The 60,818-nt window shown below is 36.2% G+C and overlaps 1 protein-coding gene across 2 annotated transcripts; it reads right to left on the reverse strand.

Annotated features, from left to right (window-relative positions):
• Nucleotides 1–22,255: 22,255 nt before the first annotated feature.
• Nucleotides 22,256–53,089, reverse strand: LOC134530758 (uncharacterized). 2 transcript variants are annotated; one of them, XM_063365904.1, is made up of 8 exons: nt 52,556–53,071; nt 47,251–47,457; nt 46,585–46,794; nt 42,827–43,032; nt 41,957–42,148; nt 34,260–34,407; nt 32,659–32,737; nt 22,256–28,118 (listed from the first exon to the last, which is right to left on the reverse strand). In XM_063365904.1, exons 1-8 carry the CDS (start codon nt 52,754–52,756, stop codon nt 27,898–27,900), a joined length of 1,464 nt encoding a protein of 487 aa, XP_063221974.1. In that variant the 5' UTR covers nt 52,757–53,071; the 3' UTR covers nt 22,256–27,897. The 2 variants fall into 2 exon arrangements, with proteins under 2 accessions (XP_063221974.1, XP_063221972.1); XM_063365902.1 differs by having other exon boundaries at nt 22,291–28,118; nt 34,260–34,410; nt 52,556–53,089.
• Nucleotides 53,090–60,818: the final 7,729 nt, after the last annotated feature.

The raw sequence follows: 60,818 nt of genomic DNA on the forward strand, positions 1-60,818 counted from the left end.
AATTAACTGATCCTTTTGATATTATTGTAATTCTTTTTCACAGAAAACTTGATAAACTAACAAAATAAAAAAGAAAGAGGTCGACGCGAGGCCCTGCTTTAGGCGCCGGGCCCTGGGCAGTTGTCCTGCTTGCCCTGCCCTAGGACCGCTCTTGTATACAAAAATTGAATAATACTATGGAAAGAATTTTAATACACATTTAAAAATATATAATTATCAAACATTTAATCGTCCGAAACCACTGGTTCTGCAGCAAGTGTAGCCAGATAACAATCTCCATATGTAAAAAAAAAAAAAAAAAAAAATTATTCGAACGCCGTTTACAAATACATGTTTGTATTATTGGTTTAAACAAAAATATTCATGAACAGTACAGAAAATATTGCTATTAAGAAGTATTAAAAAGCTCTCAATTTGAGAACCACATTTTTTGTAAATTTCAAGGCAGCTTGTTGTTGCCGAATAAGTTCGCCTTTATTGTGTACGTGGGGAATTTATGTTATATGTGTGTGTGTATGTGTATATATGTGTGTTTATATATTTTTCAATTGCGCTTATGATTTTTTTTTGTAAATGGAACTTAACGAAGTTATACGGGACAAGTACATTCACATATTATTGTATTTATCTCATTAATCAAATTCTTTAAAATATATATATAGCAACATTATGACGTACTAATGTGGTAGCTTTTGAAGCGAGGTGCTTGTTTTCAAACTTTTAATTAAACAAATATTTCAGCAATTATTGCATCGGCATTTTTAGACGGTAGCAAAACAAATTATCGCATGAACACTAATCCAAATAAAGGTTGATTATATAAAAATCATAATTATAGCCTTAATTAAAATTGGTTTTTAGACATGCAATTTACAATTCTCATGCATACTATAATGGGTATTTCTAGTGCATTTTATACTCAAGAACTATCAATCATGTTGCGTCTTTAAACCAGTGGTTCTAAAACTTTTTGAAGTCGGGGAGCATTTATAATCATACAAATAATACTAGGCGCATATATACAAATTTCTGATAAATATGCTATAATCTCCATATATATACAAATGAATTCTTGTGTGTGTGTTCGTCTTTTGTGCGTTAACGCATCTTTTGTCTGATTGAGTCTAAACTTTGCACACTTGGCCTTAGAAACACGAGAAAGGTCACTGTCGAGGCGAGATTTCAATAAAATCAACCCTTAAAGCAGAATTTAATTATTCTAGATGAAATTTCACCATTGCATTTGTGAAGCTTTATTCGTCTCCATGGCAACGGGATTTTGCATTGTTGATGCCTTCTGCGTATCCATGACAATGGGCATAGCATAGTTTAATTTACTTTCCATTCGAGTCATTTGGAAGTTATAATTTCATCCGTCCGTCCGTCAAAAGTATTAAGTTGCTAAACTTTTGACGGACGGAATTTTTCGGGTACATATTTGGCTGCAGGGCACATGGTGACTGATGGGGGCGACGGACTATTGTATTTCCGGTTTCACTTTGTGACAAAAAAAAAGTTAAATCAAAGAATACAAAATAAGCTAATGGTTATCAAAGTATTTTGCAGGCGTTTTTTCTATGTGGCTTGAACCTAATAATTTAAATTTTGAGTATTCTGTCTTATAATTATTAAATGGTCACTCGCATAAACATAAAATGCCGCATGGAATATTTCGTTCGAGATCCACTTTGGGCACCTTCGGCTTGCCGCGGCCTGATACAGCTGTAACTGAACTGTGCGGCGCACGTGCAGACATATTTATAATTTTTTTATTATTAAATACACAGTTTACACTGTTATGATATTTAATCTTACGTTGAAGATAATATACAAACCGTCAATGTTAAACTCAAAGCAGTCGATCAAGGTTAACGCAGCCATCAATGTAATCGTCTGAATAAGGCGGGTAATGTTTTATTGGCATGTGCATGGCATGTGCCCTATTGAGTTCTAGTCTGAGACACTCCGTTTAAGAATTTTATAATGTTTAAGTTTTAAGTTATAAGTTAACCTCTAATTTGTATAAGGTAAACCTGTAGTACTCTTAAAACATTAACAACTGTAAAATTAATACTAAAAATAATATATTTGATTATTTATATTATACACTCTAAAATGTCTATCAAAGAAGGCACTTTTACTATATTTTTACTACAAACACATAGGCTACACACCTAAGCGTACATATGCGTGGTATAAATATGTTACCTGTATATTTCAGATAATGAAAATCCTAATATGAAATACTATTCCCATTCATGTGAAGGAATTGGTATAACGATTGTAAATATTATGAGTTTGTGTATAGTGAAACAATATTTTTCACTTAAAGAAAACGTGCAAACTTGTAAGTTTAGTTCGAAGCAATGACTTGTACGCGTACTCGAGATCTTTCTCCTCCACCACTTGCCCACTTCCCTCCTCCGCCGTGGTGGTGCACGGGCGCGCTACCTGCCGTATTCCTCTTTCGGAATATGTTCTCAAGACCCTCAAGGCCTTGGGCCGCGACCACCTCCACAGTGCCGTTATAGTGGAAACCTCAGAGCGCGTTTAAACATTTCCATAACATAACTGCCAATTAATTTTTATATGCCATATTTGTAAACGAAATCATTATCGTTTCCATAGTTGCTGATGCTTTTAGGTAGCTTTTAAAGAAAATTCTATCTACTGTAGTCGTTACCATGTTGCGACTTCAAGAAATATTTTAGGTGATTTTTCGTGTCATGATCCCGAGACCATCAAACCGTCGTCAACTTTTACGGTAACTTCCGTGAATTTTAACCTATTGCTTCCAGACTGATACATGTAATCTTGAGATGAACTGTTCTCGGTCGAGGTCGTGGACGGTTAAAATGGGTAAAATTAGTAAAATGGAATTTTTTTGAAACCAGAAAAATCACTGCAACTCCCTGAATATGAAATATTTTTCATTCTTAAAAATGTATTATACTTCATATGAGTAGAACCGGTTTTTTGGTAACACATAACATTAGCTCAAGGAGTGGAAAAACTGGATTGTAGGACAGAAATCCATTAACTTCCTTAGTAGGGCTAGTATCAAATCCAGATTTTAAAAAATATTTTCTTTATTAATAGTAATATTTAAAACTAAATGAGCCGCAGAACAAATAAAAATTCTAAGGTCCTTAAATTTGAGCTATATAAAATACATTCATAATATTGTAAACATTTACTTATCTAAAACGTTTGTTTTAAACAGTTTTCTATACGCCCAATCATTACCAAAAATAAGGGTTGTAAAACAGAAAATTCATGGCTCTCTTAGAAGGAACAGGATTAAATCCTTTTAAAAAAAATATTGTTAACCTTATTATTATCATCTAAAACTTTTGTCTGAAATTATTTTTGATATGATCTACCCTTGTTGCAAGGGGTGACTGAAATGAGGCCCAAAAATTCATAGCTCCTTAATTTAAACAGTATAAAATCCGTTTGAAGTTATTGTAAGTCCTATAAATATTTTCTACAACGTTTATTGAAAAATGTTATACCACCAACCCTTACTGTAAAATGTGACCTTAATGGTTTAAAATGTACTTGTGTCCTTTTAGTTGCAGTATACCCTACTTGGGCCTGTAGGCCAAACCGAAAGGAATTTTTTATATTCAGGTTTTTTTTTGTTCCAAAAAACATTTAGTTTAGAATATTTAAGGGTTTTAGTAATTAAACATTTATAAAAGTAAGATTGTTGAAAGTGTGTTCATCTATAATACAGGAAAATTGTAGTTTCACGCTGCAAAAAATCCAGTAGTTGGTTTTACTATCGTTCCTTGTGTTTTTGGGTGTTGAATACGGATCTGGATTTATACAACAAAATTTCATGTGCGTTTTGAAATATTACCACAAAAAAAATCGCAATTTTTGTTTTCCACTTATAATTTCCAACGTATGCGTGGTAGTGAAAATATTACTGTTACTTTTCTAAAGTAAACTAAATGTGCCACAATTTGAGCTCAAACGCATTTCTGTAGGTCTAATAATTCCCAAGATATAGTGTTTCAAATAGTGTTTATTTTTTTCCGCCAAAAAAGTGAATTTTTAAGTTTTGGGTCAACTTTCGAGACAAATATTGGGTAAAATACTGATCATAAGAGGAAATTTCACATTATGTAGCTTCTGTGTAAGAGGAACAGAAACCTAGAGCTTATAAAAACTAAACTAATCTGCGGGCCAAACTTCTTGTACAGCAATGTAGATACCCCAACTAAAAGAGGGGAGAGAAAGGAGACAGGCCTTACAGCAGCAATAAGAGCATGGGCGATGGCAGTCAATTTTTTTTCCACTAGGTCAGATCTCCAAGCTTTTTACTCATTACAATAATGCTCTTAGAGATTCTGGGATGAGGTCTTCAGCTACTTCGATAAAATCATGTGGAGGAGGGTATTCTGTAACATTGCACACTTGTGACCTTATGTCCTCAGCTATTATCACAGCAATTGTTTCCACAATGCGACGTCTTTCCTCTTCGACAGAGAGCGATTTATTTTTCGTACCAGGCATCTGTTAAAAATTGGTGACCTATGTGCTTGAAACCTACAATGGAAGGTTTATTGTCAGTTATTAAGATTTTTTCGCCGTACCTCTGAATAAGGTAGTTTTTAATATTTCTCCAGGTGGGGGGGGGGGGGGGTCATCACATTGCACCTGTTGCAACAATTAATCTGGTGTGAATTGACATTCTTCATCATTGTTTTCAAGGTAAGAGCCATTTTGATCAACACTCACTTCGGAGTTATCTGAGGGCATGGGCGTCTCTGGCAAATAAATTTTGGTGGGGACATCAAAAAAATTTTTTAATGCTACCTCTGTCATGTTTCAGTTTGAACCATATTTTTTTTTGTTCATGCGACAATCTGTGGTAAAGTCACGTCGTAGCTGTTTATAAATTGAATTCTGTACTCAGATAACAAACTTAGAGGAATAATCAACTCAAAAACGTATCACATGTACTGACAGGCACTACTGAATTAACTTCACTTACCTATTTTGAAATGCTGATTGGACCAAAGATTGTCCTGCGACGGTCACTGGCTGCAATAAATCTTGCTGCTAACTCTTCCAGGTTGAGAAGGTCTAGTAAATCTTGGTGTGTGCGGCAGATGATAACATTATTTAAACGTTTTTGAGTCATGCTGTTTCTTAAATATGTTTTTAGTCTTCGTAGGGAGCTAAAACTCCGTTCAGCTTCGCATGAAGAAGTAGGTACCACAATCAAGAGGCGCACTAAGTTTTCAACATTCTTAAACATAGCCCTAACTTCTGGCGACTTTTTTCGTAATATATTACGAACATCACTGACATACGAAACACCATACTTCTGTAGAAACATTTCCACCTCAACTGAAAACGATGCGACATCTATTTATGAATAATTTCGAAGTAGACTGGTAAGGTATTTTTCGTCCATACTTGATAACAACGTAAGGCGCAAGAGATCGACCTGAGCAAATGTCGATTCTAGACCTTTCAGAGCTGCATAAATTATGGCAAAATATTCTTTTCTGTAATAAACATTGATATCTTCAGGAACCCAATCTTCTCCCGAACCTATGTACTTTCTTGGTATTCTCTTCATTCTTTGCAATGAAATGGGATTCAAATTACATTGTTCTATTTTTTCATTCGCTCCTTACATTATTTCATCAAAACTTGCTTCGTTGCAAACGTTTTGAATACTTTCTGAAACAATTTCAACAGCCTTAATCAATCCTGATACAGTTTGCTGCCGACTTTGAAATGACTTATTCAGAAACTCCAACATGTCAATTATTATTTTCTTCCCTAATAATAGACCCAATAGGGTTGTGCCGCATTCGACCAGGAGCACTTGTGAGCTGCTTTTAGGTTTCAGAAATTTCTTGTTATGTTTCTAGTATAATGTCATATTTATGTAGAATTTCTCGAATTTGGTTATCTCTATACAACCATCTTGTAGGGCAGAGCGGTTTTAATTTACTGATATTACCTATTGGACCTTCAGATTTATATTCAACTACAGAAACAAACCTTCCTTGTGCTTTAAATGAGTGAGAAAACAAGACACCTAACTCATGAGCCCATTGTATTGCATTTTTAGAACAGGCAGATACTTCGCAACTTTTCCTTATCACCAGATTCACACAATGAGCACCACAATGTACAAATAGTGCTAGCTGCCTCGTTTTAATTACCGATTGCACTCCATTATATATACCGCTCATATTGGCAGCCCCATCATACGTCTGTCCCCGGAGCATACTGACAGGTAGATTTAGTCTAGTTAATATGTCCAATATAGCAGATGCTATAGCCCTACCTATTGTGTCTGTTGTGCTGTAAAGTCCCAGAAAACTTTCATGTGGTTCAAGATCCGCGTCTACCCAACGAATGCAAATACTTGATTGCTCAATACCACTTATATCGCGGGTACCGTCGCAGATTACGGAAAATATTGGAAGTTCTTGTGAACGAACACTGTTGCAAATACACCTAAAAATTACATTTGCCATCATACTAAGCATCTCATTCTGAATTTCTCCAGAAGTAAACTTCTCTCTCTGTTTGTTAATCCACCCATTCAGATCAGGGACATCCTCTGATCGCAGATTTAATAAGCACTGTAGGTTTACACTGTCTGACACATGGCCCCTTATTGCCAAACCTTGCCTCCCTAAAAAACTAATAGAGCTCAATATTTTTTGAAGGCATTCTTTAGCTATTTTCTGTTCTTGTTGTTTAACAGAACTCAGTTGCATTTCGATAGGCTGACTTAACTGACGATAACTTAAAACAGCTTGCTTATGAGAATCAGATTTTTCGTGAGAGCTTGAAATCTTTCCAGAGTCTGGATTTAAATGGCAATATCGATTGCAGTAGAAACAAATAATACCGTTTCCGTTTTGTTCAATACTTAGCCATTTGAAGTCTTTAAACCACGAAATCTGCAGGGTTCGTCCTTTTAGGTTTTGAACAGGAAAGTTCTCTGGCAGTTGAAGTGGTTGATTTGGAAACAAATTCTTATCTGCATCATTTAAAGTAACACTAGAGCCAGCACTTTCAGGAACACGCACTGAAGTTCGTACTTCAACATTACTTTCATATTCATTTAATTGTGTAATTGTTGATTCTTCCTCACATTTACGCTTCTTAATTTTAATAACGAACTTATCCATGTTTATATATATATATATATATATTATATATATATATATATATAGAGAGAGAGAGAGAGAGAGAGTATATGTTTATGATTATTGGTGGTGAATCAATAACAATCAGTAACACGTTACGTTAAGGTGATCCACTGTGTTATTTATAAACACAAAATTATACTTATCATTAATCTTAATTTTTACTCCAATTCCAATGATAACGCAAACGATTACGAGGCTTTGCGTCGCCAAGTTTATTGGAACAACATGTCACGATCAATTCGAAAATTTGTCACGAGTTGTGACTTGTGTCAAAAGGCAAAAGCTTGATATATATATATATATATATATATATATATATATATATATATATATATAACACCTAAATTCGCGAGTAACTAAAACCACAACCACTCCTACAGTTGGAAGCTTCGGAACTGGCATATTGATGTGTGTGTAGGTGTGTGTATGAGCGGATTGAAGGGCGTCGGATCATGTTACTGGAACATACAGATAACGATAGCAGCATCTCATGTTCTTATTGGCTTTCAAAGTGCCGCCCGTCGAACATAATACTCCTGAGATAAGCAATTATTCTCCTACGTGTTAGGGTTTTTTCGAAGAACGCATTTCTAAGAAGAGAAGGAAAACTGACTTACTTTTTCAATCATATGCTTTGTGTGTAGATATTAGCTTGGTTGTACTTGAAAATATTGGAGAGGACGTGTCCCCCGCATCTCCCCCGCCAGAGACGCCCGTGTCTGAGGATCAACCTCGTTTTCTGGGTTGCTAGGACGGAGCTCAGCAACGATTGTGGAGGTCTTTCATACATAATAAATGGTACCGTCCCCCAGCAGTCTTAATGCCGAGACTGGGCCCAACACGGTGCCCTATACCTAGGAAGTTCTCATCATTGCACATTTTAGCTCTCATATATACTGGTTTAACTAGATACACAGGATTACGATAGTGATCAGCCATTCTTCTCTGGGAGACTTAATAGTCGTCAGGTATCTTAATCCCACACCTAAAGCACTGACTCCTGAAATTGAATGTGGATGTTGATAAACGTGATGATCGGTTGCTCTCAACCTTTTCACCCTCTTCTGGTACGCAGTTATTATTTGTTCATTAGTATAACTCCTACAGAATTTTACATAGACTTTCACTGAACTACTCCTTTCAAACTAAAGTATCTTACCATCCTTCCTCTTCCTACTTACTTCAGCCAAAGAATTCAAACCTTTTTTCACCACAACTGTAAGAGACCCATCACCCAACCCTCTCACCAAATAACATAATCATGATCCGATATTCAGTAACTTGTCAACAATTCTGACAGCACAAACTGTGCTGTAACACTGAGCAGAAGAAGCCGGGAAAGACGACAGAAGAGGTTTCCCCCTCCCGTCGACGGCCAACTGTCCTCTCCTCCCTCCCCCTCCGCGAGGACGACCACCAGGCGTCTATGCAAAAGAATGAGTTGAAGGACCATTCAGGGGTTCGACACACAATTTTTTCCTTAGCTTGGACTACTAGTTATAGTCCTATAATAATACCTTACAATTATAAATACCTTAATACAATAACTTATTTTTATAAAATATTATAATATAAGATTTTTTTACAATATTAGGAAATTGTGCAAAATTTAGGTCTACATTTTTAGACAAGTTTTCACATCATGGAATTAAATTTTTTAATATATATATTTTTTTTTGCAAAGTATGAGTCAACCATTAGGTTAACAGGCATCGTTCGTGCTTGAATTAAAGCTCAATAAATGTGCTACAACTTTACTCCTTAAGTTTTTCCTCTTAGAATCAGTATTTTCCCCAATATTTAGCTCAAAAGTTGAACCAAAACAAAAATTTTGACGTTTTATGAAAAAATATGACCGATTATTGAAGTGCTGTATCTCAGTAATTACTGGACATACGGAGCTGCGATTGAGCTCAAATTGTGTAAAATTTGGTTTTCTTTAAAAACTATACTGATTTTTTTTTTCGTTACCTACCACACATACTTTTACAATTATCAGCTAAAAACCAAAACAAGTCGAAAATTTAGCTTTTTTTGCGAATATCTCAAAACACACCATAACATTTTGTGGGATGACTCTAGATTCGGATGCAGCGCCTCAAAAACATAGGGAACGAGAATATAACTGACTACTGGATTGTTGCTATGAGAGGCCGTTTTTTGACACCGTTTGTGTGGGCTACAGGTACCAAGATGAAGACTGAAGTTTTCCAACCTGTAGTAGAGAGTAATTTTATAATTTCTAAGAGTATTATGGCTTGAATTAATTAATGTTTATATTTATTTACGTTTAATTTTATATTGGAATAAATTTATTTAAACACACAAAATTGAGTATAAACGCCAGGAACACCTGTTCACAGTACCAATATTACCCTCATTAATGTCATAGATAACATAAGAAAGCAGGCTATTGACAGGTGGGAGCTGACTATTCTAACGCTGCTTTGCCTTAGTAAATGATTTGATTCAGTAGAACAAAAATTTCTTACGAAATATTTCGATTCCGTGCAATTTCTCTCATAGTTATTGTACTTGGTCAGAATCCTATCTGAGCTATTGTTACCTTGTCGTCGTTGGTGACGAAGTATTCTCGTAGTCCCCAGTCATAGCAGGCGTCCCTCAGGGTTCAATTCTTGGCACGCTTCATTAATGGCTTACCTAAATATTTAAAGAATTGCAAATGCCACATATTTGTTGACGATGTACAGATATATCGTTATACTACAGCAAATTTATATTTATCAGCCCATTAGCAATGTTAATGATGATCTTGCTTATTTTTTTTAATGGACACAGGAAAATAAATTTATTTTGAATATTGATAAAATCAAGGTCATATTAATTCGTTCCTCTCTTATATCTAAAGCAACTCATATCAAACGCAGTAGCCTATCGCTTGAAAGAGATGACATTAAGTTCTCTAATGTTGTGAGAAACCTTGGAATTCTGATGAACTCAACCTTAACCTGGAAAGAGGAAAATAATGCAAATCAGCAAGAAAGAACATTTAGCACTTCATTGTTTACGAAGCTTAAAAAATCCTCTCCTCCCTAATCTTAAAACCATACTTGTCCATGCAATAATTATGCTTCAGTTTGATTTATGCTGTGTTTGTGTTACCTAATTTGACTGACAAACTAGCAAAACGACTGCAGAAGCTTCAAAAATGCTATGTAAGATTAATTTTCACCTTTCAACACTTTTATTCTTACTTATATGATGCGGCCAAGATCTCATCAGCCATATCTGAACAAAACATTTATATTTATATCATTTTATGAAAAAAGTTGCTATTTAGTTTTATAAATTATTCGAGATTTTGGATTGTATACACTTTCTTTAATAAGGTAATCATATATGCTTAAAATTATGCCAGTTACATTTATTTTACTTAATGTAGAGACGACCAACGAAGTTCTTTATATCTGTTACAATATCGCCTACTATAAATTCGCTGTCGACGAGATTAGGTACATCCTAAATAAGAAAAAGAGGTTTGAATAAAATTTTAACTACTGCATCTGCTGTGAATTATGTTATTATTAATCGTTTTCTCTTTACAACTTCAGAGAAGTGAGCTTCTTTTTGACATCAGTAGTCCTACAGAATGTGATTTTTTTTTATTTTTACTAGCTGCAATACCCGGCATTGCCCGGGCTTAACACAGGGTGTAGTTAGTAATAAATTGTCTTCTTAATTTGAATGTCAAGTGTGAAAATTAATTTATATCACTTTCAGATCCCGACAGACGTTGTTCTGCCAGTTTATAGTTATTTACCTGGTCTGTATGTAATATAGACTTTATAAATGAATATAGAAAAAAGCTGGAAAAAAAAGAGATTACTAATATTGAAAAGATTCCATTATCTAGCTAATGCTCGGCCTGCATTGCAATGCCTCATTCAGTTTTGTTTTGTAATATGTTTGAAGTAGTTCCACATATACAAATCATATATCCATCTCTCTATAAATATTTATCTCTATCTACATCTATATACATCTATGTATATCTCTATCTCTATTTATCTCTTTATATCAACATATATACTTCCCACTATCTCTATCTTAATATATATAAATCTCGTGTCACAATGTTTGTCCTCAATGGACTCCTAAACCACTTAACCGATTTCGATGAAAATTGGCATTTAGGTGTAATATTTTCCAACTTGAGAGATAGGATAGTTTTTATTTCGATTAATGGTCTTAATCTTATAATTTTAGAGTTTTCTAATGTGATGTATGTATGAGTTGGCAGAAAATCACCACGGCAACGGCTGTAGCATTGTTGATGCTTCATTCGTCTCCATGGCAACGACTATTTCATTGTTAGTGTAGTCCTCATCACTCATTAAATACAGACCACCAATTTTTAGATATATACAGGTAAATAACTATACACTGGTAGAACAAAGTCGGTCGGGATTTGAAAGTGATATAAATTATTCAATTTAAGAAGACAATTACTAACTACATCTGATTTCTAAAAAGGTCCCCTTCACCAAGTCAACTGATTTCGATGAAAATGGGCATTTATGTGTAATTTTTTCCAACTTGAGAGATAGGGTAGTTTTTATTTCGATCAATGGTCTTAAAAATTTATTATTAATAATAAACTGATCATCAATGTTGATTGGTGTTTAAGCCCGGGAAACAGTGGGCACTTCGTCTCCATGACAACGTTGCGTGCTCGAGAGTCGGGAAACCATCGGTGCTATTCGTTTTTTCTTCGGTACATTACAAAGCATTGTATTAAATTTTTGTCAAAATTAATTAATTTTCATTTTATTTCATTTATTATAACTGTAAATAAGAGATTTGGTCTCATTTCCCCCTCCCCCCCCCAATTAATACAACCGTGCGAAGCCGGATCGGGCAGCTAGTATCTTCTATATGTCTCTATATAGCTCTATACATCTATAGGTATATCTCTTTATCTAACCCATTTCATTCTCTATACCTCGCTCTATCTCAACTTATCTCTACGTCTCAATTTCGCTCTCTATATATATCACTCTATCTCTTGTCTCTCTTTCATATTTAAATAAATTGTGTCATGCATGCGCACTTATACAACAAAAACAGACAAAGTGCCACTATATAAAATGAAATAAACACATTTTTTGACACGATTCGTGCTCCAACTATTGAAAAATAGTTATACCGTCTCAGTAACCTTCATGGGCATGCACATAACAAATTACCAAAATTTCATCGCAATCGGATGAATGGTATAGGAACGCATACGGCACAAACAAACGAAAATTAAAGACATGACAAACGCATCAAACGATGGTGCGTTTAAAATTCAAGGCAACTCTATCTATTGACGAAGTTAAGAACAAAACTGTTATTAGCGCCTTTATTTTCTAGCCGCTGCGAGCTCTACTAAGCGGGCTGGTCTCACCAAGGAGAAGGATATGAATTTGCCAGACCTTACTATGTGTATGATCGTGTGTCTGACATAGAGAAATGACACTCACTTACTATTTGTAAGTCTATTACCTATGATTTTTTTTCTGTTATAAAATGAAATTATCACTTTTTCACTCCCTTAGGGATGGAATTTCATATTAATATGGGGTCTATGTGTTAATCCAGGTTATAAGCTAGCTGTAGGCCAAATTTCATTCAAATCCATTCAGTAGTTTTTACGTGAAAGAGTAACAAACATCCATCCATACTTACAAACGTTCGCGTTTATAATATTAGTAGGATAATATTATCCCCTTAATTGTGGCAAAATAAGTTACAATCACTAAACATTTTACGTGCTCAGAAATACGAGGCTAGTAAGTAAAGTAGTAGCAACGTAGCCCAGAAAGTCGCAGAACATCGAGCATGCGCAAAAAGGATATCGGAGCAGTGAGGTGGCGCTATTGTCGATGTGTAGAGTAGTTACATACAAACGTCGATCAAGTAGAGGGGCATTTGCTGTGTGGCGTTGAAGTGAACAGTGTCGTTTATATCGATATAAAGCATGTTTACAAAAAAGTGATCAGTGGTCGTGGATTAAAATCAAGGTTTCCTGTGGCAAAAATGCATCGCAATGTTATCAAGGATTATTTTAAGCCTGTGACGCGAATGCGTTACCGTATAGGACGGTTTCACGATGGGTCAAGGCGTTTCGGGCTGGTTGGACCGAGACTGCGGATTTTCACCGCTCTGGTCAGCCATCCATTCCTCAACATCGCGTTGACATCGTGAGTGGTCTCCTTTCCATAGACCGTCGATGGACTGTCCGGGAAATATCCGCTGAAGTTGGGCTCAGTCATCAAATGGTGTGGCAAATACTGAAGGAAAGACTTAACATGAGGAAAATTGTCTCTCGCTGGGTTCCACATCGACTCACTGACGTACCTAAATGGCACCGGTATGCACTGGCTGGTAGCCACCTCGACAGATACCGCAGTGACGGAGACGCATTTCTTCAATGTATTATCGCCATTGAAGAGACATGGGCTCAAGCCGGCGAGTCTGATAATAACAAACAACACCTTGCCAACGGTATCCTACGACTTCCTGACATCTGGCAAAAGGTACAAGACTGTGCTAGTGATTATATTGAAAGAATCTACTGTTTGTTTGCTTGTACATACATTAAAGTCTTTTTTGACGTGACGTCTAATAAATCGATGAACGCCGGCTGCACGCACGAAAAAGTGTCCCATTACGCACATTGTCCCGTTACGCTGTGTCCCGTTACGCTCATTGTACGCTTGCGCCGCATCTATCTCTCTTCCACTCGATTGGAACAACCATCGATTTGACTTTTACGAGGCACATTAAACTTGAAACACTCCCATTCGTTTCATACTTTTCCTATCATCGTCCTATCCTTAACAGAATAACCCAGATTGGAAGAAGTTAAATAGCAAACATGTATTAAAGTTATAGTTATAATAATCTCTTCGTTAAAGTAATAAACATATTTTAATTAATGAGTGCAAATAAAAGTAAATTTATCAATTAAATTGTAGATTTCATTTCACACCTTCTTTGTATCCATACAAAAAAAAAATGATAATTCAATAAAAATGATTCAATTTTATTCATAAAAGTATGTAATCATTTCATCAATGTTTTGTTATGACGTCACGTTAAACTATCGTCCTTAAACCGACTTTACAGACAACCAATTTTTTTTTCCAGGTATGTCGCAATTACTTTATTTAGACTACAACCCTCGTATTAGTAAGCATCGATCAAGTTACAGTCATTATGGTTTAAAGTTACGAATAATTTATTGATTAAAATAGGATTTTGAAAAAAAAAAATCTCAGTAAGTGCTACTAGGTACAGGACTGTTTCAATGTTTATTTTCTTTCTGACATGTGACTGTTATATACAAGAAATATTGAAAGAGTTCAGATGGAGCATGTGCTAGCGAAAGTGAAGTCAAAACGGGCCGATGCCAGGCAATGACCGGATCATTTCTCTTTTCAATATGGCGGTTGTAATACCCACTTAATGGTTTATGATAAACAAAAAAATTGGTGAAGCTAAAGCAGCCTCCTTCCTTGGCTGTAATTCGACTTTTTGCTCCAGCTAAAAGCAGCCGCCGTGGGGCCTGTCATATTGGTTCTTCATTGTCTTTGTTAATGCAATGGTAGACGAGGTTACTTCTTCCAAGGTCAGTATCCCCAAGAGATAAGACTTCCTGGTTGTTTAGTAGAAATGCAGTAATTTATTCTGCTTCATCGCATCGGGACAAGGTTATCTGAGATCGCTTTAATAACTGATCGAAATCAGTGCTCAGTGGTGGTAAATTGCGATTGTAAGGTGGAGTAGCTTCACACTGAGTTAACCAAAATACAGGTTAACAGATAGCAAATAGTTCACCCTACTTTACAACCTTCATTTTTGAATTGAGGTTGGCCACCCTTTCTGGCACAATCTCCCCTACATTTGTAATGCTGCGGATGATCAGGATCAATGGCGTCTCGTCAGGGCAAGCAAGGCAAGCAGTGCTTGCCCAGGCAGTTTCCAGACATTGTATTTTTTAAATAAATATTTTATTCAGAATAGTATTTTACTTTGGCTCGTGCAGTTAGGTGTATGTATTTTTTACACTATCTTCTTGGGACCCAATACTGTGCTCTGTGCGCTATAAGAAAAGAACTCGTTGAGACACAAAACATGCTGTTTTAGAAGCGTTGCTAGGTTTAGAAGCGCTGGTAGGACCGCTTTCAGCAGGAAGGCTGCCGCAGTAGTTTCCTTTCGGAAGGGGGGTGGCATGGTACAAAGGTTCGAGGAGGGGATTGGCTGTAAAAATACGTGGTAGAAGCTACGAAGGTAACGCTTTCTTGCCGAACTGAAGCGAACATGGCCGAAGCAGACGGTGGAATTCTTCCGCCGACTGCTTCGGCTATGTCCGCTACAGTTCGGCACGGGAGGTGGCGAGGTGGCGAGGTGGCGTTTCAGACACAGGGAAAACCCTGGGCACATTCATGCTCTAGTTATAGTCTAGATTTAAGAGTGAGGGGAGTTAGTCATGGCGCCAATCGTTGCCATGGCTGGCCAATCCCCTTCTAGCACATGATGCATGCGACCCTCTTCCTGCATGGCTAATCCCAGCATGACTAGGCGTATAGGCTTCGGCCTGAGACGCACCTAGGTCCCTCCCTAACCCGGACCCCGCCAAAATACACTTAATTTTAGTTAGGTTAGAAAAAAAATCGTGGCGTTTCAGGAATGGAATGATTGACGTGCCAGTTTCTTGGTACACGTACCAGTTACCAGAGTTTCTGATCATGTATGAAGATAATTTATTTTGTGTTGGTACGAAAAATACCAAGATTTAATTTTTACTATTCTAGTACATTTTTATGATGTTCTTTTCTTTATTTTAAGTACTTACTTTGCTATGTGTTGTCTATTTATATATTTTGAACCAGATATCGATGATACTACACTACCACTTAGTATATAAATAATTTATAGTAGGTATTTTATTATCAGAATAATGTACATAAGTCAGACATTATTATATTTCAAAAATAATATATAATTTAAAAAAAAGTCAATTTTTCTACCTATGGAATAGGCAATGTTCAGTTAAGAAAACTACTTAAATAGCACCCTTTTGTTACCTTGATTTCCATATTTTTTCCCCGGGGAGGGCCCCCCCCCCCCCCCCCCGGGTTCATGTTTTGTGGTGAACGGAGTTGTTGCTTCCCCTCATGTAAACCTCACGCCTCGCCACTGATCAGGATCATATCTGACTCGATGAAGTAGGTCATATTGTCCTAGTCTCCCTGTATTCAGGTTGTTATTATCTGCTCATTATTGGCCAGAAATAAAACAGTTTCATCAACTAGGCCTTCTACCTGCACTATGGCCACTTATAATTGCGTTTCCTCTTTCCCTCTGATTTGCATTTCTTGACCTTCCATCTCAAGAACTAATCTATATTGGTTCATGATGTAAATTCCCAAGTTACCTCATCAGTAATATCAGCAACAATAAGTGTTCACAACACTGTCCAAGTATCTATCATTACCTTCAAATCCAGCTGTCTCCAGTTGCTGTTTTCAGTTTGTATGGGAGTGGTGTCCTTCTCAACTGTTCCTGATTAACGATATCTGTTCGATCTATAGATGCTGATGAACCAGTCTCGACGGTAAGTAAGCACTGTTTACCCATCCATTTAGTAACCCATTATAGTTTCCTCTACAGAGTTAAGATACATGGAACACCCTAGAGGCTATCGCGTCCCGAAAAGCTGGCATGCGCTACTGCTCGTTTCCCTGTTGTTCTTCTTGCCTTTAGGTGTCGGGCAGTCCCACTGAATATGCCCGAGTTCCTGGCAGGCAAAGCACAGTGGGCGACCTCCTGTCCTCCTAAAGCCTTGAGTATTATTCAGCAGCTTCTTCAAAGCCCAGATGATATCTCCTTCGCTGGTGGGGGCATAAGTGTTTCCCTCGTGGTACTGTTCTAATCCTGTTTTGTCTTGATTTTGGTGTTCCTAGATGCATTTCGCACATATTCTATCTTTAGGGCATGAACCAGGGCAATGCCACTCTTCTTATGGTGGGCCAAACAAGGGTTTGCTGGAACTCTGCATCCTTGAGTCCATATATAAATACAGTAGTAGTTAGCTGCTGTCGGAATTCTGCAGGAGCCTTTGGGCAGGCAAGATTCACATGCCACTCGATGTCAGCCTCGAATTACTGAAGGGTTTCTGAGGATCGTTGATGACATATATTCAAAGCAGTCCTGCATACCTCGCCCATGTGTCGGTCGTCATACCTCAGTTCAAGAGCTTCCACTAATACAGCATAGTCCTTCTGTTCTAAAACTGGTAAAGTCCGGGGCAGGAGAGAACTTCGCGAAGCCAAGACTCATCCTCACTCCATCATTTACTTCTGCAGCTGCCTCAAACTGGCGCCTGTATAGGTATTGCCCACGACGATTGGTCATCAAACGTGGGTGGCTGTTGGAAGCATCTTCCATCATAACTTTCCCTTGACACACCCTTTCTTCTGATTTGCAGAAGCTGTCGATTTTTTAACCAACCGATGGCACTCCTCAGTTACAGCTTTTACACCATCTGCTTCAACAAACAGCCTAGCACTACTCACTAGTCTGTCTCACACAACACATTCCCGATTGTTTCAGTCCCCGATGCACCAATCTTCACACACAAAGCCCATCGCTCGGCATTCAATTTTGCTCACTGAGAGGTCACTCCCCTATTCACTTCACTGCCCTCACAGGTTAGTCTATCCATTTATATATCCGCCCAGTCCTAACCTGGAAAGGTCTTGTAGCCATCCAAAGTGTTGCGTCATCAGAATTCCAGATTATACATTTGAAGCTCCGAGAACAATGGCTAGAGAAAGAAAGGGGGTAGTGGGACAACACTGCTAATAGAATTAGGCATGAAGCGATAATGGAGGAATGGGCGCTACATGTGTCACGCACCACCCACAGGCAGGCGAGTGTACTGGTTGGCCAGCTTCTTCACCAGAGTACTTGTAACAATTATACAAGCACGCATATATAAATATTTTCACCCCCTTTTGTTTACTGTAAAAATCCCAGGATTTCACAAAAAGGAATATCAACCAAATTTTTATATTAAATATTTTGGCATATTTTGAGATGCCTAATGTCGGCGTAAAAGGTATTTTCCGATTAATTTTTCTGTCACATGAAAATATTCCAGAAAAATATGTTTTCCTCACTTTTCTAGGTATTCCTTGACCATTTTAATTTCCCCCACTTTTTTTTTTTTTTTTGCTATAGGCCCTACCTGTAGCAACACTGTGTAATGATATTTCCTGTCACCAGATATGGACCATGCATCATGATTTCTAAAGCACAAAATTTTTCAGGATGTTTAAAAGTATATATATTAATTTTATTATTTATATATTTATTGAAAGGAAAACTTTAATCTTAAAATCACAATTATTATAACTTTTTCTGCACATATTTTTACATGAAAAATAACTAGATATAACCTCACAAAGCCACTTTAATTAATAATAAAAATAATATTTAGGAATTGTTATATTTCAATGTTGACAAAGTATAAAATGTATTATTATTATAGTTTTACATTTTTTCTAATGAAAAGATTTGACGTGTAATGAAAAATTTTTAAAACATTTTTTTTTTCCTTCTTCTTTCCAACCAGTAGGAAAAACCAAATAAAAATATCTTATCATTTCATGTTTCTCAAAAAACTTATGGTCAAACATATTGTACAAAAATTTATAAATTTTATTGCTGTATGAATTATATAATCATCCACTTTCAAAAAGTAAAATAAATGTGCAAGACCTGAACCTACACTTATTGCACAGCAACTAACAATTCTAAACAGCTTCACCATTGTAATGGTTGATTATCAAGAATACCATTTATAAATTTTTTTTGCATATAAAAATACATTTTTCATTAAATTAAGAAAATGAAATATGCTGTTTCTACTTGTTTTAAAGGAAAGTGCAGGGTGATAAAATATCTCAGAAATATAAACAAAGCTGTTGCTGTGCTTTACTACAGTGGCTGGAAGGTTTTAATTTCAGCATTTATTGTACTACACTGTCTTGTTTTCATTTCAGTACAGTGTGGTGATAGACCACCTATGAAATCAGTCTTGTTTGTGGTGGACTTGGTACAGAGTTCTTCATGAATATTATAAGAAAAAAAATAGGAAATATATGCGATGCTTAAGATATATGTTGTGCCTTTCAGTTGCCTGGTTTTAGGTAGAAAAGAATGACAGCATTAATTATATTTTGAACAGCAATTCTTTTATTTTTAACATTTTCTTTAAGAATTCTTTAAAGTAAAATTCTGTTTACCTATAGCACTGAACTTTGATAACTACTATTTGTTACTGTCACTCCTTGTTTAACCTGGTTTAATATTTTTTTACACAAACATTCAAATATTATTCACTTTTTATACCACAATAAAAGAACATTGGAGAAAATTATTTAAGGTTCTGAGCAGTCCATTCAAGCTGGCCTTCTCTAGGCAGTTAAATTCGTACTAGGTTTGTGTGCATGCTCGTAGCTTTCACTTTTTAACCTTGTGTGGGCGGGTGGATGGTAGAAGCAGTATCTGCTGTTCCACGAGTCCAGACTGGAGAGTTCTCTCTCTTTCTCCCCCCCCCCCCCCTCCTCCACCGAGTGAAAATTCCTTAAAAAAATCTATCTTTGTGGTTCCATCCCCTTCCCCCCCACCAAGCAGAAATGAAATTCTTTGTATGATCCTGCTTCAAAACCACATTTGTCATTTCACAGATATCATTCTGTGGGTTTGATAGTAAACTGTTAACACACACTCTCTCTCTCTCTCTCTCTCTCTCTCTCTCTCTCTCTCTCTCTATATATATATATATATATATATATATATATAAATACATACATACACACACATACATATATACATAAATTTATATATATAATTTTTTGGACTAAAGTTGGAAGAATATTTGCGATTGTCATGTACCTAAGTTCAATACTTTGAAATTTGTTTATGCAAACTTCACCTTAACTTTTAAAATTTCTGATGGTTGCATAGTTTTTCTAATGACCAATGCTTATTTTTTCCGAGGACGACACCAAGATTTTCAGTTAAGGCAGATTTGGTCAATTGGCTATTACTGGTTTAGGTCATTCAAGCAAATGTACTTCTGGAATTGAGAGATGTTAAATAATGCTAGAATGCATTTTCAGGAAAGAAAAAAAAAGAGAGGGAGAAAGAGACAGATCAAGATTCACATGCATTTGGCTTACAAGTTAGGTGGCACTAAGTATTTGCACATTTTTAATGTTGAAAATGGAAAACTTGTAGTAGCAGATCCTGCACGAATGAGCAGTATGTTCACAATACTTGCACGTTCACATACACAATGAAACAGTGGTGTCTTGTTACACCTTATTTAGATTAGGTAACTCATATTTTAGGGTTACATTTAGAAGTGAATGAAAAGAAATTTTTTTTAGCAATATAGTACCTATTAAAAGAAAGACGTGGACATGTGCAAATTTATCAAATAAGTAAATAAACAGAAATTATTTTAAACGAGTGCTTTTAATATTGTCATGAATAATTTTTCATTGTAATTTTGTTTGTCATAATAATGTGTTTGATATAAAGTCTTGCGAAAGAAAACACCCTCTGAATGTATGTACACGTTTGGATCTGAAATGTAACTTGAAATATGTATATTTTGAGCACGTATTGACACTGAATATTAAATTATTTAAAATATTTAAATGTCTGGCTCAGAATAATATCTAGCCCTAAATAAAATTGGCTAATTTCCAACCCTAAGGGCCGTTTTCACCAACGCCTCCTAAACACACCCTCAGCAAAGGATTGCTTAAGTTTAGGCGTTCCTTAAAGTCAATTCTCACGAAATTGGTTTTCACCATCGTCACATTCACTTATGTAGGGGTTGCTTAGTTAGGGACTGGCTTGCCATAGAGCGAGGGTTCGTACAGATATAAGTACTAATAGTTTTCAGGTTGGTACTTCGAACTTTTTGTCACGTGACATACATAAGCCAATCAAATATTTTAACTAAACAGTAAACAAATATCTGAATGTTTATTAATTTCGCGGTAATTGGATGTTACGATGTTAGTGTATTTTCACGGAAAGTAGTAGCTATATGGTCGTTGCAAAGTAGTGTGAAAATGTTTGAAACAAAGAGAATGAAAACGCAAAACTTTTCTTCTGATGAGAAAATGAAGGTGTTGAGCCTAGTTGAGAGGCATAAAAATATAATAGAAAATAAGAGGACGGATGCTGTTTCGAGCAAAGAAAAGGACGCAGCATGGGAGAATTTATCGCTAGTGTAATTTTGTCTAAGTTTAAACTAAGTTTTAATAGCAGATGAAAATAAAATAAAAATTATCAGTTTTTTTCCTTTAGAACATACAAAATTCCTTGTAATAAATGTTCTTTTAAGACTTTTCAAAAGAAAAACCTTTAATTACTTCCTTATTAAATGAGTTCTTAAATAAAAGTGGAGTTTGCGAACATTCTCGAATGTATTTATAATAAAGGATTTCACATTAAGTTCACCTTAAAAATGTTCCACAACTTCAGCAATAACATTTATATCAAAAATAAAATGTACACCTTCGGTTAGTTCTTCGTATTCCTCCACGGCATCCATTTTATTTTTCTTGTTTTGTGACAGTAAGTGCCGCTTAAATAGTTAGGGGCCCGATTTCCACCACTTAAACTAAGGGATGCTTAAGATTACTTAAGAGTTCCTTAACTGTTGGTGAAACGATTCAATGTGCTAGGCAGCCCTTACACATGCCTTAAGCAGCTCTTAAAAGTTAGGGGACATTGGTGAAACCGGCCATAAGTCTTTAGCCACAAAGTGCAGATATTGGCCTGTTTAGTAAAAAAAACAATCTGGGTTCGCAAACCCAAATAGCCAAAAGAAGGTGTTAATCTGCCCAGTAATCTGCATATGCGAGCTATGTATAGGTCACATAAAACCAAGGATTGACATTACTCAAAGGAAAAATAAAAATTTTCTACTAGCATTTGGATTTCTTTTAACTTTTAGAATTGACGTCAACCGGGCCTGCGCCCAAGAAGCCTGGTCAGCCTCCGCCACCTTTCCCCTCACCACCAGTCCCACTTCCTGTACTGTCAGCCGCTCCATCTTGAGCACGTAGTCGTGTGTTTGGGTTTGAATAGCGCGCCACGAACTACCTCAAGAGGGCGCTGTAGCAGCAGTGAGACGTCCCCCTAAATTTGTAATAATAATATTGTATAGCTTTTTATTTTTTCCCCATTCATTTGTGTCGCCACTGACGGGTGGGAGGGTTTTCGTTTTGTTTAAAATTATAAGTTTTAGTAAGTAAGTCTAAGACGCTGCCAGGCAAACTCAAACACGAACAAAGTTGAAATGTATATATATTTTAATTAATAACTCTAGGTTAAATAGTAATAGAACCGTGGGAGAACGTGTATTAATTTATGAAGTGTTTTTGTATTTCTTTATATAAAATTACAAGGCACTTAATCAGAAAGGCGTACTGGCAAGGCTCCGAGGGCGCACGGCACTCGTTCAGTTTCACACCGCCAACGACCGAGGTAAGACACTGCCTTCCGCACCCGGGGACTTCACTCTTTGTTTACTGACTATTAATTCAGTTTTCTGCTTTCACGTATCCCCGGGGCCTGCCTCGGTTGGGGGACTGTTTAACATAATCATTTTTTCAACTCTTAACGAGTCTTTTCACGTCTAAGTAATCGCTTGTGCAGGCCACGTGCGTGGGCCTTATCCCTGCGTTCTGATTAGGTGCCTGGGATCTTGGAGATGCACCTCGTGAGACAGTGTACGGGAGTACGTGCCATTATTAAACGTATTAATTCTAATTGTCTCCCTGTATTTTTTTGCACCGACCACGTGGCGACCTATACGTCGTGAGCAGGCGTGTGGGATGCCTGGAGAGCCCACTACGTGTTATACCATAAGCATGCCCGACGCTGAGAGCGGGTCAGGTCCGAGTGTACTACGGGAGTTAACCGAGGGTCCAGTCTTGCCTCACACGCTCTGAGACGGATGATAGTCGGGTCCACGTGCCCTTCCACGTGGTGGCGCCCATTACCAAACAACACCGTAGCGACCCTCTCGAAACCCGAACCCCGACCGAATATACACCTGTCTGAATTTTTATGCTGAATAAACATACGTTTGACTTAAACATATTAACATCCCTATACACTGCTTCTCTATATGCCTGGAGTTTCCACTTACAGCAAGGCTTGTATCTCGGCCGCTCCAAGATAAATTTTGTTGTTCTGTGCAGGAGCACATCATTTCCCCCAGTGGATTAGCTCCACTTCCTCCCCTTGCGCAAGGAAACCAATTCTGAGCGATCAAGAAAGAACCTTCGCGTGAGCTCGTGTGGGCTTTGTGGTCTCTGCTTTAGGTGGTGAAAATACCCTCCTTCTTCAGCACTCACACCAGTCAAACAAACTTCTCAACTGAAAAGATTTTTTTATAGAGATGCAGAACTATACTACTGTTGTGCAGTTTACTGTCTGTTAGCTAAGAGTATTCACTGACTGCTGTGATTACATGGGATAAATTACTTTACATTGTATATGCCCTTCTACAAAATATTATGGGAAACAACTGGCTATTAAATTATATTAATATTGCCTAAAAACATGATTTTTGTAATACAGATAAATAATATTTAACTTCGTGCAAAAACGAAAATGCTTTTATACTACACCAATTATACTCAACATAACTACCTATAGTGTGAGTCTGAAAGAATCATTCTGAGTATGTAGGGGAAAAAAAATACAAGTGTTTCAAAATGTCATAATTATAAAATTTATTATTTACTTTGTTTTTACTTGTTCGAGGAATGTATTTTCTAACAATAACAAATATAACAAACTTGTTCACATCCACACATAATTTTGACATTTCCTCTCAGTTACATTTTTGAATAAAATACCAAAATAGAATGAACATGCATTATGTAAGCATTGAACACTTTCTTATTGTATAACTACCATTCCTGTTCGCAAAATATTGTTTTCCATCAACCTAATAGGTTTACATTTTACAATATACAAAAATAAAAATGTATACATTGTAATTTCAGTTTATCACAATTACTACAGTATGTATTTTTATAAAGAACTACCTTTCTGTGCATATTCTTTCAAAATCACAAAAGGAACCCTCAATAGATTTGTTGTTTACAGAATCATTAACATACAAATCTCACCTCTCCAAATTTGTACTTTGTACACAGTTTTTTTCCATATCATATTCAGAAAACAACATAATTTACTTCATGACATTCAGAGCTAACTTCCCCAATTATTAAGCTTCATAAAACATATACAGTATAATACCTATCCACAACAAAACATAGAATATCTTAAAAACCAAAGCTTGCACATTAAATTATGGCAACTAAGTATGGCACAATAATATGGTAACTTAATGTCACACTAAACACAGACCAAACTTACTATGCACTATGCAGTAATAAACAATTGGGTTAAACAACAGCTAACTGATACAAAACACTTGTTAACACAAATATAATATAGCTGCCAACAACTGTGATGTATTTTAAAATTGAATGTTTATTGATTATTTTATTATGTGGCAAAGAAGTAATTCATATTATAATACAGCATGTGAAAATAGGCATCCACCAGCAAACAAAGTATGTACAATAAAAAAAAAAAATTGCTGCAGCAATATAAACACAGATTCACAATTCTCGCTCCAAAATCATAGGATACATTTGAAGCACTGTACAAAGTTAACCAACCTGAATTTAGAACTTTATTTTGAGTTATTTAATCAGTTAAGTAATACAATACATCAAATAATAATTGCTCAGCTATAAACTCATATTGCAGTAAGCAACTGAATTCGTTCTACTCCAATGAGTTCATTTTGGCCAAATCAGTGGGAGAATAGGCCCAAATGTTTCTGTCTATTTGTATAAATCCTATGGCTTCTGCCCAACTAGTCAACAGATCATTGGTCACAAGCTTGTCACATATAGCTTGTAGAATGGTGACCAAAACATTACCTACCATTTGATAACAAACAACAGAGCTCTCCCTCACATGTATAATTTAATATTGGAGAACATGCCTGCACACAATGATGTATTTTGTTCAAAACTTCTATACAAAACATTTACACATATGGCTAAATTGACTTTCTGGTTTGTTTGATAAGAATAATAAAAAAACAATGAAAAAATTGGAGGGAAGAAGGTGAACTAGTGTCATAAGTTAAGATCGGTTAAGATTCAATAACAGGTTTTATGTTGTTGCAAGTTGTACCCCCAGAAAACATGATACTTCACAAACCTATTTTAGTGAAATTAAAAATTTAGATTTTAAGAAATAATTCAGATTTGTGTGTCTCACAATTAATTAAATGATGACTTAATAGTAAAAATATGTAAACATAAAGTTTAAAACCTTATTTGTCACATTCTCGATAATAGTAGTATTGCATTCATTTTGTCATCAGAGTTACAAAAATATTAAATTGTTTGATTTTATTGTCTGAAAGAACTAGAAGAAAAATAATTACAAGACATCAAACAAAAATATATCTCTTCTTACATGGCAGTAAACGAAAAAAATTTCAATGTGATGATACAGCACGGTATGGTACTCAGCAAGCTATGGGTCATACACTTGTTAATTAACTTTTTTCTGATATTCAAGCTTGCAAAAACTGAAGCAGTTTCCACAAAAATTTAGTTATTCTCATGGAAATATTATAAAATTAAATTTAAAAATTTATTATAATGGCCAGATATTTAGTGTTAAAAATCCTATTTCTGTGAACTTTAAATGTACAAATCATAACACAACTAGAGTGAAAATTATTAAAGATGTTAAGTTTTTTCGGAGTCATTTCAGCCAAATCAACTAGGAACTTGTGCTTCAATATCATAAAAAAAAATTCTAATTTTAAACAAATTATACTAACTGGATCAGTTAGATGGCATGATTACAATTACATTGTAAAATAATAAAAAATTGATGAAGCGCAATCATATTTAACAACCATGTGATTTGGCATAAAACACCCTTCTTTTAATACTACAAAGTACAAACCAGTAAGCAATACCTAAAACTTCTTCTATTATGTCTAGTACAAAAAAAAACTATAGAGTATATTCTAAATAAGCAGTGAATATGTATATTTAACAGCATGAATATTAAACCTGTCTGTACTAAAAGAGTAGATATTAAATATGAAATAATTTTATTTCAATGAGTTTTCAGTTAAAATTGCTCATTAATTAGTGCAGAAGACATAACTGACAAAAAATTTCTTAAAAACGTGTAACAGAAACAGTATTACTGAGGGTACTTTATAGTAATTATTAGGGCCTGGAAAAATTAGCATTTTACTAAAAATGCTATTTTTTTTAATTTACACTATAAATAATATTTTTGGTTAATTTCCAAAATAAATGCTATTTTACCTAATATTTTATATAATTTTTTTTTTTTCAGCTAAATTAGTTTAAATATCATTAATTAGCAAAAATATCCTTTATAAAATGCCAGATAGGTATTTTGTTAGTTTTCAAAATCATTGTACAAAATGTACATTCTTACACTTAGAAACAACCCTCTCTTGTAGACTTTCAGTGACCAGACTCAGCTTGTATTCAAACTTTGCTTTATGTCTAGGACACACGTGTATGTATAATTAAATTATTTTAATATATGTTTGTCACTTAAGAATTATCAGGAACTTAAGTTAATACACGAACACAACAGGTCCACCACCTTTGCCACAGACTTTCTCATCTCACAGACGAAAGGTGTATGATTGGCTAATAAGATAAACAATACAGCCTGCACTTTCTTGTATTATGCTTTAGTGGGAGTGTGAAAGTAAACCACAGCATTAACTACAGATACTTGGCATTCCCCCAAATGGTACACTAAACCCATACATTCTGGTTATCATTTTTTGTACCCATACTTCGTGATATTGCCATGTCTCTATGATGCAACCATGTTACATACATTCTGAGATAATTTTAAAATACAACCCAATCCAATTAATCCAGTATCTTGTGTATTATTCTTTAAACCTGCAAATTAATTTTTGTTGGCATATCACAGTATCATATTTTTTTTTACTTAAACAACTATTTAAATTTATTAGAATTTTTAATCTAAAAAGACATTATAAAATTGTGGTTTTTGTACAGAACTAAACTATTGGGTTATTTGGAGGTATTTTTATACATTAATATTTTGTTTAAAAATATTTAGAATGTAAATATTAGGTTTTAAATAAATTTAATCTAAAATGCTAATTTCACTACAATAGATGCTAATTTTTCCAGCCGCTAGTAATTATGGCTGTCAGAATCATGAATCACTGGTTCATTTACACAGGAGTGTTGGAGTCCTCATGCAAAACGATGGTCGCAAAAAAAAAACAGAATGGCTTGACGAGTGGATGAGTTGAACAAAAAGGAGTTTTGATATGTTGACATTTTAGATCCAAACCCAGCAACAGTTTCAGAACATTGCAAGAATTAAACTTTTTTTTTTCACCCCAAGTAAATAAATATCTTTTTTCGATCGAATGTTACGTGATTTACGCGGATTAAAAAAAGAATCAAAGCGCCGAGGAGTCAGCGACGCAGTCGGCCCGGACGAACCGACGCAGCTACTCCCCCTCCTGGGAGTTGTCGGAGGCCGAGTGGCCGGCCAGGAGGATGGACAGGGACGAGTCCGAGTGTCGGTGGTGGGGGTGGTGGGGGTGGTGGTGCGAGCCGGGGCTCACCTCGGGCAGGGCCGCGTAGGGGCAGCTGTCGGACTGCTGCGACGCCAGCGTGCCCACGGACGGGCATTCCAGCAGCTCCAGGGCTTCCGAGGGAGTGGGCGGGCCTACAAGCACACACAGCTCATCCCACCGTTCAGGGGTACTGAATCATCACCATCGGTTCGGTTCTCTGCTCAGAACTAGTGCTGTTCTGATACCATCTCTCAATACCATGATACCACCACCACCACTACAAACAACATTTACAATTACTGGCCACATTATATGAATAAACAACTGAAACATAATTTTTTTTATAAATATAATCACGAACGTATTTTTTTGTCTAAATCTAAATTTATAGCATGTTTATTAAATACTGTGCACTACTTATTCATTAGGTAAACATTGTTTCAATTTATTTCTAGTTCAATAGAACTCAAGATGATAATTTTTATGATTTGTCTTATAAGATTTAGCTAAAGAATTCATTAAAATGAAAATACTATTAAAATTATGTCAAATAAACATAGCAAGTACATATTTAAAACAAATTTATGTTCTGGTTATAAATTTTTCCATAATTATTGTACCAATACTTTGGTACTGGCCAAAAGATGAATATTTGCTGGTATCCAATATAATGGTGTATCAGAACAGCCCTGTCTTTAACCAAATATGTGAGAAGCATTATAGCTAGGCCTGTGCGAAGCTTCGACTAAGCGAATCAATTGAATCTCTTTTTAGTATTTGATTAGATATCGCCAGGAAATAAGCTGTTTGTTTTATTTGAAGCTTCAGTTGTGATGCAAAGCTTACAGACTCAGGTGAAGCTTTGCATTTGTTGCAGAGCTTTAAAACATTGGAAGCCTTAGCTTCATAATTAAAAATTTTTTTAAAAATATATTTTGCTTGAATAAAGCTGGTTACTTAAAAAATCAAAAGGTGGCATTCTACTTGCTTTTATGAATGCTCAATATTAATAATATGCTTTGTTAATTTATAATTTTTATTGAATGCATATAGGGCTCAATTGTTTAACAATTTAATCATTTCAATCATTACAAACATTAATGATTTGTTTTTTTCGTTTATCCCATATTTAATAAAATAAATGTGATACAGCTTCACCGAGAACAATATTTGCAATTCGATTTGAGATTGTGAATATTTTAAACATTCTAAACCTTCTAAACATTCGATTTGATATTTTCTTTGCATCAAAAAACTAGTATTTGCACAATGCCTATTATACGCTAGTGTATTTTTAAAAATTCAGGAAAATATTCGTAATTAAACCTATGTGTTTGACTGAGTTCATCGGCGCATTAGGTCATTATACAAAAATTAATTTTCTGTTTTTCTATAGTTGTGTTCTGCACACAAATCAACCTATACTGTCACATTTACAATACATTACGAATAATAAATAATAGTCATACTTATAATAAGGGATGTGCCTGTCAAATCCTCGAATCCCACCAAATCTCCAGTATTTGAAAGATTTGGGATTCTAGGAAAAAGATTCTACAAAAAATATTGGCGTAATAATAGTAAATTAAAAATTTCAACACTACAAAAATCTTATGTTTATCTTTGTACTTATTCTAATACCATTTTCCAAAATATTATTCTTTTAATGTATGAATTAAGTAAATTAAATACATATAGTTTATTCATCTGGAAAACTTAGTTCACATGGTATGAATATATATGTATTGGTTGCTATATTTAAGGATTCAAAAATATGGTGAGAAACAAAATTTGCAGAAAATGACCCAAATTCTGCTGTTTTTAAAGTTTTTCCCAAAGTTTCTCAACATAAAAAAACCTAAAGTTTGGCATGGAACACGGCTGTTTACATGAGTTGATCAACGCCATTTATGAAAACATAACGCGGGTCATAGATATTTAACACAGGAAACAAATTTCAATAAAAAAAATATTTTCATATATCTCGAATGTAGTATTTTTTTAAACTAAAGAGTCCATCAATTTTATTTATGAATGCCACAAATGTGATAAGTTGCTCTTAGTGCTGTGTTTGTACGTCTTGTGTTTTCATATCGTTGGTTATTTAGTGAGGGGAAAAAAAGAAGGGATTTTTTTAAAGGAAAAGTTATACTGGTGTTTTATGTTTATACCTAGTTTTAAGTATATTTCTTTCATTACTTAACGTGGCACAACAGTTTCGTTTTTCAATTAGAGAACTATGTTTCCTGGTAAATGTCAGAACAAAATTGAAAATTAACATAGTATGTATTAACCCATCTTAACGTTTGTTTACACTTAACATTTTAGAAATTTTATAGGTAAGGCCAAGAAATAATTGTCAATGGTATGAGAAAACATGTTACAATGTGTTTAACGTACTTTTAGCCCCGTCCCCATGTTTTAATTTATTTTAGTTATGTACTACAACATCTAGAAATGTACAAATTGTGTAGGTCCTTCCCTGTTTATGCCAAAAGGTAGTGTTGGTGTACTGCTTCCTAGTACCTACCATGGGTTTTAATGATTCAATAGTAAGTTATTTTAATTTTTTGGTTGAATTAAAAAAAGTTATGGAGATAAACTTATGTATATTTTTTTTAAGATAGTATCTGAAACCCATAATTATTGTTTTTATTTTGTAAAAACAATCAGTAATTCTGAAGAAAAGCCTTGTTTCAGTGGAGAGGAAACTACTAAACAATTTTTTCTTAATTTCCTGGCATGTTTTCAAATTATTTTGCAAGATGGCATTGTGATACTTCAAGTAGTATATCATTTAATCAAATGATTTAGTTAGGTATAAATATAATAATAAGATGTAAATTAGGTTGGTTGATATAGGTTAGTGACATTTAAAATACTGTAAAATCATTAGGAATTACCAATTTAAAATGTAATTAACATTCTCAGCAACAAAAAAGTGCTATGAAGAAGCACTGGATATTTGTTAAAATTTATATTTCTTGTACATTATTTCATTTTTGACTCTTAAAACCTAGATTCGGATTCGAGGCACTCTTTGAGATTCGGATTAGAGAAAATTAGAATTTGACCCATCATTACTTATAGTACAATAACTAATACATTAAAAAACTGACTTATTATTATTATTATTCAACAATTTGTTAAGTTACGATGAACACACAGAACAGATTAACAGACTGACAGAATGACAGAATGACAAAATGACGGGTTAAAATTCACGAGCATCAGCGAGCACTGATCGTGTTGAATTTATTCCACTCTGGCACATATACAGCAAAACCCCTTATTTGCACTTTTCATGGGGACAAAGTAAAAAAGTGTAAAAAGCGGGAAAGTGTAAATAAAGGGGAAAGTATAAAAAGGAGTACAGTTTACCTTATTTAGAATTTTTTTCCTTTTGTTTAATAGCACATACTATAATGCAGGTACAAACACACTAACAACAAATTTTACTTTAGTATTTAATCAATTATTAATTTACCACATTTGACAAAAATAAAAAAAGAATGAAAGCCAAAATGTTTTTCTGATTACTTCCTAACAAAAAAATCTGAAATTTTCTTCTGCTTGCTTTTTTGACTGTTTAAGGAGATTATTTGCCTCTCCAAATTATAAATACAGTTGCAACCGGCAGGGTTTATAACAAATACGGGCTACATACACATTGCTCACAGTAAAAATTTTTTTTTAAAAAAGGCTGCAATTTGATTAAAATTTACAGTCAATAGCGTGCCGTACGCGGAGAAAGGTCATTGTACTCGGTCAGCTGCTGTAACGGCGCGGCGGCGCATGCGCACTCTATGCTCCGCCCAGACTCATGACCTGCCATCAGCAGCCAGCCAATAGATGCGAGCTTAGCGGAAAAAAATATAAGCTCCACCTCCCATGTACCAATTTTTGCCAGTTATAATACCAGTTTATTGGTATACGCACCAGTTTTCTCGCTGCCGTGACGTGTTCAAGTTTACGTTTATCATGATGTCTTGATACCAATAATTAATTATTTACTATCCCCATAAATAAATGGTTAGTTTAAAAAATATGCGTCAACTGTACAATACTTCCGAAATTATAAAAGACGTATAAAGCAGTTACCAAGACTCCGCTCATTTTATCTTGTGAAGTTTATGTCTCGTACCAGTATTTCGGCTAAGTTGTGACATAAATACAGTATCAGAACTTACAAGCAGCCATGTTTGTGTTTACGTTTTTCCCTCGTGCATTTTAGATTGTCTCCTGCTATAATTACTAGTACTTTTACACGCCTAGGCTTAAATTATTACATGTTTAGAAATAAAAGCAACTTTTCATGTTATAAAATATGAATATTTTGCGATTTAAGATGTTCATTGCCGAACTATAAACGTTACGTTTTTCACAATGTTTTTAGTCCTACTATGGTTGTTACGTGACGTAAATAGCGGGAAGGATTCGATTTTTGAGACGTAATTCGCGTGAAAGTATTGTATTGGACTAAATGGGAACTAAACGGGACCTGAAGAATATAGTGCAAATAACGGGAAAACGTAAATAACGGTAACGTAAATAAGGGGTTTCGCTGTATATAGAAATTTGTTAACATCAGAGTATTGATTCCCTTTTCATGCTTGGATTAAATTCAAAAGAAGAAATCATGATATAGAATAATATTTATGTATTAAATGATAATAGGATAATTATAAATACCAGAATCTAGGACAGTTGCTGGAGGTGTCATAGTGGATGACATGCAGTCGATTGCCATGCTGAGCTGACTTGAAGTCATCTGGAAAAAAATGAATTTGAAAAGTACTGCGATCTCAAACACTTTCACACACTTTGAAGCCTTATGCTATCAATTTAGTTCAAGATATGTGGTACCAGTACAGACAAATATCTCTAACAGTACAATTAGTATGAAGCAAATTGAAGGAAGATTAACACACAAACAACTCCAGACAAAGAATTCACAGCTTTTTATTCTGCGTATAAAACTTAAATCTTACTACGCTTGAAGGGCTTAAAGCCAACACTCTCCTCATGTGACGGTACATAAGTCACTAATGCATGAAATCTGCACATCCAGCGGTACTTACGTAGCTTTTGCAAGTAGTCTGAATACCTACCATGAGGAAGGAAATGTAGAGAGGTGGTAAGGAAGAGCAATTTTTAGAATGACATGAAATTGCATAACCTTTACAACCACTTAAAACCACCTCACATGGTACAATCATATATATTTCATGCTTTACATTACTGTGTGGTCTCTTTTGTATTTTAAAAGCAAGTAAGTTTAAAATTCTTATATCTCTCAGTGGTGCTGTTTTCACTATCCCTCTTCCCTCCCCATCACACATCCCTGTCGCTACAGTTGCCTGGCACCTAATAAGTGTCAAGCTTAACGCACGTCAGCAGCTGGATATATGAATTAGTATCTTTCTCTTTAAGACAAACTGAAAAACTACTTTGTGATTAAAATGTTGCATAGGGAAGAGACTGTGGCCCTCATCTAATGTAAGTAAATTATTGTACATGTGTGTTATATATATGTGTGTGTATATATACACACACACGCGCACGCACGCACACACTAAAATCAGCAATGTTTTGGAGACTTTATTGGACCATTTCTAGTTTTTGTAATGTAAATTTCAAAGGTTTAAGTTTTTAATTAGTTTTTATTTTTTGTCTGGGATACACACATTATAGTTGACAAACATGAAAATATACTATGAATTACAGTGATTATTAATTGAAGAGAGCTGGGGAAGATGGGCCTTTTGTACTATGAGCTCTTTTTCTCACGTATGTTACAAATCTTTGCTGTTTAAACTCACGCACACATACACACAAACACACTCTACCATTGAACTAATTTTTGTTGCACAATTAGAACACCCTTAAAAGATTAAGTTGAACCATTCTTTGGAAATAGGATCCATAGCACCATTGGCCAATCTTCCCATAACTCCTCAAATTTAATATTTAAGTAGCTAATTGACTTGAAGAGAAAACAAGAGGGGATTTAAAAGTGCTCTGATGATCTAAAATATTGGAATGTGCCACAAATATACCTGTCTCATACCCTACCCTTCATGATGCTGTTTAGTAATGGCATCAAGCTCTCTGGCAAAATCTAATGGACAACTAAAATAAACTAAAATGGAGACTCCACAGACTCTGATAGAAAGTATCTTAAAATAGGTGTCTTTGCAGAGGTAGTAAATATATATTTTATAAATAAAATAAAAAATATCCAATATTTAACATGGATTTGTATGTGTGTGAAATTGTTACATTTTATTTACCTCAGAACTATAGGTTAGGTCACATGACGAGAACTTCTTTGAATCATTCCCATCAAAATGAGAATTGCACACAAAGTTCCTTATCTTGCACAGCATGAACTCTGGTACCTCAAAGCCTTTGAGCTCATGGAGGAGGAGATTAGGATTGCTACTGTCAAAACCAAACAAGAACAATGAATAATCTCATGCATACACATAGTACATATCTTAACAGCACAAATAAGCTTAAACAAACCTAAGCTTGTGTCATTGACAGCAAACAAGTCAAGTTCTTTTTAAGATAATGAATTATACTTATTATCACTTGTATGAGCCCAGTGTACGATCAATATATTTAAGTACTATATTTATGAAATCTAACAAAATAGCACTTTACCACCAAACAACTCACTATCCATTCAGTATTCTATAAAGAGTGTGTGAAAAATCTTAATTATAACTAATGAACTAGTATATACAATTCCAACTTTATTACACTGATAAAGCACAAATGATAGGAACTCTATGTATTGATACACCAATACATATATCAGATCACATATTAAACTTGCTGTCTACCATAGCACTCTAAATATGAATCACTTCAATTCAGAGTACAAACTCTTCTTCTAGCCTTACCCAAATATCTCTGGCTTTATAACACATATTTCTGTAAAAAAAAAAGTTTTCTAACTTTTGTGATTAGCTTAGCATTCTAAGCTTGATCAAACAGTTTGGGTACCACAAAAACCATACATTCTCTAAAGTATTACTAATGGATTTTCCATTAACTGTTTATGGTGGTTCCTTCAACATTCTCAGAATAATTTATCATAAATAGTTATTGCAAATTTAACTACATATTTCCTAAAATATTTTGTTCATAATTACATGCAAATTATTGTGAAAGGTTTTCAATCATGCACCAATTAAGTCAAAAAGTTCAGATTTTTTTAAAGTTGGATCTGACAGTTGACCTTGGCCACATTAATGTGTTGCTAGTAATGATGGTCTATTCCGATTCCATCGATTCAACTATTATCATGGGATTCAGAATACAATGGTTTTGGAATTGACCGTGACAGATTCCTGCATTGTTTTTTTAAGTTTTCAAAATAAATTTCTTACACAACGTAAGAAAATATAAAGAAATTAGATGCATATATAATTTTTAAGCTACATTATAACTCATTTTAATGTAACCAGGATTTACAGATTCTGGTGATTAACATGTTTATTTACTTGCACCTCCATTTTCCCTCCAGTATAAATGCATTACTACCTACTTTCCCGCTTTAAACTAAAAAATTTCCCGCAAATTATGTTGCAACAGCACTGCATTTAATAATAAACCTTCAGAAACGTTTAAAAAGAACCATAAAAGTTAAAAAAAAAAAATTGTAACTTTTATTTATTAAATGTTATTTATTTGGTAATGGCAGCTACGTTTGCCATTGTAAAAACCTAAAAAAATTTTTATGCCACCTGCCATGGTAAACCACATGGCCATGAATCAAAACTTTGGTGACGTGAACGCGAAAATTAAGATGTTTCATATCTCTCCCCTTTAAACTTTAAAGAATTATTAATGAAATAAGTTTTTAATGAGATTTTAACAAGTTTAACAGTGGATTACTGAGTCCATATTAATATTTAAAATAAGTTCAAAAGGAACATAACCAAATTAACAGAAATGTGTAAGAAAATCTCACCATAAAAAGTAGACATTTTGAGATGCTTCAACATGCAAATATCTTTCTTAATCAAGAACCAAAAATTAATTAGCTTTTTACGGTTGTGAAGAACTGCAAGACTGGATGGATTTATTGTATTCTCCAAGTGAGATAATTAAGTACTAGTTGATATGTATATTAAAAAGTACGCATCTATGATATTTTATTTAATGTTGTGTATATTTGTTTCTAATTGTTTCCATCATAGTGAGATAATAAAGTTTTCTTTCCAATTCCCTTTTTTAATTTATTTTTTTGGTCCTGGTCCCTTAAAATTAGAGATGTACGAACCTGCAAATTTTTAAGTCGAGTCGAGTCGAGTCGAATTTTACAATAATTAGTTCGAGTCGATTCGAGTCGAGTTTGTAGATCATAAATTCAAGTCGAGTCGATTCGAGTCTGAATTTTTATTTGAATCTTTGACACTTAAGTCGAGCTTGAATATTTGCACTTTATTGCTAAGAGTCCTTAGATGGTTGTCTTGTTATATCATGGCCCACTTAATCAAATATATTTAAAATACAAGTATTAATACAAATAATTCATTTAGGTTAAATTCTTAACTGATCAGGGATGTAGCTAGGAAAATGTGAGTGTGGGTTGCCTGCAAAAAAATGGTGACACAGCAAATTAAATACCACAACTTTAACGTCAATTGTTTTAGGAAAAACAACACCCCCGTTTAAATTTAACCAAATTTTCTCAACCATCGTTAACGTTCACTTCTATTTCAAGCGAATTCTTCTGTTTTTCTGTGCTGCCCAATGCTGAACTGCAGTTTTAAATGGGTAGTCTTGGACATCTGGACCTTCCAGCGAAATGCGAAGCAGGGAATCAAGCGTGAACTCACTCAGTCTGTTTCTCAAGTCAGTTTTTATGAGCTTCATTTGAGAGAAATCTCTCTCACAGTCAGCTGTGTGAAGTGGAATGACTCTGTACACTTGTGCGAGTTTGGCTATATTTGGAAACAAACTGCCAATTGTTTTGTCAGTGCAAAGAAAGTGGACCACTTCTGTACAAGTCTTTTTCCTGTGGTTATCAGCCATGTATTGCTTGATTTCACACCATTCTTGTAGGCAAAGTCTTGATTCTAATCCAAATCTTGCAGACAACAGTTTTATAGCTTCTGTTCCATACACATCAAAGCGATGGTCATGAGGAGATGGAAGATGTGTAGGGTTAAAAATGGAAAAACATGTTAGAATGTCACAATCGGTAAATCTGACTTGAATGTTTTCAATTAGTGTTTGGAGGTACTGTAATTTAATGTTCTTGAAATGAGCAGCATTTGTTGGCTTGGTGTGAACTGAGACACCTTTACTTGCACACATTTCCAAATATGATGCAATTTCCCTCTCATTTAATCCTTCAAAATCTTTCAGTCTCTGAAGTTTGTTGATGGTTGAATCTACAAAAGACTTCACAATACTCAAATCAGCATTTTCCTGTTGAAATATTTTAGAAAGACGGTTTATGATGGGTAATACGTCACACATTAACAACAGTGTTGCAATGAATGAGAATTCAGTCACATAAGAACACAGACCCCGAGCCCTTGCATCATTTCTTTCTTCACATTCCCTTTCAAGACTAAGTACAACACTTGGATAAATATCTTTCATCCGAAGTACACATTCTCCATAGCTCAACCACCTTGTATGACTAGGCTGCTTGACCTTGCCTTGTGGATCTTGAGGAAATAGACACTGTAATTCATGCAGGCCAGCACTTCTGACAGAGCTGTTTTGGTAAAAGTCAAATACCTGCCTCATAATGTCACAGAATTTTTTTATTCCAAGGGTCTTTTCAGCAGCTTGCGATACAGCCATATTCAACCTGTGGCCTGCACAGTGTACACCAACAGCTTCACATACATTTTCTACACCTAGCTGTTGCTGAATTTCTACCTGTTTCTCTCTTATCTTTTTAACTGCCCCATTATGTTTACCTGTAAGAACAGGTGCACCATCTGTTCCAATACCACACAGCTTTGAGAAACATAGATCACTATCATGCAAATATGATATAACAGCATTTGAAATGTTAACAGAGTTCAGGGCAACACCTTGCAAATTTGAGGTACAATTTTTTGTACCACTAAGGCCACTATTTCCTAAGTCACTGAGAATGTCAATAATTTTCAGGAAACTGCTTTGCAGGACACCTTCACTGTCAACATAACGTGCATGAATGACTAATTGTTCAACTACAGCTGAATCTGTAGTCTCATCAATTTCAATTGAGAAGAATGGTGCATTTTGTAACTTGCCCAAGATCTCATTTTCTATCACAGTGGATAAACTAATTACCATATCTTGAATGGATGTTCTACTACAGTAATTAGCATTTTTTGCTACACGAATTGTGTCTTTGATGGGAACACCAAGAAAGCATGCCAAGTCCAAAATAGGCTCAAAGTTTGTTGTATGAGGAATTTTCTTTTTGCACAAGAAGTATAGACATGCAAACGCTTTCATGAGATCTTCCTCACACATGCTTGGCTGTATTTTGTCACTGATGGGACCATGAAGGCTGGCTTGCAATTCAAGTTTAAGTGAATCAATATGTGCAGCACAATTTTCGTATCGAACAACACTTTCCAATCGCAAACGAGTGCATGGGGATTTTGTCCAAGTATCTCTATCAAAAGGAGTTTTGTTAAATTTTTGACACAGCAAGCAGAACATACCTTTAGCATCTGTGTTGTAAACCAACCATGCTCTGTTAGTTTTACACTCTCGCCTAAATGTGACTGCTTGTTTTCGTCCCACTGCAACTGCAGAACTAGTTGAGGGTGTTAGTGTGCTTGCTGGTAGCTGGTCTTCTGTAGATACACCCACAACACTTCAATAGGCGCAGTGTTTGTCACAAGGCACTTGTTTTCTAACTCTGATACTTTACAATTTGATTTGGTAGTCTCTTCAGAATGAACATTCTCACTGTCCAGAAAAATTTCCCGTTTTTTTCTTGGTTGTGAAACGAAAAACTTTGTAATTGTCCGATTTCTTTTCCCATTGTTAGACATGTTTACACTACTGTAAAAGAAAGCCCTTTGTGAATATCTTAAAATAAATACAGAACCGACAATGTTATTACTAAAACTAATGGCTTATTTATTTTAGTTTTCTCACAAAATTTTTATTAGTATACCATTTGTCACAAATTCTTCACTCACTCCTTTGGCACTCTAGAAATAGGCCATTGGAAGTAACAAGTAAATATACTCATCACCTCATAATACACAAGCCTTCTCTCAATAACAAAGAAAAACTTTCACAAGTCCAACTGACCTATCCACTCTGACACTCATACAACAGATTAATGTTTTAGTATAGGCCTACATGTCACTTTTGATGGTGCAGTAGAGTGGTTTGCTTGTCACTTAACACGGAAGATAGGAAGGTCCTTTGTTGACGCCTGGCGGCACTGTTATCTCTAAATCATCAGACGCGCGGCGGCAAACGAGCCAGGCTAGGCGGCGCGGAGTGTTTGACCTTGTCTTTGTCCCTCCAACGTAAGGAAAGAGGGGGAGGAATGGTTGCCTAGCAACGTAGAGACTTGGGGTGGGAAGGAAGTAGCAGAGAGCTTCTCTGCAGCGGCACATCACACGCAGCAAGACTGTCTAAAAATAGCTCATCCCCCTTCCATATTCACTCCTCCAGCTCCGGCCAGGCGGCAAAAACTGCTTAGCGCAACAAGGAGATAACATTCCTTGCCATACATCCAGGAATAGAGATATGGTTTTTAGATAAAATTAGTGTGGGTCGGCGATTTCCGAGTGTGGGTTTCACCGCCCCATGCCGCCCCATGTGGCTACATCCCTGACTGATATAATACAATTCAATAATTGAGGTATAGAGCATAGAATACAAGTATTTTCGAAATTTTTAAATTTTATTTAACAAATATCGCCCAACTGTGAAAAGTAAAAAATTCGATATCTCCTAAAGTATTTGAAATTTCTTATATCCGCCGGCTTTAATGAAAAGAGGAATTTAAAGAGCATATAATAAAAGTATTTTCAGATTTTTAACATTTTTTTTTCTCGCAAATACCGCTCAACTACATATTTACCTTATTTTGAAACGAACGAGTTAGCTGCGGCCTGTAGCATTCACGAGTCAATAAAAAACATTGAATATAATTTAGGCTTGTTGGCGCGAAGGTTAGGGTAAGTTTCACACAATCATTAGAACATTTTTGAAAACTTTCACTTATGGGAAGTGTAAGGCCGTGCTACAATTGGCGCAACATTACAATAAACGTTCCCATAACAAATATAATACATTTAAAGATTATTGCTACAACACTAACGCCGTTACGTTGCCGGCCAATCGCAAGCTGGCACTTCCAACCAATACATGCTTTTGTATTTGTATTGAATAGTTACACTTTATAAAATACTTTATACTTCATAATTAATTTTAACTTGCCACTTAACTTGGATAGCAAACAATTATACAAAACGCAATCTCGCCGAACGTAATAGTGTAAACAAACACGGAAAAAAAATTCAAGTTCGCCAACCTATACTTCCTAAAATTAGTGGAGCAAAGTTTTTTTTAAATGCCATTTCGTGATTGGTGGCGTATCAGTCGCAAACATGCGCACAAATATAACGCTACCGTTAATTTATTATTGTAACGTTGCGCCGATTGTAGCACGGATTTACTAAAAAAAAAGTAATATTTCTGCCGATATTATGATTATAAAATTTAATTCGTGTTTTGTTTATTAAAAATGTGTTCGTCTTCTTTGCTATGTGGTCACACCTGTTAAGTTGGCAATATGTAAAACTAAAATATAAATAATATGGCCGATTGTCGTCATTGTTTGTAAGTACGTGTTTCGGTCTTACGTACGTAATTTTTAGTGTCGGCCGAAGTCACGTAAGGAGATATTAAGAATTTATTGTAATTCAATTTTATTACCTATTTTATCATAGAGTTTTACCCGAATTTCCTTTCGAGTTTCGCCCCGTCGAGTAAAATAAACTCGAATGCCGAGCCGAGCCGAGCTGATGCTACTCGCTCGACTCGACTCGAATTTTCGAGTCTCGGCCCATCACTACTTAAAATATGTAAAAACATGGTTCTATTGTAATTTTACTTGGATCATTATTTAGTTATGCTTGAAAATAAAATTCTTAACTTAACCGAAGAAACCCCCCTTTTTTTACAATAATTACACTGATGTGATAATAAGGTTTGTAAAGTTTTAAGTTAAAACACTATTTCCAATTTATGTCTTTGGACGTTAAGACATATTTGATTGTTGGCAGTGTTTAAGCACATATTTCATCTAAATGTATGCGAGGTTAAAAGGCCTAATTTGTGCTAGAAATACAAGGTAGCAGTAACTGAGAGTAATAAAAATGCTTTTTAAGTTGTATATAATGTTAATTTGTGGATATAAAGTGAAATGTAATGCAATTATATTTTTAAAATCATAAACAGCCTTTTTTCCAAGTATATTATTCTGTAAAACACCAACAGAAAAAAAAAATAGGTATCACAATCAAATTCAAAGAATTGACCCTTTAATTTTAGAATCTAAAGTGGAATCAGAATAGGTATATTTTAGGAATCAGCCCAAAACTAATTGCCTGTGTTTTTAGTTCACTCAAGTTTTTTTAGTTACACTTGGTTTATATTTCAGCACAGGGTTACATTTTAAAATTGGTATTCCCATGTTGACATTCGATAATCCAGAGAATTCATTAATGCAGCACAGTTGTGGTTCCGAACATGTCGGGTTGAATACCTTTCACAATACCTGGTTAAAAAAGTAGGAATATGTTTGAGCCAAAAAGCACTGAGAAGAATGTTGAAGAGAGAAATGAAAAGTAGGGAAAGTTCAGAGGACGTTGAAAATAAGTAAATAGTTTGTATTGAATTCCAAACACTTTGTTATATTTTTTTTTACAAAATAAAGATTACCAAACAAGTTAATTAATTGCAAAGAAATGAAGAATGCATAGTTTACCGGTACTCTTCCGTCTCGGCCAACTCTCGTATCTCCTCCAAGAGCATGAGGTAAGCTTTGCCTCCAGACGGCATCAGGTTGTTGCGAGAGAGCCACTCCTTGTCTTCTTGGTCACCGAGGTACTTGAGCAGCCATGGGTGCTTAGTGTACAGGCGGCCTCGCGTCTGCCCGAACCCCAACACCTTGTTGGCTCTGGATAAGCAAAATGACATACATGCAAACACTAGTAGAGTGCAGTTAGAACTGCCTTTGTTTCAAAATGTAATGTGGCAAGATCTCCTGTAAATTAGAAAAGAATTTAAGTACAAAAATATTTAGTTATTAAGTTTAAACTATAATGTTGATTGTAATTTTTTGTGTGTTAGAAAATTGTGTTTACTGATCATTATGAAATTGTCTGAATTTTCCAAGTTTGAAAAGTTTTTTTACATTAGTATCAACTCTTGAGTTTATTAGCAATACATTTTTTAAGCATCTTAAATGGCAGCACAATGCTTTAGTTGAAAGAAAGAGTATAAAGCTGTTGTAGGGTCAGACTAAAAAGCATTAAAGAGTATCCTGTTTGAAAGACTTATCGTAAGAAAAAAAAAATATATATATAAAAATATTTAATATCATTAATTCTAATAATTAAGATGTAGATAAATTTAAATGATGAATTAAAATTTAGTTTCATTGTATATGTAATTCTATATTGCATTATGGCAGAGGTGATAATCATATTGTTGCTTTTGCACCAGTATGTGATTTTAGAAACTGCAAGTTGAAAAAAAAAAGACAATCACTATGAATATAATGTAAATATACAAATATAATTTCCATGAGGTAATGGGTTTGCTAGAAGGGTATACAACTTGAAAGAGCGCTTGCCTGGCACCCAAAACGAACAGCGTGTCCTTCAGTATTCGTGAAGCATTCCACTTTACATCCTTCCTCCGAGTCAGGTCCCCCCGAGGCTGCTTGGCAGGAGAAGCTTGCCCGGAAACTGGCACCCGAGGCTTCGTCCTTTTCCGCCTTGCAGATTGACTGGCTTCTGAGTCCGTATCAGATTCCTTGCGTTTTCGAAACAATGGGCTCTGGACAAAACACAGAAAAACTAACATGTAATTGCCTTACACTATTTTCTGTAGTATTTCTGGTTTTGTATACTTGGTTTTGAAATGGAGCTATATAACATTTCAATTTTATCTATTATAAACCAAAATAATTAAACACACTTTACTAAAGGGAGCTATAAAGCTAGCTCACTTACAGTTCTTGTATTACCTTATACTGAGAACATGGAAAAGATATGCACACAGGCTTAGTTACTGATAAATAATTACATGTTACATCTTTAAGTCACCAAGCTCGAATGCGGAACCAGACCAAGGCTCCGCTTTCGTTACACCAAAAATAAACGCTTGGTACTAAGAATTTATCTGTTAACGACTGGCCTGGTGTAAAAACTGCTATAACTCACCTATCCAAGTACAATGGTAATTGTAGTGGTAAGTAATGAGGGTGGTAGAGGTAATGTGGGTGGTGGTTGCAGTAGTGGTGATAACGATGCAAGCATGGCTCCAAAAGGTGAAGGACGAGGGGAGGGGGGGGGGGGGTTGCAGGGGGCAATAGCCCCTCCCGAGCCCAAATATTTTTATTTTATGTTTAAGGGTATATTTATGTAAACTTTAATTCACGTGTTAAAATTTTCTTACATCAAAAGTTGTTTGAAACTATTAAATAACAGTATTTGAAACCATGAAATTGTAAATATTCCAAGCCTATCTCTGATTTATTTAGGCTCCTTTCACACTAGGCACACAAAATGTGCCACAGTGTGGAGGCGTGGTGCGTCAGGAAAGTGAGCAATAATTTATCAAGCGATTGCTAAGCGGCACTCCATCATATTCACAATTTCCAGAATAAAAATGGGTTTTGAGGAAGCAAGTTCTGTGTTTATGTTGTTGCTAGAGTGAAAGAAATGCTGTAAAAAACCAGAAGATATTGGATGTATCCGATCCTTTGTTTATCAATAACAAAACTATTTCTAAAACTTTCTGATTGTTCCTTTGCAAGCATGTCCCAGATTACGATTCCTTGCTGCAGTTCTAAACTAAACTTTTCTGTGTGGAAACATAACTCCGCCATCACTCAAAGAAATAGCTACATTTCAGGAAGTTGCTTGATTACAAACGCGCCAGTGTGTGCATGACCCTTGACCACTGCTGGCGTGAATGTGCCACTCAATGTGAACAGTTCTGTTTGGTTCTGTTCCATGTAAACACGGTACCGCGCGTTTCTATTGGTGAGCTCGCAAAGGCCCAGTGTGAAGGGAGCCTCAATATCATGTCTTGCAACTGCAGCCTTTCTTTGTATGATAGCCCCTCCCAAAAGGTCTTCCTGGAGCCGCCTTATTAGCTCAGAGACTGCTCTTTGGACTTCCTGCCACTGCCATGGGAAGGTTGCCATAGTATGAATGATAGTAATTATACAAACAACACTGAAGTTTTTTGCCACTATCTTATCAGTATGAAGTGAACAAACAACAAAAAGCCCAGTTTTGAATCTAGCTGGGAATCGAATCCAGGATACAATAGGTTGGACGTACAAATGTAAAATTACTAGGGATGTGCGAAAGTGACTTTATCCACACGAAATGAAAGTGAAAGAAAATTTATCAAGTTTCGCAAAAGCGAAACGAAAATGAATTTTTCTGAGAGATAAATATATTCTTAACGAAAGTTAAGCGAAATTTTTTAATTAACAAAGAAAGAAAGTGCCCCAAAATTTGCTCTTCAGTAATAAATTCTATTACATAAATCATTTTGGTACCTTTTGATGTATATATAAATATTACTATTTAATAAAATCAACATCCGCCCTAGACCACACAACACAGCCCCATGTCACTCGTAAATTTCAAGAATCAATCCAGATCTTTCAGCGCACAGACTATTTCCTTTACAGTCGTAATGTCGCAGTCTATGATAATATATTTATCACGTGCATGGTACTGATGAAAAAATACGTGAATACTGCGGAACGGCCGCCATCTTGCACCACTGTCACACATGGCTAGCTCAGGAAGCTGTAAACCAGGCAAGGGACATGGTCAAAACAAAACATAACAAATGGTTGCTGCCAAGTGGTCATTACATGCAGTGACTTGTTGACCGTTTTGTCTAATTGGCTGTATATTATGAGGATTTTATATGCCAGTCAGAGTATGTAAAATTTAAATAAAGCAGACGACAATGTTTTTGTTTGGCTGTGCGCGAATAAAAGTAGGTACGTTCTTTGTTTATGTGTATACGGTAAATACTAAATAGTGTACTAGCAGTTCTGGAATGTATGTTTTACGAATATAGTACCAACACTACTGTTTGAAAGCAAATGATTCAGGTAATTTTTCAAATATTGCATGATTTTGTTTTGATACCTAGACCTACTGTAATCACGGTTGAATTTTGTTTACTTTATCTGCCATGTTTGTTCAAATTATGATTTTACTGTATTTTCATTAACGTGAGTTTTTTTCATCACCACGTAAATTAATCTTAATGGAAATCTTTTTTCTAATTAATGTCTTTATATGATTTGCATATGTTATTACATTATTAGTAATAACAAGCAAATCATATAAAGACATTACAGTAGAATCTCAGTGCTAAGTACTTACAGGTACCTCAAGTTTTTGTACTTAGCACTGAAACATGCATACATATCTTTACAAAGAGAAAAAAATATATAAAAAAAATAGCTACAGGAGAGCCGCAATGCCATATGTATTCGCAACTGCGACTTGCTTTTTTCCCCGTGTCTAGTTCTCTGAGTATATCCACTTTTTCCTTAAGCGTGAATTGCTTTAGTTTCTTTTTATCTCCAGGATCATTCATATTGTAGCACAAATACAATGCGGTGTCTAAATAACGTAACCTGAAAATAAACTCAACAATAACAATAAACAATCCCGGCACACATCAAACAGTATTTTTAGCGTAGCGTAACACTTTTGTCTAAATAATTAATACTTCTCTCAAACCTCCGTCTTTCGATGTATCGAATGATGTTTGTTGCTCACGTCGCATACTACGTACGGTATAATCTATGGTTGTGCGCGCAACTGTTTGTTAACTTTGTTTTGAGAATTTAGAGGTTAGAAAATACGTTGCGGTGGTATTTGTGTATCTTTGTTCCACTACATTAATCATTTAGCTGGAAATTTATTTACCAGTTTAAGTAAATTTTGGTGTAGTAATGCCACGCTACTAGTAGAATTTTTACGTTATAGTGAAAATGATACTTTAAACTGAAACTGTTTTGCATGGCGAAGATACGATTTTTGGCGGGGACTTAAAAAAAATTCGTTAAGTGAAATATACTTTATAATAAGAAACGTTATTGTACCGGTATTATACTGTACATTTTTATTAAATTACGATTTCTTTTTCAACTAGAACAAACGAACTTCGGTAAGCTATTGAACTTTCGTTTGGCTCGAAATATTTCGCTAAAAACGAACTTCGACAGATGAAATTCTTACCGAAATCGAAAATGAAAGTAGCAAAATTTCGATTTCGGTATCGGTATACCGAACATTCGCACAACCCTAAAAATTACACGTGAAATGCAACGAGTGGACGCACCTTGGAGCTGGGCCGGCCAAAGCGGTAATCCCCCAGGCTGCCGGTCTCGGAGTCACTGTAGGGGGAGCTCCCTCGGGACTGTGGGCTCGTACAGTACATTTGCTTTGCCTCCTCTAGAATCTGCTTGCAAACCTCCCGGATGTGTTCCTCCGTCACACTGCTGCTCCCCAGATTGCTGCGGATGTTGTCCACTGCAGGCTGGAAGAACTTCTACAAACACACAAATACAAAACTCATAATAAACCACCAATAAAAAATTGCTATACTTAATAAATTAAAAAACAAGTTAAATCTTAAAATAAATACAATATCCTTCTTTGTATTATTTCATTTTGGATAATAAATAAAAATTCATTCCTACCATATTCCATTAAAATAACTGTTGAACGGGTGGCAACTAAAAAATTTTTGGCGCCATTCTCTAACTGCATATAACCAAAAAACCAAATAAAAACTAACTTTTTAAATAAGTGTATCAAAAGCATGGGCAAATGGTAACGTAATAACTTGCATAACTAACGTAGTTAACAGCAATGCATCCGAACTTGTGACAGGAGCCTCAAAGACCAACAGAAAGACTGGCTCGTGGCTCAGGATCAAAGGTAGCGGAATAATACGAGAGGATCTTAACGCAAACCGGCCATGTGTAAAGCATGACAGACGTACCTCCAAGTATTTTTTGATGATGGAATCGATCTCCTTGTTGATGGCGGCCTGGATGTTCTGCCGCAGCAGGTCCAGGGACTTGGTGGGGCTGGTGCAGTGGCCCCGGAACCTGCCGGAGGGAAGGTGAGCCCTGCAGGACGACCGAACACCCAGCTGGCTGCTGGCCAAGTTGGTGAGCGTCACCTGCCGCATGTTGAACGTGTTCTTCTGCAAGCATTATCACAAGTTCGCACACCTCTGCAGCGGGAATAGTGGTCGTCTAAAAACACCAGGAGAGCCAATATCAGGACTTTTTACAGGGTTACCACACACTAACTTCAGCTCATTCCCCTGAGTTATCCCTGTCTCATACAACATTTTTTACCTGTCTCAACGATCTATCTGGCAAAATAACAGATAACCTAAAATTAATTTTAAAAACACATTTAGACATAAATATGTGTCATGTAAATTAGACTATAAATTGTTTTTCTGCACAAAATACTGTTTGCACTGTTATCACTTTGATCAACACTACGTAACTAACACTGCCAGTCTGATAAAGATAATGAATACATGTGTTTGATCAAACTTTGAAATGATACATTATTGAATATGATTAAACCTAATACTTATATTTGATTCTGCTTCAAATTAATACACAGTAAGTTGTTTGTATGCCTTACAATTTATTAATGTTAATGAAAATTGTATACTGATTACTAACAAAATTAATTTATGATTAAAATACATTTGCTTTTAAGACATTAAGATATTGCATAGTATGAAAAATTACTGACAATGTTTTGCACTTAAATATTGACAATTTTCCAATTTTTCCAAGTATTGAAGTTCCTTTTTAAATTCCCCTATTTTTCCCTGTTTTCTAGACCATCCCTGTTTTCAGGAATCCTGTTTTAGGTTCTTTTAAGAAAATACTCTTACATTTTTGATTGTAACATCTTAGCTATTGGTACACAGCTATGGTGGGTGTGATTGCACGGAACTGAAATATGTAATCACAGTGCTGCCATCTGTGGCGTGAACCCCTAAGTTCAAAAAGCCAAAGGAAACTTTCAAGGATTAACTGTTTAACAAATTTTTACAAGATGGGCAGTATATTATTAAAATTCCTTGTTGAAAATAATTTCAAAAGCTGGGGTTTGGTATTTCTTCAAGTCTTTTTCAATTTTATCGGAGCTGTTTCATTATATAGCTTAAAATTTTTCTCTGCAAATAGAATAATTTGATAATTGGCGTAATTGTTCTGGCAGCGAATTCTAGTGGCGGATGTGTAAACTACATGTGATTCGTGTCCAGAAATGTAGTTAAAAACACAATTTGCATAAATTATTCATGCTCTGCATTATTATATAGAATTCTAACCTAAATTTTGTGTTTGACTTTTGTATTATAAATGTATTTGCAACATGATAACACATTAGTTTGCTTGTTACCGCGGTCATATGTTACACATCATTGGTGAGTACAGAAAGTCTCACTAAAATTTATTTGTGTAATATAAAAAATTAACGTAACATGACAGATCTAATATTCGCAGGAATGTGCAAATTTTTGTGAAATAATTTTCAAACATAATTCCAACATGATTTAGATGGATGGGCAGTCTCCAACTACATACTTTAATTTTATGCGTAGATACACACTAAAGCGAGGCATCTAAAAACAAATGCATGTTTGTGACTAGAAGCTGGAAATAAATGCTTCGTGACTTCCAGCACCGTTACTTTTAATTTTGGGACTTTTTCATAACTTATGTGACATTGTAAACACCCTGAGTTCCCACATTTTAGCCATGATCAGCATAACAAAGAGAGCGTACTTCTTCTGTGAAGACTGTCCTCACAATAAATGAGTGTTCAAGTAATAGGCCTACTATTTGTCTAGAGTCAGCAAATGGTTGAGCAGATATGCAGCTGATAAGAGTGATTCTGCCACAGACTGACTATCATTAGATGCTTCCAATCAGCTTCCTAACTGAGTGACTCTTACAAGCAACATTATGTATCGTTCGTACCTGCTCGTGCAATCAGAAATTAAAGACTTTTAAAGGACCCCTTTACTTCATCGCCCTCACTACTATCAAGAGGTAGAAAACTATTTGCAATATCACAAAATCCCTCAAGAAAATAATAATGTTAGGCCTAAATATTTATTGCAAAAAAAATTCCTTGGTTGGTTCATGAATATCTCTGGACCACATATCTAACAAGAGCATAGTACTAGCATCCATCCGAAATTTGAAGCCCTAACATATAATTCAATCACATTTACATTTACTTTATAAGTTAAAAGTTGGAGTAAAACACATGTTTAAATTTTATAGACTTACCTGTAAGATATAAAAAAAAAATTAATTCAAAATCTAATCACGTGGTTCAAAATTTACCATTTGTACTGAGCATTCGTAAGGCAGGCGGAGAATTTGTACATGATCAAAAGTTTTGTATCTAACTCTAGTAAAAATGGTTTCCCATAGTTGTGTTAGCTAATACTGACCCAATATATTTAATAATGTTCTCTTTTCAATTAAGTATATTGTACTACCTCAAGTCTCAAATCTGTGCTTTCTCAAGCAGGAACTGAACCAGAACAGAGAGCTAATCTGCTTAAATGCTTCATTTTCTCTTTTGAAGTTTTTTTTTACGTGTTACGTTAGTGTTGGTTGCATTTTGTAACATTAAGTAACTTGTTTACAACAGGAAATAATCAAAGCAAATATATATATGTGCAATTAGAGCCTCCATGTTTTTTTGTTCATACTCCTGAGCACGGGTTAGTGCAAATTTGTTACAAAAAAAACATTTAATAATTATTATTTGTATATATACTATTATTAAATTCCTGTAAATATTTTATTAGACCAATTGTGAAAATTTCATGCCCTATAAGAGGTAACCAAACATTCACCAGCAAGGGACAATTACACTGTCAATGTTGAAGTTGCAGATTGTTTGAATGAAAATAATTCTAAAAAAGGTGTTTTTCAGTTTTACTAATGATGTTTGAATATGCTGTAAAAGGTCATTTTTGAATTTTGACTGGATTCTGAAAAAGATCGGCAGTGGGGATTCAGACTTTGTCCAGAATAATTGTGTGGTAAATATAATTTAAAAAAAAATTAAAATTCAATGTGAAAACTTAAAATTGCTATAACAAAATATTAAAAGCAATTTTTAAAAATTTTACTTAAATATTCACTCATCTTTAATTTAGTCTATTACACAATTTTTCTCAACTTGAAAGACATTCTTCACAACTAGCTAATTTTCCAGAAAAACCAAATTAAAAAAATTTCTACTGTGGGATAGTTCATAGATTTGAACAATTGTACAGTATTTTAAATTATGCAAATTAACCATTCATTATCATTCTGATCACCCAGACATGTAAACACCTAGCCATTTAACACCTAGCTTTTATGGATAAACCATGCAGATTTTGTGTTATGCAATATTGAATGGATTTAATGGTGGAATGTATTTTTTTTTTTGTAATACTAATTTGTGTACAGAGCAGTATAATGATTTTTGATAATTACTGTGATAAAGATGAGTTATGTAACTTAAGTGTCATTGTGTAATTTATGTAATTTTATTCAAGCTTGGGTTGTGTTGAATATAAGGGTTTTCATCATTTTGTGCTCGCTGCATTTCAAATAAAGTTTGGTGGTAAGGTAGTTGGGTTTTTATGCGTAGCCTATTTAATTTCTAAGGTAACAAAAATTATTATATTCAGAGGGTAGGTAACATGGTATATATAATAAATTCTAAGGTAAGGTAATACAGTAAAATTACTATTTAAGGGAATAAAAACAAAGCATAAGGTTGGTTAGATTGGCTACATTGAAAATAACTTGAAATTGTGAAATTATTATCTACAGAAATTTTTTAAAATTTTATTTTGACTGAATTACAGAAAACTCAGTAGTCAAGAATGGTGTCTAAGTCGACAGAAACTGATGGTTTAGCCAATTAAAAATAAGTAAATATGTAGTTAAGCGATATGTGTTTAAAATTTTTTTTTTTTTTAAATCCGAAAATACTTTTATTCTATGCTCTTTAACTTCCTCTTTTTATTAAACCCGGCAGAGATAAGAAATTCAAAATACTTAATGAGATATAGTATTTTTTAATTTTCATCACAATACTTGTGCATTCATGCGGCATAGGTAAACGACTACATATCATTTTCTACTAATGGCAAAGGAATTGTACCTGTCTCTAACTTAGGTGAATTTTTAAAGTTTCAAATTTTAATGTTTTATTTGTTATTGGGATATTGTTGCGCAAGTAATAATAAGAAGAAAAAAAAGTGAGTTCCTACTGTAGTACTGTAGTACATCCTTTGTCCCGGTTTGTTAGGTCAGGTCAGTTACATTATAAATACTTCAAAACTAGAACCATTAATATTAATTCATATTATTTTTAATGTCAGCTTAGTTGGAGAGTATTTATAATGTAACTGACCTGACCTAATCGACCATTTTAATTAATTAGGCATTCACGAACACACAGCAAAATAAAAAATGGCCTTGTATTGCAAAATAAGAACGGCGATATCTCCTAAAGTATTTGTAATTTCTTATCTCCGCTGGGTTTTATGAAAACAGGAAGTTAAAAAGCATAGAATAAAAGTATTTTCAGAATTTTAAAATTTTTTTTAACAAATATCGCCCAACTACATAATTACCTAAAAATGAATAAAATTGATGGTAATTGATTCAAGTTGATGTAATTTTTTTGAAGTAGCAATTTTAATAATTTTCAAATAATAGCTGCCTCATTTTTTTTTTTTTGTCTTTTCAGCACAATATTTCTCCCCTTCATTTTAGTTCACAGTAGAGTAGTTATTTCAGAATTCCACATTCAACATAGATTTCAAACCACCCTTTTCGATGAAAATCAAAGAGCATCAAGCAACACTTATTTTGATTTATTCATCTTTTGCCTGGAGCAATTATTTAGTAGCTTAGATTGGATTAGGTACCTAGATAAAAATGTATACATACATGCAATTGGGCAAGGAGTTGTCTCATACTACACCCTCCCATTCCTTTCAGGTTTCTCTGTAAATGCTTTGTACCTCTCACTTACAATACCTTCTCCTTAAACCCATTACACTCCTTCCTTTATTTTAAGCAATTCATCTACTAACCAAATTTAAGAGACTAGCATTCATAAAATTTAAGATTTTAATAGCTACCAATTAATAAATAAATAGGAATATTATTAGATTACAAATTTTTAGTTTCATATAAAATTTTGCATACACTAGAACATCTCATTTAGGTCTGAATACATACCCATTCAACTAGTGTTTGCTGATCTTTTCCTAGGCCATTGGAAGGAATTCCTTTGCAAGTTAATTCGGGAGAAAATGTAACATCTGATGCAACTGACATCGCTCGCATTGCAGTAGTGTGAAAATCTGGTTTTACTAACGAAACAGGTTGTTGCCGTATTGCAGGACTTGACCAACTACCACTGATCCTGTGTACAACCATAACTGATTCTGTAATGTTAGGATACAACTTTTCATTCCCAACTAAACCTGACTGAAATTATTTGCCGCTTCTGAAATAGTAATGCAAACATGAAAATATCCGTACTCGTCGGCATTCACTAACACTGTTACTTCAGAATTTACGTTCACGATATTAAAAATTATCGTCACAACATTTATTTATACTATCTGTCTTGAAGCAAGAAAATTTAGCAAAATTAAGATTACAAAATTTTCATTTCAACAATTAATAATAGCAATTATATTATTTAATGTCACATCGAACAGGAACGTTTTCAAATCACCTGCTACTATAATCAACATCATAGAACATAGATATTTATTTTGATATTAAAGTCTTAGAAATCCCTCTGACAAATACTACGAATGCAAAGAAGTAAATATGCACATGAACACTAATCGATTATACTACTACACCATTTATGACGTAATATTAGACATAAGCCATTGCAAATTACACTGTATGTCATAAGAAACCTAAAAAAAAATAACAGACAAGAAAATTATATAAGCACATACACAGAAATCAAGCTGAAAACTGCCGATGCCAAAAAATTAAAAACATTGCACGAGAATTCAGTGGAAATAATTAATCAAAAAATTATAGCAGTACAGATGGTAACAGTGGGCTAACAACAAAGAAACAGCAACCAGAACTGTAAATATAAACAAAACTGACATTGTACATCACAATAACAAACAGATTAACCCAACTATGATTTTAAACAGATAAAATGGACAACACAATGACAACCCAGAGACGCAAGGGTGAACCCAGTGATGTGACCAAAAAGATCTTCTAGACACCACAACGACGACAGCACGGACGGATACCTTAACTTTTCTAAGACAACAGTTATTTGACAAAAAAATAAAACATTATGAACACAACAATGTAAGCACGCATTCTGAAAACTGTATGAGCCGCCCACGACCAGTGCTACCTTCCGATGGGCAGTGAGCGCACCTCTAGGTCCACTAGAGCAGCATGGTAGCTGGATTTGCAAGATTCTCGTGACACCAGCCAGTTGTCTTAACTCGGCCAGTAAACCCGCCCCTTTTAGGAACAGACCCCCGTCTGAAAGACATTATACATATCTCCTACCTGGCACCTCTATAGGACGTTAGTGCAGCAAGCGCCCCTAGATGGCATCAACAGATTTATGAACAAACAGACTAAATAATTATTGTGCCTTTGCCGCAATGGAACTCTGGCACTAATTATTCGTCAATTATATTATATAAGGGTTATAAATATTTAGTTAATAATATGCAATGTGCTGTGATATGATGTATAACAGTATATAGGAAAAAAATTGACCAGACAGAGAGATCTTACTCTTGAACAAGTTTTTGGTGCCGACTCACAAAGGAGGTGAAAATTTTGCCCTAGAGCCCTGGCCGAGGACGGACGTGTGAAGAGGAGCTCCACTACTGAAGCTGTGTGTAGCACTTTTCAGTGCTACCCAGTGAATTTATTGAAAGGTAGCCTGTGCACCCAGAGTGCGCAGGCGGTACAGGTGTTTACAAATAGAGTGAGCGCACTAATCGCCCGGGGAGTAGCTGCCCCTACAGCCTAGCCGCAAACCCGGACTAGTCCGGGTTTTGTTGGTCAGTGGGTGAGCAGTGCTGCTGCAGGATGTCTGACCACGAGAAAAGGGACGCAGAACAGGAGCACATGAATGTGCCTCTGCCCAGTGAAGATGAGGCAGAGATGTCTAGTGACGACGGCTTCACTGTCGTCGCTAGCAAAAAAACGAAAACAGGGGAAACAAGCAGGATTCGCCCCCCTCTCACGAACCCGGCTTACAACAAGCAGGGCGCGCGCGCGCGTAAAACCCCGGCACGCCGGACTCAAGACCCGGCGAGCCTGCCGGCCCCCAGCACGAGTGCAGGTTCGAGCCCTGCCTCAGCAGAACCAGCCCCTCAGGCACCCAAAAAGATGCAGGTTAAACCCCTGTTTGTTTTTGTTGACCAGGCACATAGCTACCCGGTCATAAAAGCTGCATTAGATGCAGCCCTGCTAGAAAAGTGGTCGTGCATAAGTAGAGGGCACGACCAACTAATGGTACACACCGCCACAGTAGCAGAGTACCACAGGGCAGTGAAGGCCCTAGAAGTGGCCGGAGTGCAGCACTCCGTGCTACTACAGCGGGACGAGATCCCGAATAAATTCGTTTTCTGCCGCGTCCACAGCAGCATGGACAAGGCTTTCATTCAGGGGGAGTTCCAAAGAATGGGACTCCCAGTACAAAATTTTTGGTTCCTGACCAATAGGCAGACCAGGCAACCAATAAATAAATTAGTGGTTGAACTCCCGAAGGCCATTAACACAGACAAGGTCTACGCCATCAAGTCCTTCGGTGGCCTCAACATCAGAGTTGAGGACTACAGGCACCCTAAGGGCCCACTACAATGTGGGAACTGTCAGCGATTTGGCCACTCTGGCAAAGGCTGCAGAGCCTCCCCTGTGTGTCGCTGGTGTAGCCAGGGCCACAAAACTGAGGTGTGCCCCCAGGGAGGGGACAAAAAACAGATGAAGTGCGCGCGCTGCGACGGCCCGCACTCTGCAAACTATAGAGGCTGCATGGCCTTTAAGAGAGAAAACTGGCGTCACCTCCCGCAGCAAGAAAGGAAGGAACGCGAGCTACAATCTAAGCGCGCAATGCGCGACAATAGGAGAGCTGCAGCAGCAGCTCCAGTCCCCCCTCCCCCGCAACACGCGGGCCCCTCTGGGTGCCAGCCCCAGCCCCCCAGACAGGCGTGGAGAGCCCCCAGCTACCCCGCCCCGCAACAGTACAATCAGTACACAGTTTTGGCCGACAGGTATGAAACTGAGTACCCAGTCGTTGCCAACCCATGGAGGCCTAGAGGCCAGCCCCAAACACAAATACCCCCGAAGAAAAACCTAATGGGGCACAAGAATGGCAAAGGGAGACAGCCCCCAGTGGAACAGCCGGCCCCGAGGCAGGAACAGCCCGCGACACGGCCCCCTCCCCCCCCCTCCCAAGGCTCCAGAGCAGCCAATCACGCGGGCAGCGCCCGCAGCCACCGACATGCAGGTAGAGCAGGCACAAACAGTGCAGCCAACTGCTCCACTGCAGCCGAGCCCCGTAAAAAAGCCAGCCCCTGGCCCTAGTGAATTCCTGAAGGTTGTCCAGCAATCTAAAACCTTCGCCCAGGATCCGAACCTGGCCCAGGTCCTAGAGCCGATGTGCCAACTGATGGCCATCTGGTGCAACCCGGCCATGTCCCTTCAGGACAAAGTACAAGCCACCATGGGCTTCGTGACTACCCTAGCGGCCAGCTTCAATGGCCAACAATCGTAATTTAGGCCCTGTCGTTGACTCCAACCCCGACGACAATAGACTAAGCACCATCCTTTACTGGAACGCACGAGGAATTAAAAATAAAATAATAGAGTTTACAGACCACTTGATTAAAAACAATATTAAAATCGCGGCCATCAATGAAACTCATTTAAAACCAACCGATCGCCTCACGATATTAAACTATATTATATATAGGCGCGACCGCGATACTAGAGGCGGTGGGGTTGCCTTAGTGGTCCACAGAAGCATACAGCACTCAGAATTTCAATTACCTGTATTTAATGAACTGGAAGCAGTAGCCATAAAGCTAAAAATAAATAATCAAAATATAATACTAATTTCTATGTATGCAAAACCGGGCAGGACACTGACAGAATTAGACTTAGATATCTTATATCAATCAGCTCCTTCGTTCCTAGCAGTTGGAGACATTAATGCTAAGCATAGCGACTGGAACTGCCGACGCAACACGGCCAATGGTTTCGTGTTGCGAAGGCACGAGTCAAGTAAAAATTACCAAATATATGCTCCCTCAGAGCCAACACATGATAGTGGAGCAATAAGGCAAACCCCCGACATATTAGACATAGTACTAAACAAGCGAGTTCACACGGGTTTCGAACTCAAAGTAGTTCACGAAATGTCATCTGATCACTTCCCAGTTCACTTAATATTCGATGACGCGGATACTGACATTAATCCGCCGAGAACAGTCAGAGACTATAAAAAAGCAGACTGGAGAGGTTTTCAGACCAGACTGATTGATAATTTACCCGCAGCCGATGCTGCCAACTTCGAAACTAAAGAAAATATAGATTCAGCAGTAATTGAACTTACAGAACAAATACAGCTTGCAATAAACTCGTGCATTCCAGAAAAGGAGGTTAATTTTAAGCAGGACGAACTGCCGGCGTATATTCGCAACTTAATTTCTCAGAAAAATAGACTAAGGCGCGAGTTTAGCAGGCGTCGACAACGAGATACCAAACGGCGCATTAATGAACTACAAAGAGTAATTTCCGAGGAAATTACTCTATGGAGGAGTAGCCAATGGGACGACAAAGTGTCGAAACTCCAGGTGCAAGATAATAGCACCTGGAATATGACAAAGCGGTTTCTCAACAAAATAGAAAAAATTCCTCCACTGCAGACCCCCACTGGTGTTGCCTTCACCCCGATAGATAAAGCTCAAGCATTCGCGAATACACTCGAACAAGCTTTCACCCCGAATCTCGAGCCCTGCGACCCGCGATTTACTGCCGAAATCTATAGGGAAATTAGATTAAAATTAAATCAACCCCTAACCACAGAGCCTTATTTAACTCAGTCGCAGGAAGTTAAACAAGCCATTAAGCGCATGAAACCTCGTAAGGCCCCTGGCAATGATGGCATCCAGGCCATTGTACTTAAGCAGCTGCCAGAAGAAATTATTGACTATCTGGTAGCCCTAATAAATGCTATATTTCATTTACAATACTTCCCTTCGCAATGGAAAGAAGCGAACGTAATTGTTTTCCAAAAACCAGGTAAAGATAAAATGCTCCCACAAAACTATAGACCTATTAGTTTACTAAATATACTATCAAAGGTGGCTGAGTATATTATCCTTCAGAGACTCAACACCCACATTAAAAATAATAATGTACTACCTGAAGAGCAATTTGGTTTCCGTAGCGAGCATTCCACAACACATCAACTAGTGCGAATGACTGAACAAATAGTTGATACATTCACTTGGAATCAATTCAGTATAGCAACATTTATAGATGTAGAAAAAGCATTTGATAAAGTATTTCATGCAGGATTAATATATAAACTTTATCAAACAGGCTTTCCCGACTGTTATATAAAACTACTAGCCTCGTATTTAAGCGGTAGATCATTTAGAGTCACGACTGAAGGGGCTCAGTCAGACGTCAAACAAATCAAAGCAGGAGTCCCGCAAGGCAGTATCCTAGGACCTGTATTATTCAATATTTTCATTTACGACATGCCTAGACCTGAACATAGATATGTCCAATTAGGACTCTATGCTGACGACACAGTTCTGTTTAGTAGGTCTAGGAACTTAAATTTGGCTGCCGAAAGGTTGCAAACTGCATTAAACCTGTTTGAAAACTGGTGCACAAAATGGCGAATTAAATTAAATCCAACAAAGTCAGAAGCCATAGTGTTCACGCGCAAACATCTACCGGACTTAGAAAATAGACCACGCCTCACACTCTTTTACGCAATAATACCACATAAAAACGTAGTTAAATATCTAGGAGTACACATGGATAGAAAACTCCTATGGCGTGATCACATAGAATTCAAAAGAAAGGCAGCTTTCGCAAGACTCATGACACTCTATCCAGTCATGAGCAGACGACTCGGGAGCTCTGTTAAAAATGGCTCAATAATATATAACGCGCTCATTAAGCCCATCATAACATATGCAGCACCAGTGTGGGCAACTGCAGCTGAGAGCCATTTAAAAAAGTTGCAGCGAATACAGAACAAGAGCATTCGTATCGCGACAGATGCGCCTGTGTACTGCCCCGTCAGGGCTATGCACAGGGAGCTTAAACTCGAACTCTTGAAAGACTATTATGTCAGGACTGCACAGAAATTCTATGATAAAAGTCACCTGAGCGCAAATATGTATATTTCCTCTCTCGGAGATCGCGACCCGGAATTTTATCGCAAATACAAAATGCCTATCTCAATCCTGGCGCACAGGCCTCCCTAGCTGCTCTGTGATTGGCAGGCCCGCTGGCCAATCACGTCGCGCACAGGCTCACGCGCACGGAACCCAGCCCTGTCTACACGGAAATTTTCCTACGCGAGTAATACCTCAAAAATAATTATTTAACTTATAAATACTAAATAACCAAGCAGGCTGTATATAAAACCTCACTTAATAAAAATTAAATACGAATGCTCCTTCACCATTCGCCTTAAACCCATACGCCGACAGTTCTTCCACTATAACTAGTGAATAGACGTAAGTATAATAATATTAGCCTATATTATGGTACATAATATATGTAAAAAAAAAAAAATTAAAGGAGGAAAAAAAAAAAAAAAGAGTACTAGTTATGCTTAGTAACACATTTACAGTTAACGCTACACGCACACAAACTCGTAGACAATTAAGCGTAGAAGTTGGGGCTAAATGGCTCGCGATGAAAGGAATTGGATAGTTTCACTGACCGTCCGACTGCCCTTACTGGCGACAGGCAACATGTGCTGTGTCCTCTTCCTGAGTGACTCCTGACGCGCCAACTCGCGGATACACTGTTTAAATTAATTATTCGTAGCTCTGGATGCGTAGATGCTGTGATAATGGGTTAAGCAATGACGGACGAACTAATTTCTCTAAGTGCCGACAGCCATTGACAGGCGACAGGCGACCTGAAGCTATAGTTTCTCCAGAGTAAAGCCCATGTCACAGCTCGCGGATACTTAACGTACATAAAACATTTAATGCCCACACATGCGTTACACCACACATTAAGGCATGTTAGCCCGCGCAACATGCATTTACTAAAAATAGTCTAGTCTGTAGGATGTTTAATTTTCTCTCTTTTAGTTATAGGTGCTGCTGTCTGGAGCGGATGTGAGTGGTTAGTGTTACCCTCACCGCCAGGGGCCCCTGCGTCCCTGGCCAGCGAATTCCAGTCCTGGACAAAATCAAAAATCAAGGCGGACATCGAGTCCAAGTGCCCAACCCCCGCATGGTAGACTCTTTCTACTCTGGCCAACTCTTCATCCAGACCATCCTCTGTCTCCTGTACTCTCCTACACTAATGCATGCAAACTTGCATCCCGCATGAAAGTGCCCAGGGTTTTCCCTGTGTCTATGCAGGTTTTACCTGGGCCCAACTTAACTAGTAGCTTAGACTAGAGATAAGAGTGAGGGGAGTTAGTCATGGCAACAATCGCTGCCATGGCTGGCCAATCCCCTCCTAGCACACGATGCATGTGACCCTCTCCCTGCATGGCTATTTCCAGCATGACTAAGGCGTGATAGGCTTCGGCCTGAGACGCACTTAGGTCCCTCCCTAACCCGGACCCCTCCAAAACACACTTAGTTTTTAGTTAGGTTAGGAAAAAAAAAAAATCACAAAGGAGGTGAAAGTTCCCTCCCTTGCGAAGCGGCCATCTTTCGGCAGTCTCCGGTCACTCCGTGCCGGGAACAGTCGTGTGTCAGTGGGCAGCATTCAAGTTAGTTTCAGTGATTATTTTTATTCTGCACTGTACTTTCATAACTAAATCCTTTTATTAATTCACCACTGCCCACATCGATTTGGTGCGTATTTTGCGGAATCGGGCCTATCCCGACTGTCTTGATTTTGATACCGTGCTGCGTGCAGGTCACGAAACTTACGGTACAGGCCGACTCCAGCGAGAGCATTTTATTTAAGGACGCTGTGCATATGCCTGCCGGCTGCACTATCATGTAAGTGTTACTCCGAACTTAGGAGCCCGCTCATCGAGCCCCCCCTGCATTCGTTCACTTTCGGCGCTGGCCATCTCCAGCGAGCATTGACCCTCGTCCTTCGAGACTGCCGCGGTAATAATTTCAGTGTCGCGTAGGGTTGTGTTTTTGTTTTTTGATCGTATTGTAAGTGTAACTGTGTAACCGCTAGATGTTGACAAGTGTTGGTGAGAATTTTTTGTAGCGGGACTGAACCACGGAGCGAAATTGTAGAGCACCCCGTGTAC

This window comes from Bacillus rossius, chromosome 3, assembly GCF_032445375.1.
Source record: "Bacillus rossius redtenbacheri isolate Brsri chromosome 3, Brsri_v3, whole genome shotgun sequence".
Lineage (NCBI taxonomy): Eukaryota > Metazoa > Arthropoda > Insecta > Phasmatodea > Bacillidae > Bacillus > Bacillus rossius.

What these genes read in the sequence shown, in the direction of transcription:
- LOC134530758 (XM_063365902.1), bottom strand. Translation starts at nt 52,756, where the DNA reads ATGGTTGTACACAGGATCAGTGGTAGTTGGTCAAGTCCTGCAATACGG. An exon ending in TCATCAAAAAATACTTGGAG is followed by an intron (nt 46,795 to 47,250) that starts GTACGTCTGTCA and finishes GTGTGTTTGTAG; the next exon opens with AAGTTCTTCCAGCCTGCAGT. An exon ending in CTGTTCGTTTTGGGTGCCAG is followed by an intron (nt 42,149 to 42,826) that starts GCAAGCGCTCTT and finishes TTGCTTATCCAG; the next exon opens with AGCCAACAAGGTGTTGGGGT.